Source organism: Trichosurus vulpecula, chromosome 4 (genome assembly GCF_011100635.1).
Source record: "Trichosurus vulpecula isolate mTriVul1 chromosome 4, mTriVul1.pri, whole genome shotgun sequence".
NCBI lineage: Eukaryota > Metazoa > Chordata > Mammalia > Diprotodontia > Phalangeridae > Trichosurus > Trichosurus vulpecula.
This window is the reverse complement of record NC_050576.1, coordinates 313,242,643-313,314,731: the sequence shown is the minus strand read 5'-3', so window position 1 is coordinate 313,314,731 and position 72,089 is coordinate 313,242,643.

Genomic DNA, 72,089 nt, shown 5'->3' with positions numbered 1-72,089 from the left:
TCCTGGAGAATGATGCTTTCAGTGAACAATCCTGAATAGTTGTTAAAGACTTTTAACTGCTCTCAAGTTCATTTCCATCTTCTAGACCAGGAATTCTTAACCCAAGACCCCAAAGTTGTCTGTGGACAGATTGTATGGGGTCCTGAAACTTTGATGGAGAAAAAAAATTACCTTTTCAATAACTTCTAACTGAAATTGAGCATATTCTACAACTAATTAAAAATATTATTCTGAGTAGGGGTCCATAGGTTTTACCAGACTGCCAAAAAATGTCTATGACATAAAAAGGTGAAAAAGACCTGAATTAAAGAAATTCTAAATCCAGTTGCCACTCCCAATACTTTCTCCTTACCTTCTCTCCATATAAAAATTAGGAACATGTATCAAGGTAGAACACATGCACATTATACTTAAATCAAACAAAGACTAATGTTCATAGCAAACAATTAATTAGGAACCTCTTTGTAGTTCTATTGTGAAGGGTAATGCTTTGTTACTTAAATAAGATTCCATGCTTTGATCATCACTGTCACTGTCTGCAAATATTAAGTGAAACCGGTGTCCCTGCTGGGAAGAGTAAGGCTGAAATTCACACATAATAACAGAACTAAAGTGCACCCTTAATGGCATGTTTTGAAGACTAGAATTAAATATATTCCAGTTCAAGCAAACAAATTATTACAGTTGATGATTTAACAGAAAATTATAGTAATTAATTACTTTGCTAATAGTTCTAACCTATTGTTGGAACCCAAGTTCTCTGGCTTTAACATACATATTTTTCATGACATGTAGTGCATATATTCAGGACTCTCCTAAGCCCTGCTGTACAAGGAAAAAAAGAAGTAATATAATATGTATTCTCTTCTTTCCAGGAATTCATAATCTAGTTCAGGAATGCACATCCCCACTGATGAAATAGGAATGAACAAGGTACAGTCTAAATTATCAACTGCTAAATTCTATGACATAAATCAGTGGCATACATGTTGACCATATTTTCCAGACTCTTCCTGAATGGCATACCTGAAAAATGTCATAGGACATTCATTTTGTAATGCTGCTTTTGTTGAAATTAGGATGTCACAAAAATATATTAAAGATATGATTGCAATGAGTATTGATTATAGCTGTATGCTGCAATATTTTAGAAGACAAAGGCTAAGCAAGGCTTCATGCAAATATCGGCACTTATTCAGTCCTCAAATAGATTAATATAACTTTGGGTAGCATTTTAGATTAGAGGAAAAATAGCAATGGAGGCATCGTGGTACAGTACAAAAAAGACTAACTGCTGAGTCAGAGGACCTGGGCTCAAATCCCACCTTTGATGTTTACTTATGACCTTGAAAAAAAATCACTTAACTTACCCAGGTCTTTATTTCCTCATATTCAAAATGAAATAGTTGGGTTAGATGTCGTCTGAGGTCGTTTCTGGCTTAGGAACTATTATCCAATAAATTAGCACACCATGTTCTGTGTGGTAGATTCAGGGAGTCTCTCAATGAGGCAATTATATCTTGGGTTTTTGTTGTTTTTGGTGTTGCCCAAAACTGACCATAATTATACTCAAGAGTTACCTGGGTCTGGGCTAGCTAGGTGGCCCTGGAGTCAGGAGGACCTGAGTTCAAATTTTGACACACTTGACACACTTACTAGCTGTGTGACCTTGGGCAAGTCACTTAACCCTAGTTGCCCTGCCTTCCCCCCTCAAAGAAAAGAGGGGGGTTTTGAGAGGGTATGCTTTTTGTCCATGGTCACAAAACTAGTAAGTGTCAGATGCAGGACATGCACCAAGATCCTTTGACTCTGGTCAATGATCTTTCCACAATATCATCATGATTTTGTAGCTACTATGCACTTCTTCTTCTCATTCACTGGAATAACCCTTTTTAATATATACAAACAGTTCTCTCTTTATTCAAGAGGACCCTTCTGTAGACCTCTCTATATAAAGAAATTTTATAAAGTAATTTTTACATAATTCAAATTTTCCTGGAAGAAGGTCAGAAAGGAGAGAGCAAGAGGCCACAAGTTCCAGGCATGTGGAGGCCAAGGACCGAGAAGCAATAGCAGAAGGAGAAACATAAGAAGCCAGGCTACCCAGGATGGGGCCTGGTCAGAACTGAGAAGAACTTCCAGTGGGGTGGGGACAAGAAGGGGTGACATGTGGGAGCCAAATTTGGACACAAACAAAGAGAGGAGAGGCAACAGGTGGAGGCCAGCAAAAGTCTCCTCTCTTGATGCTGGAGGTCTCAAGACAAGACCTTGATCTCACAGCAGTGGCCAGTCTCTCAATGCATCTGTACTTCTACTTTCACGTGGAGGATTTTTTTTTCTGATGAGTTAGGTGGGAGGCTGAAGAACATAGTTCAGAGATCACAATACTGTGCAGTAGAGTTAACATCGATTATTTTAAGGGGGAGGGAAATGTGGATGGATTTCTTTCATAATTTGTTATGTAAAGTCAAATTTACATAATGTGAGTTTATGTAAAGCAAAAACTTTGTAACAAACTGTATTTACATTAAGGTGAAACTAGAAGAAAAATAACTTTGATTGCTATTAACTCACTACATTTTGAAAATCCCTCAATAATCAGTTTCATGAGCTATTGTTATTTTTCCACGTCTATTATTCTCATTGCTTACATACAGAAAGCAGTGTCTGAAAGGTCACATACAAGTACAAAATCACATAAAAATGTAAAGTGCTAAGGATAAAACCACACAGAAATAAATTTTGAGACCACTGGTTATCTTTGCTAGCTGCTTTTTTGTAATTAATGTACTTAATACACACAAAGAAAAGAGAGAACATAAAAAATTCCCAAAGTTAAATGTTTACCATTCATGTTCTGTCAGTGAATTTCACATTCTAAAGACATTTAAAATAACTAGTTAGGGAGACAGAGAAGCAGCAAACTTTTATTCATTTTAAAAATGTGTTATTTTGAGTCAAATCATGCAGAATACTCTAGAATAAAAGATGAAGCTGTCTCTCTTTTTGAGATCTCACTTATTTTTATCAAGAAAGAAATTAATTCAATTGGATATGGAAACAGAAGATGGTGAAATTTTATTGCCCAGCTGGAAATTAAGTAAAGTTAGGCAAAAGATTTACACTGAAGTCCTTTTGTTTCATCATCTTAAATGTGTATGGTCATTGACAGTATTTTTCATTTCTTTCTTTTTTTCTTTCTTTCCCCTTGTGGGCTCTTTAGTAATCTACCAAGAGATGGACCTCCAAGCAAATGCTCATATCCTAAAAGGTATGGATAGATCATGTGTTATGGAAAAATCAGTGATTATGAAATAAAATCTCACAGAAGTTTGAATTACTGAATTCAACCTCATAAAATAAGATATAATTATTTAAAAGCATTGATTCTCAAGGGAGGAGAGACACTAACAAAACATAAATTATCCTCTCTCCTCTCTTTTCCAATTTTATTCTCTTTTCATGTCACATATTTATAAGGAGGCTAAGTTCCTTTGATTCTCTTTATGTAGAGTTAATAGAAGCAAATATATGCCATCACATGAAAAGATCTTTAACAGCCTACTGAAAAGACTAATAACCTTTTCCCCCCACAAGACATACATATGTACATGAGCTGCTACTGTTTTCTGGCCAGAGTTACTATTTTCAGAGCCTGGCATTGCTTGCCATGTTGGCTCTCACATTCATTCTGCTAAATCCTTGGATAAGGAGCCACCACATTTCTGCACTGTAATCTAGCTTCAAGTTTTCCAGTCCAATGCCATTGTGAAGACTTTCTGCTGGTCTATGAGAAACTTAGTGCATCCTAACTTACTTTCCTACTACTATCTGTAACTACCAAAGAGCACTATTAAATATGAGTTGGTTTTCATCTTCTATTTTAAAAGAGAAAATGAGCCTAAACAATCAAAGGAGAGAGATAGAAAAATTAGCTCTCCTTTGCCCCAGAAGGCAGATTATAATCACATTTGGAGGGGGAGAAAGTATGTCTTGCTACCTATTACACCAGCTACAAAGTGACTGCCCTACTTAGATTCTGCAAAGGAGAAGAGGCTCTTTAAAATGTGGAAAATTGCCATGAAATGGTTGAATGGCCAAACCGTTTTTGCAGTTTTAGCTTCTCCTGGCTATATTTTTTTAATACCTGCCCATCACAGGAATTGCAAATAGAGGAGTTGTATTGTAGTTCTGCGAATCATCATTTTGTTCAAATACCCTTTTCTTGGTATGCGTGTGCGGGGTGGTCACTGGTAGCTGCTCATCACGATGTCTCTCCTGCTTTTTTTTCCAAATTAGAGTGGCAGGTGACAGTCCTACATTTTCTTCTTTGGGTTGCTATTGTATGCGTAATTTTAGTCCATTATAGTAGTGAGTAGCAAATGTGTACCCTGCCATCTGTCTGACTACTGAGTACATAATTCATGTTTCATTTTAGCTATCAGATAGGGGACCCTGGAGGTTATTAAATAATCTTTCTGTCTTTTCAGGATGATGCTACATACACTGATTACTTGCTCAAAGAAAGTATGTTACAGGCTTTTCTATCTAAGTTTCATGTTCCATTATATCATCAATTTTCTTATTAAAAATGAAGCTAAACTGAAAATATAGTCACTTAAGCATCAGAATTTCAGTCTTTCTTTTTCCCCATTTCCTTTCCTTCAAAATGCACGCACACGCACATACACACACTTCTTCACTACTACTTCCCACAGTCTATAACATAGGTCATAATTTCATACAGAAAAAAATAAAAATACAGTTAGTTTTCCATCATATTCGATGCCTTGAGGTTTTCAGCTATGATTACTAGGGGTACTTATAGCATGGATGAAATTTGATTTTTCAGAAGATATCGCTGTGTCTCTAGTACCTTAATCCTTTTCTAGTAGAAGATAACATTAAGAAACTAAACAATGAAAACTCCATAGATCGATTAGTGTCACTTACAGGGGAAAATCTGCGCTAGATTAGAATCTTAGACTAATTCATATTCCAATAATGCTGACTAGACCTCAGAGTTAATTATTTTTTCTCTGTTGGCTGTAACCTATGTCTTTCATTAGTGTGAATAACAACTGATTATATCATTATATTCTGTTTATGCATAGAGTCAGAATTAGTTAACAACTAAAATATGGGAGAGGAGGCAGAGCCAAGAAAACTGAGTAAAGGCAGGAACTCTCCTCAGGTCTCCCCCAAATGCCTACAGTTTTCAAAAATAATGACTCTAAATAAATTCTAGAGTGACAGAACCCACAAAAAGAAAGAGTGAAACAATTTTCCAGCCAAAGACACCTAGGGTCAAACAACTGGTCAGAAGGACATTATAGGGGTCTCTTTGCTAGCACTGAGGAAGGACTCTGTTGCTTTGTCCATACTTGAGTCCAGATTACAGGGCTGGGTGGCAGTCCCAGGGTGAGGAGGAACACTAGCACACCAGAGCTATTCACTTTTATTTCCTACAAAAATTATTAGCTATTTCAGTAATCCATAATCATTTCTAATTTAGGCATTTTAAACATCTTACCATTCTTCTCTCCAGAGGTAATATCATTGTTGTTCTTATTTTTATATAGCTTTAAAGTTTTTAATGCTACTAAGCTATGGTCATTATCTTTTGGTTCCTTGAACCACTAATGTTCATATAAGAATTACTAACTTTCCACTGCCATGCAAAATATTGCTAATTCTACTTGATAAATTATTGGACCCATGCAAAAGAAAGGCTATTTATGTTTGAGTACAATATGTAATCCATGTTCCCCTATGTCACATAAAAACATAAATACATAATATTATGAGATGTTACTCAACAAGAAATAAGGGGGCAAATAGGATGGAGTGAAATACAATTAGCAAATAGTAACTGTGAAACAAGGAATTAAGTTTCTCTGATAAAGGCCTCATTTCTCAAACATATAGAAAACTGAGTCAAATTTATAAAATAAGAGTCATTCCCCAGTTGATAAATCATCAAAAAGATGTGAACAGTTCTCAGATAAAGTAATCAAAGCTATTTATAGCCATATGAAAATTCTCTAACTTGACTGGAGAAATGCAAATTTAAAACAATTCTGAGGTTACTACCATATACATATTAGATTGGCTAATGGGACAGAAAACAAGAACAGGGAATGTTAGAAAGCATGTGGAAAAAATGGGACAAAAACCAAAAAGGAAAGAGATTTATATGTACAAAAATATTTATTGCAGCTCTTTTCTTGGGGCAAAGAATTGGAAACTGAGGGGAGGCCCATCAACTAGGGAATGGCTGAACAAGTTATGGTATGTGTTTGTGATGGAATATTATTGTGCTATGAACAATGATGAGCAGGATGCTCTTGGAAAAACCTGGAGATAATTGCATGAGCTGATGCATAGTGAAATATATTGTGTGCAAAGTAACAGCAAAATTGTGTGATAATCAGCCATGAACAACTTAGCTTTTCCCAGAAATACAGTGATCCAAGACAAATCTGAAGGACTTACTATGAAAAATACTATCTACCCTCACAGAAAGAACTGATAATGTCTCACTACAGATTGAAGCATCCTTTTTTGATTTTGTTTTGTTTTGTTTTTGGTGTATGTTTTCTTTCATAGCATGATTATGTTTTGCACGACTTTGCATGTATAACCTATATTGACTTGTTTGCCTTCTCACTGGAGGGTGGAGAGGGGTAAGGAGGAAAGGAAAGAATTTGGAACTTAAAGTTTTAAAACAAATATTAAAAATTGTTTTACATGTAACTGGGGAAATATAAAATATCAAATGAAAATAAAATAAGAAAAAATAATATATGAAAAATATGTAAAGTTATCAAGGATGTAATATGTAAGAATTGATTCTTAGGAGAAAGATGGCTTTATATTTCAAAGTGTCTTTTTCTTAAAATAGCTTAATACAATAAACATTTACTCCTCTACAAATCCCTCCAGTTCCTCATTGTTGGGTAGAGGTAATGCTGGCTTCTCAATCTTACGAAATCAGGGTATGTGCTCTGGAAGTTTTTATCATTCAGCAAGAGCTTTGAGTATGGCTTCAGTAATAAACCATCTGTTTTCCAAGAGGACTTCTATCTAAATCCAGGAAGACTCGAAATCAGCCAATTGGTGATTCAGTGACAATTTTGTTGGCCAAGGCAATCGACGAAACAAAGAAAAATACCAAATAGCCTTTAAGTCCTTTGTGCCTCCCTTCCCTTTCTGAAAACATGGTGGTAAAATGTCTATAAACATTAACTAAACTACCGATATTCCATGCATGAAATTTTTGCCTAAATGTACATGCTACAGGGGAAAAAATGAATTATACCAGTCTTGAACTTCTCACTATACACTAATATGGAAAAATTTAAAAAAATAGTACAATTAGAGAGAAGGGCAACTTGCTTAGAAGGATGGGTCTTCTCAGAGAAGCAAATAAAGATATTGGTAGAATCCACTTCATTAAGTATTTCATGGAACACTTGGTTATCTAGAGCAACAATGTGTGTTTTTAAGTATTTGCAAATAGACAGACCACCATAGGTTGGTGTCCTTTGCACCAACTTCTAATGCAGAGTATAAAGAAGTAGAAGACTTTGGGGAAAAAAAAACTAAAGAAAATTCACAAAATCAAGTTATCAGACACTTGAATATTCAATGACATCAATACAAAGATAAGCATGAAGACAATAAAAATATCTTGGAAATACAAATAAGAAGTAAGAAATGAGAAAGCCTTACAAACTATGTTGAAACTTTACATCTATTTTTCCTTAATACTTTATTCAAGAGGCGAGCCTTAAGTCCCCAGACAGGCAAGCACTACATAACTTCATGACAAAGAAACTGATCATATTCCAAGGGGAAAGAAATAACTAGCCACTACTGTAGGACTTAATACAAAATTATCTCTCTCTGTAGAGTTACATTGATTAATTGTTAGGTTAGAGATTTGATTCCAGATTTAGAACAAATAAAATGAGAAGATATAGTCTTCAATAGTAACTCTATTCTGAATTATTAAAACAAGATAAAGATGACCAAAATGGGGGTGAGAAGAGAAGAATTAAAGAAGGGATAATTATAAAGGCTATCACCAATTATTAAAAAAGTTTGCATCATAGGTCAGTTTCCAGAGTGAAGAGGTCACAAGTACCCTGAAATGGTCTCAGTTAACAAACAGTTATCTCCTTATCCATGAAAGATTTATAGTGGTGAAGGATAACAATGGTTTAGGATGTAAGATACCTTGTCAAATCTTACGGAGAAAGATGGTACAAGATGATGATCATCTGAAGGACATTTACAAATGAAACTGCATTCAGGTCAAAGAAAAATGAGGAAAATGGAAAAGACCTATTAGGATTCTTTTTCTTTTAGCAGTTTTTATGACAAATTATTTTCTCCATAAATGAAGTTTAGGCTTTACCATTAGCATTCCAGATATGCTCTATAATAGCATTTCGCATTAAAAACTAACCAAGAATAACGAAGGAGTTAGACTAGATCAGGTTTAGACAAAGAGGACTTGTTTGAGATCAGGCTGTCAGTCAATAAGCATTAATTAAGTTCTTACAATATGTGAGAGGCTATTCTAAGCACTGGGTATGCAAATACAAACAAAAAGAAATTCCTTACCCTAAAGACATCACATTAAAAGAGATGAAAAGCTAGTGAGCAGAGGGGATGGAAGTACTCCCACATGAACAGTGTGTCTATTTTGAGAATGAGGAATACTTTGTCTGGCCTAGGTCTAGGTCCTTCCCTAAAATGTAGCTTTTGGGAAGAACTCAACAGTGGAAGGATGGGCCCCCAGGAAAGGAGCCATGGTGTTATACGCTGGAGAATGAGGTATAGCTGTTCTAGGCCATTTTCCCAAAATGGAGATTCCAGGAGATTGGGAGGGAACTTATATTTTGGGCAAGTATCTATCTCCTTGTATAATATTAAAATTGAATGTTTTTTCTAAAGTTATCACTGTTTTGTATCTTTCAAGGCGCCTTTTATATTGACATATGCAGTGGTGATACCTTGCTGCATAAAAACTGTGAGAAGGCAATATTTTGCTCTACTGAATGAAATAATTTATTTTTTTAGTCAATAAATAATAAGTTCAATGCCCTTTCTTGGTCAACAGATGGTGAACCAGAAAAAGCAGCAGAAAGAGAGCTATTCAGTTCTAATAATTTACACTATTCTGGTTACATAGCCAATAAAAGGAGGCTATACCCACCTATGTGGTGACAGACAAAGTGTCCTTCTGTCTTAGGAGTCATGACCAGGCAAGCACATTTCTACCTTAAGAGTGCCTCCATGTGTAATGGTAATCAGGGTGGGACTTTTTGCCATTTTTTTTATTTGAGTTCTCAGTACTGAGGTAATCAAGTGCCTTTGATGAGTCTTTGATTGAATCAAGAGTCTTTGGTGACCTGCTTAAGAAAGAAGAAAACCTAGTTCACATGGATTTGAGTCCCATGGTTGTGACACCTTCTGACCCTGAAGAAGGAGGTTTTCATTTTGTTCTGGGGCTCTCACTCGCTGGAAAAGTGTCCTGTGGTTTGACCAGATGAGACTCTGGGTAGCTATCATGGAGGCCCCGACTTTGAACACCCAGATGTTGATACTTCTCTCTCTGGTAACTATGTATGTATTGCTATGGACAGATAGAAGCCTGTCTGCTGATTTGTGTTATTTTGCTCTGTTTATGTAGTTTTTGTTTGTATTTGCTCTGAAGTTCAGGGTGCTGACTTTTCCCCCTGAACTAAGTGAATGATATATGTATTTTTAATTAAAGTGAGATTGGGGGGGACGGAGCCAAGATGGCCGCTGGTAAGCAGGGACTAGAGTGAGCTCTGTACCCGAGTCCCTCCAAAAACCTGTCAAAAATGGCTCTGAACCAATTCTAGAACGGCAGAACCCACAGAACAGCAGAGGGAAGCAGGGCTCCAGCCCAGGACAGCCTGGATGGTCTCTGGGTGAGGTCTATTCCACACGGAGCTGGGAGCTGGAAGCTGGGAGCTGGGAACAGAGTGGAGCAGAGCCCAGCCTGAGCGGCGTGGACCATCCAGACCAGAAGCCGGGCGGAGGGGGCCCTAGCGCCCTGAATATGTGAGCTGCGGCAGTTACGAGACTTCTCAACCCACAAACACCAAAGACTGTGGAGAAGGTTAGTGGGAAAAGCTGCGGGAGTGGAAGGAGTTCGTGGTTCGGCTTCCAGCCCCGGGGGTAGCGGAGGAGGCAGCTGTTGTTACTTCCGGCTCCAGGCCCACCTGGTGGGAAGAATTAAGTGGCGGATCAGAGCAGGAGTGCAACAGCCTGCCGAAGATCTAAGCCCAGTTCGGGTTGGGGGTTCTTGGGGAAGGAGTACTGCGGGTCTGACAGAGCTGGCACCTTCCCCCCAAATGTGAAACATAGAACTCGTTAGTCCACAAGCAGTCATACCCCACTGAAAAACACATGGGTCAAGTTAGTTGGTTGGGAATATGGCCAGGCAGCGAAAACGGGCCCAGATTCAGTCTCAGACTTTGGATTCTTTCTTTGGTGACAAAGAAGACCAAAACATACAGGCTAAGAAGACAACAAAGTCATAGAGCCTACAACAAAAGCCTCCAAGAAAAACATGAACTGGCCCCAGGCCATAGAAGAACTCAAAAATGATTTGGAAAAGCAAGTTAGAGAAGTAGAGGAAAAATTGGGAAGAGAAATGAGAAGGATGCGAGAAAACCATGAAAAACAAGTCAATGACTTGCTAAAGGAGAACCAAAAAAATACTGAAAAATACACTGAAGAAAACAACACCTTAAAAAACAGACTAACTGAAATGGCAAAAGAGCTCCAAAAAGCCAATGAGGAGAAGAATGCCTCGAAAGGCAGAAGTAGCCAAATGGAAAAGGAGGTCCAAAAGACCACTGAAGAAAATACTACTTTAAAAATTAGATTGGAGGAAGTAGAAGCTAGTGACTTTATGAGAAATCAGGATATTATAAAACAGAACCAAAGGAATGAAAAAATGGAAGACAATGTGAAATATCTCCTTGGAAAAACCACTGACCTAGAAAATAGATCCAGGAGAGATAATTTAAAAATTATTGGACTACCTGAAATCCATGATCAAAAAAAGAGCCTAGATACCATCTTTCAAGAAATTATCAAGAAGAACTGCCCTGATATTCTAGAGCCACAGGGCAAAATAGAAATTGAAAGAATCCATCGATCGCCTCCCCAAATAGATCCCAAAAAGAAATCTCCTAGGAATATTGTCGCCAAATCCCAGAGCTCCCAGATCAAGGAGAAAATATTGCAAGTAGCCAGAAAGAGACAATTTGAGTATTGTGGAAACCCAATCAGAATAATCCAAGATCTGGCAGCTTCTACATTAAGAGATCGAAGGGCTTGGAATGCGATATTCCGGAGGTCAATGGAGCTAGGATTAAAACCTAGAATCACCTACCCAGCAAAACTGAGTATCATGCTCCAAGGCAAAATATGGATTTTCAATAAAATAGAGGACTTTCAAGCTTTCTCAGTGAAAAGACCAGAACTGAATAGAAAATTTGACTTTCAAACACAAGAATCAAGAGAAGCATGAAAAGATAATCAAGAAACGGAAATTACAAGGGACTTACTAAAGTTGAACTGTTTTGTTTACATTCCTACATGGAAAGATGATGTGTATGATTCATGAGACCTCAGTATTAGGGTAGTTGAAGGGAATATGCATATATATATATATATATATATATATATATATATATGTTTATGTATATATATATAAGTGAATGTGTATGTATGTATATATCTATGTGTATATGTATGTATGTGTATATATATGTATATATATATGTGTGTGTGTGCTTAGATATATATATATATATATATATATATATATATATATATATATATATATATATATATGTAAAGAGAGAGAGCAGACGCAGGGTGAGTTGAAGATGAAGGGAAGATATCTAAAAGAAATAAAATGAAATTAAGAGATGAGAGAGCAACATACTGAGAGAGGGAGATAGGGAGAGATAGAATGGGGTGGATTATCTCGCATAAAGGTGGCAAGAGGAAGCAGTTCTGTGGGAGGAGGGGAGAGGGAAGGTGAGGGGGGAATGAGTGAACCTTGCTCTCATCAGATTTGGCCTGAGGAGGGAATACCATACATACTCAGTTGGGTATCTTACCCCACAGGAAAGAAGAGGGAGGAAGATAAAAAAAAATAAAAGTGGGGGATGATGGAGGGGAGGGCAGATGGGGGTGGAGGTAATCAAAACAAACACTTTGGAAAGGGGACAGGGTCAAGGGAGAAAATTCAATAAAGTGGGATGGGTTGGGAAGGAGCAAAATGTAGTTAGCCTTTCACAACGTGAGTATTGTGGAAGGGTTATACATAATGATTCATGTGTGGCCTAGGTTGAATTGCTCGACTTCTTAGGGAGGGTGGTTGGGAAGGGAAGAGGGGTGAGAATTTGGAACTCAAAGTTTTAAAATCAGATGTCCAAAAACAAAAAAAGTTTTTGCATGCAACTAAAAAATAAGATACACAGGCAATGGGCGTAGAAATTTATGTTGCCCTACAAGAAAGGAAGGGAAAAGGGGATGAGAGGGGAGGGGGGTGATAGAGGGGAGGGCTGACTGGGGAACAGGGCAACCAGAATATAAGCCATCTTGGAGTGGGGGGGAGGGTAGAAATGGGGAGAAAATTTGTAATTCAAACTGTTGTGAAAATCAATGCTGAAAACCATATATGTTAAATAAATAAATTTAAATTGAAAAAAAAAACTAAAAAAAAATTAAAGTGAGATTATTAACCACTTAAAGTTGCTTTCCTTAGAAAAATAGATCAAAGAACCTGTGCTAACAGCCCTCCTGTGTGCTGGTGTTACTGGCCTTACACAGTCACAGGAGCGGCAAGTAGCATTGTTGTTACACCATATTAGTCAATCTGAGCATATCCAGAGAGGTACAGGTTACGTATTTCCTCCTTTGATATTTGCCATCCTGGCAAATAGGCACGAATTCATTTTCTAACACTGTCCTTATCCCAAGTTCAAGTACTCTTGACAAATTCCGAATGATTCTCTGTAGTGCCTGAGAAGGCACGAGCAATGTCATTTTACTTGTTGCCCCAGTACCATAGAGTCTCAAAACAGTCAATTTTGCATGGTCATTTACAATCCCAGATATAAAAATGAAATTTATAATTATCCCCAAATATAAAGTTTTGTATATCTACAAAACAAGGAAAATTTTATAAAGTGTGCCAAATATTTGGGCCTTTCTCAGCTCACAAGCAAAAGAAAGACTCAAGATAAAGAAAGCAGTTGGCCTCTATCTCAAATAGAAGTATGGTCTATACTTAGCTTTCCAAACTATGGAGTTCTCCCTACAGGAATTAGGGACCTGTGGTCAACTTGGCAGAAACTCCATTCTCAAATTAGAAAACACTACTGGGCAGAAACACTTTTCACTGTTACCTTCAGTATATAAAGTCATCCAAATGGCATCTGCACAAAAAATAAAAAAAAGTGTCCCTTCCTACACAGCACACACCCAAAACAAACAGTTTGCCTTTTTACACTGGGCACATTAAAATTATCTGGTAGAACTTCTAGCATAGTGATCCTCATGGAGTTTCAAGAAATTTCCTCTGGGACTCATCTCAAAGTGCAAGCAAAGTTTCCATCTGAATCTTTGCTACTACCAGGGAAACCAAACAGAATTGCAAATTCACCTATTAGGACAAGGCCACAAGTAGACTCAGTTAGAGAAGTAAACAAGTCTATCAGCTACTTGTGGATCATAGACAAAAGCATTCTCACCCTAAGAAGTTATATAGATCATTTTACTTTCATGAAAGGTAAGCTAGTCTAGGTCTGCTTAAAAGCAGAAGAATGATACGAGCGTCTCTATTGGATAGACTCAATCTAGTCCAAACTTCTCAAAATAAACTTAAGATCCGTATTTAGAATTCTTTAATACAAATCAGTATCAGATATCAACATATCAATAATTACAATTCAATAATACAAAAAGTGTCAATATTTAAACAATCAAGGAATTAACAAATGAAAAGTTTACAAAATTAAATCACTAGAAATGAATACTTAGAACTCAATAATACAAAAAGTATCAGTGCTTAATAGTCAAATAATCACAAATTGAAAACTTTGCAAAATGATACCCATGGAATGAACTTGTGAGAAAAGGGAATACTGGTCAGGAAAAAAGTATATTTCTAGCCCTCTTTTTGCCAGTTTCTCTAGGATGTCACAGTCTAGAATATCTCAAAAAAAAATCCCAAGCACAGATTTCTCCAGGAGTCTCTACAGAAGCAAAGGACCTAAAGAAGAGATAGAGAGCAAGGGAAGGAAGTCTTTCCCTTCTCACCAGTTCAGTCCTTACCTCCTGTGCTGTAGATTAACTGTAATTTTCACCCTTTTGATGCAGCAGTTAAAAGCACAGCAAAAGAGAGTGAGCCAGAAAGAGAGAACCCATTTCATTCTCTCCATCAAATGAGACTACACCTACTCACACCATAGAGGACAAAAAATGCCTCCATCTTAGGATATCTGGGTTTTTTGTTTTCTTTTGCTTTTTCCTTTAATAGGAATCTTTTAGTCAGTGAAAGAGCTTTACAATTCCCACAAAACAATCCAGCTTACTCTCATTCGCCTTTTCAACTCTGGACCCAGCTCATTATATATTTGCACTTTCTGCCCCAGAGATGTATGTTCTAAACTTATTTCACACTTTTATATTTTACATGCTATGTTCTAGTCGAACTGGTCTGATTTTCCCTTCACCATAAAATTCTACTGCCAATCTCTGCACATTCACATAAACTATTCTTATGCTTGAAATATGGGGGACATGAGGTGGTACAATGAATAGAGTGTCACGCCTGAAGTCAGGAAGATTCATCTTCCTTAGTTCAAATCTGGCCCCAGACACTTACTAGCTGTGTGACCCTGGACAAGTCAGTTAACCTTGTTTGTATCAGTTTCTTCATCTGTAAAATGAGCTAGAAAAGGAAATGGCAAACCACTCCAATATCTTTGCCAAGAAAACCACAAATAAGGTTATGAAGAGTTGGACATGACTGAAAAGTGACTAAACAACAAGAACACATACCTAAAATATAGTCCCTTCTCATCTTTACTATACTAAAGTCTCTTTTTTCAAAGCTCTGCCTGGTTGCCACCTCCTTTCTTATGCTCTTCCCACCTTCACTCTCAAGTCATTCCTGAGATTTGTAGTTTCACTGATGTTGGCACTCTATCCACAGGTGCAGATCACAACCAATATGCTCCATTTCTTCCTCTGTGATGTTTATCAAAGGCCTTCTAGCAATCCTCCACAAAGGAAATATACAGAGCTCTGGAAGACTTCAATTAGGTTTTGAAAAAAATTTTGGGTAGTAGTCAACATTCAAACTCTTTCTCTTTTTTATTACTCTTGCAACATGTCCTGCCCATTGACTTTTTTGATCACATCTTTCCTTGGAGAGGGTATTCTGGGAAGATGTCAGAGTAGATCAGAAAATTCCAAGCTCTTAAGACTTCCCCCCTCAAAAGAGATAAAATAAAACCTTAGTATGAACAAAGAGTGGGTAAAACTAAATAAGAATAGGGGCACAACAGAGGTCTTCCTGGGACAGTTTGAGAAGGTCAGAAGAAAAATCTCAGGGCGAGGTTTGGTCCCTTGAAGAGTAAACACTACTAGGCTAGGGTCTGCTTTAACACAGCAAGCTGCTTAAACAAAAAGTGGCAAGCCCTAGGGTTAGCTGGTTTGCTGGGCTGCCTCAGCCCCAGCCATGAAATTTTTACCCGCAGGATAGTAGGGGGAGTTGAGCATCTAAGCTAAGGAAGATGAAGGAACCTCTGCTGACAAGGAACACCAGACCCAGCTGTGCTGTGAAGAATGAAGAGTGTGTGTGTGTGTGGGGGGGGGGTGACAAGAAGGAAAGAGCCATGACAGGTGAGTGTAGAAGCAGTGAGGCAGAAAGCCCCGGGCTGTGGGCACTTAAAGGAGGTTGGAGGTTTGGCTTTGGTTCCAGGCTGGAGGGGAAAACTGAAGATCTGGAGCAAGTGGTACCATCCCCTATACCCCAGGGCTAGAGGTGATTACAAAAATTAAGTTATTACTACAAAAAATCCACAGGCAAAAGAGAAAGAATCCAACCATACAAAGCTATTACGGGAACAGAGAAAACCGGGCTTCGTCTTCAGAGGAGGATACTGAAGCAAAGAAACTCCCTTCTACTCCAAAGAGTAACGTCAAATGGTCACCTGCCCAAAAATAATTCACAGAATATCTTAAAAAAAACTTTAAAAGCAAATGACAGAGGTAAAGGAAAAACTAAAACAAATAAATAAGAATAATCCAAGAAAAACAAAAAGATTATGAAGGGAAAGTCAACCAATTAGAAAAGGAGATACAGAATCTTAGGAAAGAAAATGACACCTTGAAAATTAAAATTGGGCAAGGTGAAGCCAATGAAATCATTAAAGATCAAGAAATAATTAAACAACATATGAATAATGAAAAAAATAGAAGAGAAAGTGAAACATAAGAAAAACAACAGATCTGGAGAATAGATCAAGAAGAGAAAACATAAAAGTAATCTCGTTAACTGAAAACTATGATAAAAAAAATTTTGATACAATAATACAAGAAATAATTAAAGTAAATTGTCCTGACGCATTAGAACAAAGAGGGGGGAGTAAAAATAGAAAAAAAAACATCAATCACCACTTAAAAGACATGAGGAAAACTCATAGGAATTTTATAGTTAAATTCTGAAACCTCCAGCACAAGGATAAAACATTAAAAATAACAAGAATAAAACAATTTATTTATGATGGTATCACAATAAGAATCACACAAGACGTAGCAGCTGAGGTATTAAAAGACTGCACATCTTGGAACACTATATATCAAAGAGCAAAAGAACTGGACCTCTGTAACCCAGCAAAGTTAAGCATAATCCTAAATAAAAAAATGGACATTTGATCAACTGTCAGACTTTCAAGACTTTGTTTTTAAAAAAGTGAACTTAATAGAAGATTTGACATACAAGAGTCAAGAAAAATATAAGTTATGTACAAAAAGACTGACTATAAGAGATTCAGTAAGAACAGACCATTTACTTTTTATATATGTAAAATGCAAAATGTATGTCTAAGATGCTTCTTAATAACTGGGTAGATCATATGAAACATTGGGGTAAACCTGAATATGATATGAATTTAAAAAGTAAAACCACTTAGGAACAGCTAAAAAGAGTAATTATTTTATACAAATGAGGGACAAGAGGAAGAATCGATAAAGAGGAATTAGAGGGGGGAGGAGGGCTGGTGATTCTGGTAACCTGCTTTCATCAGGAATGGGTTTAAGAGTGAACAATGCATATATATTTAGAAGACTATAAAAGTCTTCTAAATTCAGAAGAAATAAAACGGTACAGGAATGGGGAGGGGGAAAAGGACAAGGGAAGGATCTTTAGAGGGGTGGGTGAGGGACTAGGTAAAGGGTGGGTATAGAACAATTTTTAGATCAATAAGATGGGAGGATAGGAGAGGGATCCTTGGAGGGGGGTAGGCAAGTAATAGGAGGGCAAGGTAACAGGTAGAAGTAAAGAACAGGAGTCAGGAGGGATAGGAAAAAAAAAGATATGCACAAACATAAAAACAAAGATCAGGAGTAGAATGTGTTTGGGAATATATATGACTATATATGTATGTATATATGTGTATGTTTACATATATGTATATGTGTGTATACACACATATAAACATATATACATACATATATGTATGTATGTGTGTATATATATGTCTATATATGTACATATATATAGCTATACAGAAATATATCCACACTTAATTGTAGCTTTGGGGGAAGAGGAGGAGGGACAAAAAGAGCAGTCAAAAAGTGCACTTTAGAGAACAAAAGAAAACTTACAAGGAAGCAAAGAAAAGATGTACAGCTCTGAACACAATGTGCAGTATTTATCATACAGGCTTTCTTAAAATGAAAATTTATTGTTACATATTTTGAATCCCCTCAAGTTCTTCTATGCTCATGCAATACTTTTTTTTTCTTTTCTTACTTTGTATTTAAATTCCAATATTTAAGTTTATGATACGTTTTTGTTTCTTTTCTTTATTCTATATTTGTGTTCTGGTGTTTGCGTCTAAAATAAAATTTAGAAAAAAAAGAAATTAGCTTAGAGTACTTCTAGTCTAATACTTTCATTCTTTAGATGAAGAACTGAAGCCAAGAGAGTTTCACTGATTTCTTCAAGCTCATAAAGCTAGTAAGTGTCTGGGGCAGGATTTGAACCCAGATTTTACTTACTCCAAATAGGTAACTAGTGCAAATAGGTTACCTTGAGTGGTGATAATGTGATTAAAGATCTTTCCTGCCCATTCAATAGACCTCAGGTGGAGCTAGTTAAGGGAAGTTTCTCAAGTGGAGCCAGTTAAGGGAAACTTGATTAGGAGAGGCTTGATTTTAGGCAGGTCTACAGCCTTTACTTAATCAGTGCAAAGCCCCAGGCCCACACGCTTTTGCTAATTAGGTCACAAAAGGCAAGAAGCCCTTGGGTCCTACAAAGAGTATATATACCAAGAAGGTAGCCATAGAACTCAGAATCTTCAGAGAAGTCAGAATTCAGCCCAAGGAGAAGGAGCAGGACTTCGGAGTAGACAGAGCTGCAGAGAGAGTGCAGAGCAGAGAGTGGAAAGGGAGCTGCTAAAATCAGAGAACTGAAGGAGGAAGAGAACTCAGCAAGCAGACAGTTAGGATTCTTGAGTGTTTGTGGGGAGGCAACAGCTGAGGGGAAGGTTACAAGATGACTTGGTTCCTTGCTATAGTACTGTGTTATAATTTTCTTGTGGCTACATTGAGGTGAGCTTACTGGTTTTGGAATATAATTACTGCTATATCAAATTGGAGTTATAGGTCTTGGGATTTGACCCTCTGGTGTCTAAATAAATGTGATACTTCCTCTGCCTTCTACCTAGAATTTTTCATACTTTTCAATTCGAACCATACAGGCATGTTCATGGTCATCCTCAAGATCATGAAACTTGCCTTACTGATACACCTTGGCACATTTTGTTAATACATGTATTTCAAAGGTAAAATAGAGCTGATTAAAGTGTATACTCCTCTTAAAACCATCCAACATTTGAAAGATGATTTCTGTTATTTAATTTCAAATTTTTTAAAAAGGAAATAAAATAATGTTCTAATATTAAAAAAATATTTCCTTGGTGGTATCTTTCATAACTTTGTGGAAGTCTTTTTTACATAATACACTATATATATATATATATATATATATATATATATATATATATATATATATATATATATATATATATATATATATATATATATATATATATATATCTACCAAGAGCAGTTATTTTGATAAAAAGAGAATAATGACCCTGATTATACTTTAATTTTAGATCTTATATTTATTTAAAGATATTAATGCATAGCTACAGAAAATAGCTTAAGCAGGTTGTTTTCAGTGAAGAAAAAAAGTAGTTCTTGATCTGGAAAAAAATGAAATTATAAATGATAAGAAAAATAATCCTCAAAGCATTTAGAAGGAAGTGGTCGTTCATGTTCTTCTGGTAATCAAATTATCATTTATTTATTTATGGGCAGAGGTAGATGTTGTAATTCCCTCACTTCCAATAGCAATATCAGGTCTTCATATATCCAGTATGGTAAGAGATGTACCCTAGTAATTCCCAACTACTAATGCCATTTCCCTATTGTTTGAGGAGAAAATATCCATGATGAGCTTCAGGAACATTTTGATGTTTGGAAGGTGAATCATGATTGGTAACTCAGACAAGGGAACTTTGTTCAGCTTATCAGTTAGATTCAGTGCACATGTTCATGATTGCAGAATCCTGTTGCTTAACGTATTAGAACTGAGGAAATTCAGTGACCCATTTGAAAATAAATTTGCCTAGTTCTTTGAGATATTATTAACTTCTAGTCCTAGTGGTACTAATAAATGCTAATTGTAAAATACTACTACTACCAATAATAATAATACTAATAAAAGACATTTAATAAATTTTATTTGGTGTTTGGTTTTACAATCTAGCTAACTCCAGGTATGTTTCACATTCATCCATGCTTGATATCTTGGAAGGAAGGAACAAAAGAATGACAACAAGAAAAAGGAACAGAGGAAGAAAAAGAAACAAGTATTCATGAAGCACCTACTTAATTAATGGGCCAGGTGAGGGAGGTAGAGCCAAGATGGTGGCTGGAAAGCAGGGACTTGCGTGAGCTCCCCACCATGTCCCTCCAAAAAACCTATAAAATATGGCTCTGAACAAATTCTAGAACTGTAGAACCCACAAAATAGCAGAGGGAAGCAGGGATCCAGCCCAGGACAGCCTGGATGGTCACTGGATGAGGTCTATCCCACACAGAGTGGAGGGGAGCAGGGCTCAGCCTGGGAGGCTGCAGGACCAACCAGAACAGGAGCTGGGCAGGACAGGCCCTAGCACCCTGAATCAGGGAGCTGTGGCAGTTACCAGACTTCTCAACCCACAAACACCAAAGACAACAGAGAAGGTTAGTGGGAAAAGCTGTGGGGGACAGAGCTCGAGGTTCGGCCACCACCCCAGGGGCAGCGGGGGAGGTGCAGCTACAGAACTACAGATGCAGTTACTTCCGGCCCCAGGTCCATGTGGTGGAAGGAAATAAGTGGCAGAGCAGAGCAGGAGTGCAGAGCCTGCTGAAGATTTGCGTCAGGTCCAGGTTGGTGGTTTTTGAGGAAGGAGGAGTGCTGGTGTGGCAGAGCTGGCTGTATAGAAATAGCTCTGAAATCAACAGCGCATCCCCTCAAGCTTGGACCAAGTACGCTTTGCTCTACAAGCAGTCCTACCCCGACAAAAAACTCAAGGGTCAAGTAAGTTGGCTGGGAACATGGCCAGGCAGTGAAAACACACCCAGATTCAGTCTCAGACTTTGGAATCCTTCTTTGGTGACAAAGAAGACCAAAACATATGCCCTGAAGAAGTCAACAAAGTCCAAGAACCTACACCAAAAGCCTCCAAGAAAAACATGAACTGGTCTCAGGCCATGGAAGAGCTCAAAAAGGAGTTGGAAAAGCAAGTTAGAGAAGTAGAGGAAAAATTGGGACGAGAAATGAGAATGATGCAAGAAAACCATGAAAAACAAGTCAATGACTTGCTGAAGGAGACCCAAAGAAATACTGAAAAAAATATTGAAGAAAACAACACTTTAAAAAATAGACTAACTCAAATGTCAAAAGAGCTCCAAAAAGCCAATGAGGAGAAGAATGCCTTGAAAGGCAGAATTAGCCAAAAGGAAAAGGACGTCCAAAAGACCACTGAAGAAAATACCACCTTAAAAATTAGATTGGAGCAAGTGGAAGCTAGTGACTTTATGAGAAATCAAGATACTATATAACAGAACCAAAGGAATAAAAAAATGGAAGACAGTGTCAAATATCTCACTGGAAAAACCACTGACCTAGAAAATAGATCCAGGAGAGATAATTTAAAAATTATTGGACTACCTGAAAGCCATGATCAAAAAAAAAGCCTAGATATCATCTTTCAAAAAATTATCAAGGAGATATTCTAGAGCCAGAGGGTAAAATAGAAATTGAAATAATCCACAGATCGCCTCCTCAAATAGAACTGAAAAAGAAAACTCCTAGGAACATTGTCACCAAATTCCAGAGCTCCCAGGTCAAGGAGAAAATACTGCAAGCAGCCAGAAAGAAACAATTTTAATATTGTGGAAAAACAATCAGGATAACACAGGATCTGGCAGCTTCCACATTAAGGGACTGAAGGGCTTGGAATATGATATTCCAGAGGTCAATGGAGCTAGGATTAAAACCAAGAATCACCTACCCAGCAAAACTGAGTATCGTGCTCCAAGGCAAAATATGGATTTTCAATAAAATAGAGGACTTTCAAGCTTTCTCAGTGAAAAGACCAGAGCTGAATAGAAAATGTGACTTTCAAACACAAGAATCAAGAGAAGCATGAAAAGGTAAACAAGAAAGAGAAATCATAAGGGACTTACTAAAGTTGAACTGTTTTGTTTACATTCCTACATAGAAAGATGATGTGTATGATTCATGAGACCTCAATATCATAGTAGCTGAAAGGAATATGCATATATATATATATATATATATATATATATATATATATATATATATATGTGTGTGTGTGTGTGTGTGTGTGTGTGTGTATACATATATATATATATATATACACATATGTGTGTGTCTATGTATGTATATATGTAGGTATATACACACACACACAAACATACACACACACACACACACAAAGGGCACAGGGTGAGTTGAATATAAAGGGATGATAGCTAAAAAAAAATCAATATAAGGGATAAGAGAGCAATATATTGAGAGAGGGAGAAAGGGAGAGATAAAATGGGGTAAATTATCTCGCATAAAAGTGGCAAGAAAAAATGGTTCTGCAGGAAGGGAAGAGGGGGCAGGTGAGGGAGAATGAGTAAATCTTGCTCTCATCAGATTTGACCTGAGGAGGGAATATCATACACACTCAGTTGGGTATCTTACCCCACAGGAAACAAGGAGGAAGAAGATAAAAAAGGGGGGATGATAGAAGGGAGGGCAGATGGGGGGAGGAGGTAATAAAAAACAAACATTTTCGAAAAGGGACAGGGTCAAGGGAGAAAATTCAATAAAGGGGGATAGGTTAGGAAGGAGCAAAACATAGTTAATCTTTCACAACATGAGTATTGTGGAAGGGTTTTACATAACGATACACATGTGGCCTATGTTGAATTGCTTGCCTTCTTAGGTAGGGTGGGTGGGGAGGGAAGAGGGGAGAAAATTTGGAACTCAAAGTTTTAAAAACAGACGTTCAAAAACAACAACAAAAAAGTTTTTTCATACAACTAGGAAATAAGATACACAGGAAATGGGGCATAGAAATTTATCTTGCCCTACAAGAGAAGAAGGGAAAGGGGGATGTGAAGGGAGTGGGGTGACAGATGGGAGGACTGACTGGGGAACGGGACAACCAGAATATATGCCATCTTGGAGTGGGGGAGGGTAGAAATGGGGAAAAATTTGTAATTCAAACTTTTGTGAAAATCAATGCTGAAAACTAAATATATTAAATAAATTAAAAAAAAATAAATAAAATAAAATAAATGGGTCAGGTGCTATGCTAATCAGTATGCAAAAAGTATCTCATTTGATTCTCACAACCACTTCGGGGGGCAGGGGGTAGCTATTATTATGTCCATTTTACAGTTGAATAAATTGAGGCAGACATTGGGTAATTGACTTGCCTGGGGTCATATAGCTAGTAGGTATCTAAGGACAGATTTGAGATCTTGCTCTTGACACCAGGTCTTACTCTCTACCCACAGTGCCACCTAGCTTCCTCTTGGGACATATTGCCATCTGTCTTACACGTATATCCTCCTCTTTGCTGTCCGCACTCTTCTTCCCTCCTGCCACTAAGTACACCTGAAACAGCACCATCCAAATTGAAGAATAGACTTACCTCCTTGGTTGAGTAAATTCACTCAGCTTGGAATTATACCATTGGCCCAAGCTAACAGATTATGTCTACCTGGATGCGTATTGTGTTTCATATTGATCCACAGTGGATATCTTGGAGTATCTTACCATCTGCACTAATATACTATTTATAATCCATACAGATCTTTGATCCTCACATCTATTTTCTTTTTCTTACTCTGGGAACAGTAATCACATGAATATTATCATTGCTGTAAAGGCCGCAAAATTGAATGCTCTAATAACTTATATAATGGTTCCTCTTATCATTCCTATGACTCCCAAACAACAACAAAACCAAACCAAAAAAACTCTCCCTCCTTTGGCATAAGTTTTGTCTCTCCCCATTTGAATTCATTTACCTTGAGAACAAGGACTGTTTAACTTTGGTCTTTATGTCCCCAGTGATTATTATATACATAGAACATAATAGGTGATTAAGATATGCCACTCATTTATTCATCCATTCAGTTATTTGTGTGTAATTATCTTCTTAAAGCCTTTGGATTATTGTCTCATATTAGATTTATAAATCACTTAAACTTTTCTTTACTGGGTTTTAATTGGAAAAGAGAATTCAAAGGGACACAATTTCTATTTAATAGTGATCACATTTAACATGATCAACAGAAATTGATAGTAAGATATGAATAATTCAATGGAATTTAGAGCTTGAAGTATTTAAGTTGGTTTTGTACAATCCCTCAAGTCAATCCCATAATTTCCTTCTCTTGTGCAAGAATAGGCTACCTAAGTTCTTGTCTATGTAACCACCAAACCATGATGTTATTTTTTTTAAACTGTATTCACCTACTGAACCAACCACGTGTTATCTGGTTCTTTAGCTAGTTATAATAACTTCTATGATTGTTTATGTAATGTACATATGAAGAAATTATTCATATTTCAAGTCTTTTTCACAGTTATGTCCTTACCACTAGATCATAGACCCTTTGCATTCAATCTTATCTTATTTCTTCATTTTGTCCACAGTCACTGAAAAAAAATGTATAGGGCACTCTTCCATAACTAATAAAATTCTTTAGTTCTTTAAGTTAATTTAGTGCTTTGGAAAGACTTCATTATACTCTTTCTTTTGATTTTTAACTTCTGCAGAAAAATAGTTAAGATAATTCAAAGATAATAAGAAAATGGTTCTAGATATGGTAGTAATCCTATAATGCAAGGACGTAAACTGAGACTCTTTGGGGAGCCATGGTTTCCCAAGGTTTCCAAGTAACATAATTAGGCCTGTTCCAGTAATGGAAATGTGACCCAATGCTATGTGTATGTTTCAATGTCCTCAGTAGTCTAAAGTCCAAGGTTCATGTTAGTTACTTGTCCCAAACTAATGAATATCCACAAAAATATCCTCTTCTTTGCAAAGTAGTACTATTACTCTTTCCCTCGTGATCGATAATTTTATAGTCAATCAGTCAATTAACATTTATTAAGCATCTACTATGTGCCAGGATAATCTGAATGAAAAATAAAATACCTACTTTTCCAGCTTCCTGAGGACCAAAGAATACATAAATACAAATAAATTTGAATAATCTACATTGATATATGCATGTATATGTGTACATGTATATATACACACATGGTCATATATCTAAAGATTTCCAAATGTATGTACATGTATGAATATGCATTATATGTATGTTAATTGACAAATAGTAGCATGGCATATTGAATAGTAAGGTGGGGGGAGGATCAAGCATTTATTAAGCACCTACTATGTCCCAATTACTGCTCTAAAAACATTACAAATATTATTTCATTTGATACTTACAACAGCCCTGGAAGATAGGTTCTATTATTATCCCCATTTTACTGTTGAAGAAACTATGGAAAATAGCAGTTAAATGACTTGACCACAGTCGCACAGCTAGTGTATGTGAGGCTAAATGTAAACTCAGGTCTTCCTGACTCTAAACCCAAAGCTCTATCTACTGCACCATTAGCCTCCTGGAGTTGCTAGACGAGATGCCAAAAAGACAAGAATTCAAATACTACTTCTAAAACTCATTGCCTGGGTGACTTTGGGGAAGTCATTTAAACTCTCAGTGCCCCAGGCTATGTTCTCAAACTACACATTGTAAAGTAGATAGACATCTGAATTAAGACAGGGAGTTTCTGTATGGGGCAGTTCTTTCTATACTGCTGAACTGTATAGATTCTTCAAAACCTATCTCAACCTCTACCTCTTTCAGAATTATTTCTCTGATGCTTCTAGTCAAGAGTAGTCTCTTCTTCCTCTGCACTCTCATAGAATTTTGGGCCTTTCTCATTATGTAATATATAATTATATAAAAATACTCATGTCTCACCTACTCTATAAGGGCAAGGCCATTGTTTAGTTCTTTTACACCCCACTCCTTTCCCCAACATTTAGCAAAGTACCTTGTACGTGTATCTCTAATATGTGTTTGTTGAATAATTAAATGAATGTTGTAAATATTTCTCAGGACCATTTACTTTGCTATTTATAGTGTTCAATGCAAAGCCAAATGCATGTGATTACTTTTAAAATAATACATAATGCCAAAGAAATCATAGGTCTGGTTACTCCGCCATTCCAAAAAAATGAATAAAAAATTTCTAAGAAATGTCCTACCAGTTATTTCTTAAAGGTTTAAGAATGAATTAAGTTGTTTACTTCAAGACTTAATTATCCTGCTGTGTGGCCTTTTAACCTTCAGACTTGCAGAGAGTCCAGCAATTTGAGTTTCTAATACTTTTAATCTCCATGTGGGTCAGTTCCCACCCTTTTGCATCTCATCCAGAATGCTAAGAATTAGCAAGGAACAAACTTGGTTAAATACATGGGAGTAACCCAACCAATTTCAAAAGTGGTTATAGAGAGAGTATCAAATCTATAGGTTTGAAATAAAGGAAATATTATTACATAATATTATTAAATAAATATCTATTGCATATAGCCATAAGTTTGATTTAATTGAATTGATTTATAACAGTAATGAAGAAAGCCAATCTGACTAGGGCACAGAGGAGCCAGATAGGGAACTCCAACTTCCTTAGGAATTCTCTTACTCTTCTTGTTTCCTTCCTCAGTGGTATAATCAGTTAACATCCAATTAACATTCACTGTATCCTCTGCCTCACATCACTTAGCCCTGTGTAGTACTACAAAAAAAAAAAGAAAAAAAAGAATATGACTTTACAGGAGATTTATGAGAATAGTGACCAATTTTATAGGTCCTGCATAGTTTGTTTTCTCTTGGATATCCAGACATGCATTTATCTTATTTGTAATCAGAATATTCTCTCTGGAGAATTAATGTCAAAAGAAAATTCCCATTAATTCTTTTCCTTTGTGGATGATATATTAGGGTGTTTTCCTGAATTTAAGCACATGCTTCTTTCCCTCAATGCCATAAATACCATAATAGCACTCTCAGGTCAATATGGAAAGTATTCTAAATAATGCAGTAAGTGATTTAATCAGAAGTTATAACTGCTGCTCAGTTTTCCCTGTTGTTTCCTCATCTAACCTTGTGACAATAAGTTTCATTAGAAAATATTTTGTGAGCCATCATGAATTTCATTGTAGGGACAAGGAATAATTCATGCAAACATCATTAGGATCCTAAGGAGCCAGAGGGAAATGCATGTAATTTATTACCTAAATATTATACAATTTTGTGCTATTTGAAGAGACCAGAGTGATACACCAAATCATGTCTGCAGTTGGCAGATCGTAGCAACACTGGGCATGTTTCATCTTGCTCTGTGCCCTTCAGAGCTCATCATAAAGTCAGTAGGATCTCTCTGTTCATACTGGAGATCAAGACAAAAAAAAATAAAGCAGCCCCTCAGATTTTGAGCAAGAATAACATTTGCTGGTAAACAACCTCCTGCAATGAACAATAACAAGAAAAAAGATATGACTTTTAGGGGAAATTTTTCATATGAGGAAACAAAAGGGAAATGAAAATCAGAAAATATAGATTATGTTTATATATATATATATATATATATATATATATATATATATATATATATATATTAATAGCTGAGACACCCCCGTGGAAGTAGTTATGCTAGCTAATATCAACAACTAAAAAGTTACATTTTCCCCGAAAAATTAAATTGAGATTTTTTTTTCCTTTTATTGTTTTTATTTTTGTTTTGTTTTAAGGGGTCATTATCCAGGATTCATGTTAATTAAATCTCACAGATTTTGTGGGGACTTAGAAAGAAGGATCTAAGCCAGTGTTGTCATTTTTTTTTAATCTGTGCTCTGTGAATTAAAAAAAGTGTGTATATACACACACACATACACACACACACATATATATGAATATATAGTGTGTATACACACAATACATATATATGTACACATGTATATATATATACATACATATATACATACAATCTATAAAATACATAGGATAACAAGGGGAATCAATTATGTTTACATATAGTCATCTATATACATATATAAACACATATATACATACATGCATGCTAATTGGCTTCCTTTTTAATCCTATGTATTTTATTTTACATGTTTAAAGAACATTGGTCTGAGAAGGGTCCATAGGTTTTACCCCATTTCATGTGATAAATATTCCATGATACCATAAAGGTTAAGAATACCTGGTCTATAAATGAGTATCTTGAGTTAATATTATGTGCATGTGACCAGGATAATTTTGTCTCATTTATTAAAAAAAATAGTTTCCCTATAATCCCTCAAACTAAAATCTTTTCTCCTTACTTTCCTTCACTGGCAATCTTCTTGAAAGAATAATCAATACTCACTATCTCCTCCTCACTACCTGTTTACTCCCTTGCAATCTGATTTCCATTTTTCCCCTTTTTTCCCATATTGCAGAAGCCACCAAAGATTCCCTTTCTCTAAAATCCAAATCCAATGAATGACCTTTTTTCAGTGATCATATTTGATCTTTCTCCATCTGAGTTTGAGCAATATTGCCAAATAGTGGGTAGGAAGCCAGCATCAGAATTAAGAATATTTTCATGTCTTGAATCTGATACATGTAGAAATAAGCCTAAGCAAACCACTTAATTGCTGAGGGCCCAAGGAAACTCTGTACGACTGGATATTAAAGGGTAGACAATAATCTGCATCAGTAGACAGATTTTTACATTGGTCCGTCCCCTTATACAAGAAATCATAAGCCTGGTATAAATAAAAAATAATAATAACAAAACACCTTGTTCTGAGATGGGTCTGCCTCGGATCAATTTTTATTCCATGTTGGAATAAAATGATACAAATATTGTTCATTCCACTGCTCCTAAAAGAAGATTTACTTAGCCATAGAAGGAAAGGAATATCAATAAATATATTCATTGATGACTATCTGAGTTAATTCTGAATGAATGCCCCTTGTCCGACTTGCTCATTATAGTCTGCCCACCAAAATTAGAGAGCATTTGAAATACCTTGAGGCTTTTTTGTACTCTAGTCACCAAGAAGTGATGTCAGCTACCTGAGCCTTTAGTTCCCTGAGCCAATAAAATCTCAAGGATAGTTCAAATGCCTTTTAATGAAACACTGGCTTAATTTGCATGGAGCCAAGGGTTAACATATCTTTCCTACCACATCTATACTTAAAGCTGGCTTCTCCCTTGGCATCTGTTACAAGACACTCTACATTTTTGAGACAATGGCAATGCCAACTCATGTAGAAGCAAATATGAGCAGCCTACTAACACTATAACACAGTACTGGTGAGAAGGTTTCACAAAAACCACTATTATCTGATCAACACTTCTTTTCTCCCCTCATGTTATGTTCTCTAATATCTCCTCAGTTATATACTATTGCCAGGACCACTTCTTGTTTCCCCTCCTTCTTGCCAGAGAAATGGATTTAGTTATCCTGTAAACTCTATCTTGACTCAGTATATAAGAATAGGTTTACGGCTTCAAGTCATCACTTAAGGCATTTCCTCTTCACAAGGGAGGGCTCTACCTAATCAGCATAACCTTACTTTTCCTAGAGGAAAACACTCGATAGTACGGCTTTGGTCTGTGTTTTGTCCTTTGCTGCTTCCTCTTTCTCTTACCTTTGTCCTCACTCCCAGTATTCTCTCTGCCTGCTTTTCTGTCTACAATCTTTACCCTTATCATTTTTATCCTTTTCTATAGTGAAAACCAAAGTGTTGTGTCTGCCTCTGCCCACTGTTTACATACCTAGCCAATTTTCAAATCTTGTCAATTCTGTCTTTGCTGTAGTTTTCATATATAAAGTTTGCCTTTCTTTCCATACCTATAGCAATGACTCAGATCCTGGCCTCTACCACATCTCACCTGAATTACTATAATAATCTCCTAAAGAATCTTTCTATCCCTGAGTTCTCCTTTCTCTAATCTAGCCTTCATGAAGCAGTCAAATTATTCTTCCTAATGCAAGTTCAACTCATACCTGTCCTCCACATACACAAAATCTTTCAATGGATTTGTATTGCCTACTTAGTCAAATAGAAATGCCTTGGTGTCACATTCAAAACTATCTATATTGGCTCCAAATATCACTCTAAATTTATCTAAATCAATCCCAAATTAAGCATTTATAAAGTGCCTAGTGCAGCTAGGTGGCATAGTGGACAGAGCAGTGGGTTTGGAATCAGGATGACATCTTCCTGAATTCAAATTCAGTCTCGACACTGACTGGGCAAGTAACTTAACCCAGCTTGCCACAGTTTCATCATCTGTGAAGTGATCTGGATAAAGAAATGGCAAACCACTCCAGTATCTTAACCAAGAGAACCCCAAAATGTGGTCATAAAGAGTCAGACAGTACTGAAATTGAACAACAACAATACAATGCTAGGCATACATTCTCTTCTAATCAAAATCTCTTCTGTCTTTACTAATACAAAGGCTCAAATTAAAATTAATTTTATGATTTGATCATTAGAATAAATTTTAATGTACCTCTACAGGATAGAGTGCTACACTTAAAACTAACTCATATAAAATACTCTCCATAAAGGCTTTTGCCTCAACTTCTTTGCACTAACCAAATAATCCTTGTCATACTTATTCTTGCACACACTGTATCCCTTTATTAAATTGCAAGCTCCTTGACAGTAAGGTTTGTCTTGACTGTTTTTTAACCCCAACACCTAATACCCTTTCATTTTAAACCTGCTGTAACTCACATTGATAGCTTTTATTCAAATTGCACTATAGTGACTTTAGTGATATCTGTCTCCCTATCTTTAGCTTAAACAAAAGCCAGGAAGACAATTCAGAGGAATAAGGATTAGCCAGATAAGGTAGATGTGAAAAGAAATCTATGCTTGGAGATGTGAGCAATATATTTCCATAGAATATTCCAAAATCATGGACACTACCTACTTAGTCCCAGATATAGTACATACATTATTTGGTCTACAAGGGATGAGTCCAAAATTCTGTTCCCTCTATTTGGAAAGCCTTTTCGTCTAGTCCTGAGTAACCGATTCCTCACCATCACGTTAGATGTACTTTAAATGCTAAATTGATCTTAAAGTCATAGAACCACTTGTTTACAAATATTCTAGAACACATCAGTTCATGTTATTTCAGCTATACTGCCTACATACCAAACAGCTAAGTTATCCATCATTCTCCAAATATACCAGCTACTTTCCTGCCACCATTATTTTGCTTATATGATTCATTATACTTAGAATGATTTGCACACTGCTCAGTTCAACTTATCCAAGTGCTACCCTTCAAGGCCTAGCTCAAATGTTACCTCCTTCATAAAGTTTTCTCTGACCCAATCAGCAGCAATACCTGCTTCCTCTGAACTCCCATAACAACTTAAAGATGTCTCATTATCTTTCACATATATGTTTTCCTATTTTATGTATTCTCACAACTCCCCTACTAGATTTGAAGCTCTATGACGGTAGGTGCTAGCTTTTAGTCTTTTTATAAATCATAGCCTAGTGGCTTGTAAATAGCAGACATCCAACAATAATTTATTGAATGAATGGACAAATGAATGAAATAGTCTTGTAAGTACCTCTTGGGTCCATTTAATTTACTTTTTATATTGTCAAATCCAGAACGCATACAAATATTTAATATCTGTGACTTTATATCCACACATGTGTGTGTATTTAAATAGGATCTTTCTATTCCACTTATGTAATATCAGTGTAAGGAATATCATTTCTCCTCTATTGGCCTCAATTTCCTTATCTATAAAATGAAACAATTATATTGACCTCTCATTTTAAATCCTATGACACTATGACTTTATCTGAATTTTATGGTATTCAGGATTATGCTAGTGTTTGGGCAGGGGCAGAATAGTTTATACAATATTAGAACCTCTGGACCTTATATAGTTTATGATCTCTAGGGAAATTATCATTTTTTATTTAATATACAATTAATATATATAATCTTCAAATTGAATATATGTCTGATCCTTATTGATCTCCATAAGAGAAGTGTCTACAGTGTTACTATAACTGACAAAGAATTGAAGCTGAAAAACTAATATACGTGTAATATACATGTAAATAAAAATGGTATGTCCACAGGCATACATGAATGGTGCGTATGTATGTGTATATACACACATACACACAGATACATGTGTATTTATGTGTATATATGTTTGTATATACATACATACATACATGAGTGTGTATATCCTGATCTTGAACTTCTTACTCTGTTTAGTGGAGATAAAAGGTTTTCTGTCTATATATTTGTCAGTTCTTGTGATCATGAAATTCACTTCTACACACACACATGCACACACACACACACACACAATCAAATGCACACCGTTCCAGGAAAACAAAATGTTTTCTTCTACTGTAATATATTTTTAATGACATCAACTAAATCCCTTATTCAAGTAAATTAATGAATTCTATTCCTTAGGTGATGGACATCTTTTTTCACTATAATACCTAATATAGAATCTCATAATATAGAGTGAAATATCTCCATATCTTCCTTTGACATAAAAGCAAGATTTGTTTAATTATTCATAAGTAAAAGGGATAAAGAATATGTTTGTGGGAAAAAAATAACTTCAACATGGCTATGAGGGGAATTTTATTTTATCGTTTGTCTTGATGGAGGATACTATAGGCCTTTGTGAAAATAAGGCTGAATCAAGCGTATTGGATGTCAAGTATTACTGAGTCAATTTCTCATTTTGCTCTGCATCTCTGCAGAGTGGATCTGAGCATAGATATCCCTTTTAAATCAATGGTAGTTTGGCAGTTGGATTAGCTGGATGGGGCTATGGAAAAGGAATAAAAATTGGTCCATTGTGTCACTTTGTAAGGTTTTTCCCCCCTTATGAGTCAGTAAAGAAAGCACAAAAAGTTAGTTCCTCATCAGGAACTTTCAATTTATTAATGAAATAGCCTGAGTTTTCATGTAGGAATTCAACTGATTACATCCTTATTTTTACCTTCTCTTTTAAATATGCTTTACATTTTGAGTTACCTATACCCTACTGTTCACCTGTACAATTGTCCAAATAATTCTAACTCTAAGGCTAAAAATTCTAAGGCGTATTTTCAAACACAATACCAGTGATATTTGTAAAGTGATGTAAATACTCTGGTTTTTAATGCATTGCAATAATTCCAGAAAGAAAGTTAACAGCTGTTCACTACTGTTCAAAGAAGATTGAATCTGCATTTACAGAGGCAATGCAAGGTGGAAAAGTTGATGATGTCTAAGTGGATGTGATCAGGGTAGAAAATTATTTGACTGTCAATTCCTTGAAACCACATAACATTGACAGTGATTGTCTCTGTTTGCCTGAATTTTCTGCATAATTTCCTCAGTTTCTAGTCTTTTTCAAAGGCAGAAACACCAAATACCACAGAAAGGCTAAAGTATTTTTCACCACAATGCAGTGGTAAGAAGATGTCCAGTTGAGTATAAGAGTTATGTTTTATTGAGCCCTTTTACTCTTTTTCATTGTGAACCTTGGTTTGAATAAGCAGGAAAACCATTCAAGTGTTTACCTATCCTTATGAAATTTTTCTTTTCTTTAGCCACAATATTAGCTCAGGAAAGTCTTATAAAAACATTCTTCCAGAAAAAATAATCCATTTTCTACGTTTTATCAGCTCATGAAAAGAGTAATTTTTTATATGAAGTGATCCTTTAATTCCTAAGTGGAACCAAATTGACCTAAAGTTGAAACTTAGAAAATAAAAAATAAGAAAAACAGAAATGGCAGTGATGATGAAAATAATATCATTAGCATTGTCATTGCCATCATCACCATCATCATCCTAATAAGCAACTCAACCTTTAAGTTTATATGTTATCAGATGTGTGCAGTTACTTTTGTATTAGATTCTCTGTGACCAAGGCCTCTGGCAGACTGCAGCAGCATCTAGGAAAAGGCCAGGGGCTTAGTATCCAGTAGCCCAAAGTTTTCAGAACTACCTCTGAAATGTAGTCCTGACAAATGGTACCTTCAGTGAAGAACCATATAATAGAATCAGTGGGAAATCTTAATTATAAAAGAGGTGATGAGATAACAAGGGAATGAGCAACTCTAGCTTAAAAGGTAGAAAAAGTCACCCAATTCTCTCCTAGAGAACTGGAGGATCCAGAGACCTACACAGTACTGCACTGATTCTTCAGCTGTATCCCATTCTCTAATTTTTTTTTTTTACCGCAACACACAAAAAAGTGTTGCTACAAATATTTTGGTCCACATGGGAGCTTTATTTTTGTTATTAATTGGGGTATATGCTTAGCAGTGCATTTTCTGAGTCAAGGATATAATTATTTTAGTCACTTTCTTTGGCTAATTACATATTGCTTTCCAGAATGGTGAAAATCACAGCTCCAATAGCAATGCATTTCTTTGTCTATCTTCGCAGAAGCCCTCTGATACTGATTGTATCTTCTTTTGTTATGCTTGTCAAGTTTTCTGCTATGAAGTGAAACCTCAAGATTATTTGATTTTCATTAGTAGTAGTAATAGTAAGAGTAATAGTAGTAGTAATAGTAATAGCAGTAGTAGTGGTTGTAGTCGCAGTAGTGGTGGTAGTAGTGGTATTCTGGAATGTTCTTTCTTATCATTGATAATAATTCGTAATTTTTCTCTTTAGACAAGTTTGTTAATATTCGTTGACCTTTTATCTATTGCGGAATGACTTTTGGTCATACATTCTTAGATACAATATAAAATAATATAAAGTGTTCCTACTCTCCCCTCTCCCCAGGAGATTGCTTCCCTTATCTTAGTTGCATTAATTTTCTTCTTGAAAAAGTTTTTTTCCTAACTTATTATAATCAAAATTATCTATTCTTTAACTTTTCTATCTATTCTTTGTTTGGTTAAGAGTTCATTCCCTAGCCATAGATGTGAAAGATACAAAATCTGATTCTTATCTTTTTTATTGTCTGCTCTATAAACATATCTATTTTGAATATATTATAGTATATAATATTAGCTGTTGGTCTAAGCCTGATTTCAGCTAGGCTGCTTTCAAGTTTGCCCAGTAGTTATTATCAACTTGGGGATTTTTTTCCCTCGGTAATTTATTTTTCAAGTTTATCAGATGATGGATTACTAGGTTCAGTTTTGTCTGATTCTTCTTTATCTGATTCGTTCTGTTCATCTTTTTTTTAATTATTTTTTTAAATCACTACCTAAGTGTTTTGATGACTGCTGCTTAATTATATGGTTTAAGGTCTGGAAGTGTTATTCCCTTTTCCTTTCCAACTTCTTTTCATTATTTCCCTTGATAGTCTGTATCTTTTGTTCCATCAAATAAATTTTGTTATCATCTTTAGCTAACTATAAAGTTTCCTTTGGTAATTTGGAAAAAAAAAACATGCTTTCAGTACACTTTTCTCATTCTTGGTTCCATTCTCCACCAATCTGGAAGTAATTCTCTCATCTCCTTCAATGTAGCTATTTTACAACTTTCTTTTCACCACATCCCCTTTCATCATTTTCAAGACTTTCCACAGTCTTATTGATTTTTCCTTTGAATTCTCTGAGTATGAAATTCCTCAACTCCAATAATGTTTTTCTCTAGCCACTTCAACCATACACCACTGCATGTATATACCTTAGATTTGACCATTTCAGAGAACTGTGTCACAAACCAACCTGATCTTCAAAATTCCATCTCTCACCACAGTCTCCCATCGTTCTCATTCTCTTACATCTTCACTCACACTAAACCTGATTTTTAATATTTCTAGTTCATTCCATTCCCTTGCCATGGGCACATTTTGCTAGTCTGTTCCATGACCTCCTTACCTCTATAGAATCATAGCATATCAAAACTACATGAAATTCCTGAGGCTCTTGTAGCCCAACTTGTGCCTAAGGAGGAAGATAATTTATAATATTCTTGAAGAATGAACATATAACTTCCACCTGAAGCCCTGCATATAGGTAAATTAATTATCTCTCAAGGCAGACAAATCTCCTTTTGGATAGCTGTAATTGCTAAGAAATACTTTCTTTTATCTATCCAAATGAATGCAATACCTCAAGTGTGATTTGAACATAATGAATGTTGTGACATTTTAATCTCCTGCTTCTGGACAATGTGTTTCCATTAATTTGCATTAAGCTTTTGTTAGGTTTTGGATATATCATGCCACATTATCCACCCATTTGACTTCAATTCCATGATCTTCCATGTTCTTAGTCTTTAATGACTCCCCTCACAAAAACAAAATAAAATAATAACAACAAAAAACAACCATATTACTTTGCATCTCTCTGACATACCTTTTATATATTATTTTAATGTAATTATTCATATTGTTTATTTCCTTCTAATAGACAGAAAATTCCATGAGGAAAAGGAGAATCTCTTACCTAAAATTTGTATCCCTTCTGTACCTTCCTGGGACACCAACCTGTATATATAAGAAGGCACTGAATATATACATACCTGAATTGACTTGAATTGAAAGATTGTTATTTAAACCAAACTCTCAACCCTTGAGGCGTAGGAATGGATAATCTCTTATAGCCATGTGTTTGAAGATGTTTGTTTACATTCTGCCTCTGATGGTTACTACCTATGTAATATGGTATACTTAACTTCCCTGTGTCTCAGCATACTCATCTGAAAAATGGGGAACTAGTTGGAGAAAGGTAGACTAAATGACCTCTGAGGTCCCTTTCAGTCCTCTTTGTGATCATATGATCCTATGTCATTCTCTAACTGTTTATGTGGGTAAGGCTCATCTCTCCCATACCCTACTTTGAGGATATGGGCTATATCATACCCATCTTTCTGATCCCCAGAGATTTTGGAAGGAATATGATAGTCAGCTCATACTTGTTGAATAAAACATGCCAATGTAAATCTATGGCTTAAGCCATGTGAACTCATATTAATACTAGCAGGAGAAAATGGAAAACCAAGAAGATAAATCAACATTACATAGTGATGACTCCTATTTTTGAGTCAGCACAGCTTATTTCTAGTTCTAGAAGTTTCCTAGTCATATGACTTAGAGAAAGGTATTTAATTTCTCATTCTTAGTTTTCTCATTTGTTTAAAAAATGGAATACATGATTGCTAAGAAATGCTTATGAACGTATTTTGTAAAGCTTTAAATCAATTTAATTACAAAGAATTACTAATAGTGGAAATTGTGACAATTTTTTGCATAGATCTATGAATTCATTAGAATGGGGCACTCTAGATATGTAAACTCCCTCTTTAGATCATCATCTGTAAATTACAGTTTTGGAAAGCTGCCTGAACCACTGAGATATTAAGTAGCTTGTTCACAGTCGCAAAGAAGATGTTCATCAAAGGCAGGATCTGAACCTAAGTCTTCCTGACTCCAAGACCTAGACTCTACACATCTACAATAATAATTCAGAGGAGAAGGAGCAAAAGGAGAGTAGATGGGGAGGGGGAGAGAGAGGAGGAGAAGAGGAAAGGCAAAGAGACGAGAGAGGGGGAGAAAGAGAAGTCAGAGACAAATAACCAACATCTTTGATTTCATCAATATTGCAAGTTCCTTGTGAGAACCTTCTTTTACCAATGCAAATAGGTATCTTTTCTTCAACCTCTAATGTTAGAGAGTTGGTTGGGGCACTGAGAAATTAAATGATCTATTCATAGTCACAGCACTGCCTGAGGCAAGGCACGAACCCAGGTCTTTCTGACAGTGAGGAGAGTTGTCTATCTGTCTAGCTGCCTGTCAATAATAGCTGAGACTCAGAGAACCTTAACCAAGTGATTTGATCAATATAGTTAGTGAAAAAAGTCAAAATTTGAACAGAAGTCTCCAGACACCTAGACCAAAATAACTGTTAATGAATTTTTTTAAATGACTGGAAAATGTGACAGATACATTTTCTCTTTTAATTATATATCAACTCATTTTGAGCAGAAAACCCAGATGGTTTGGAATGGGTTTTTTACTTGTAATACCAGGAGCTATATTGTCCTCTATGGAGTTGAAAGGTAAGAATCAGGGTCCTTAATTTGTGTGTTTTCAGTTTGAATGATACATAAATTGTGAAGCTCTAGAGGTGTCATGTATTGCAAAGCTCCAAACACACTATCATTGAGTACAAAATGATAAATGGTAACTGACAGTAGAGGGAGAAAGTAATTGCAATAAGATTAATTGATTGAAGAACCATCTTGTAAGGGAAGCAAAATTACCAGTTACTCAAAAAAAAAATAAAACCACAAAGAATATATACGTACATGCATACATACATATATATATATATATATATATATATATATATATATATATATATTTCAGGATTAATATGTAACTGGTACAGAAACACAGAGAATTTGAGCCATTGACTAAGGGGAGTTTCTTCCAAGAAGCATGAATAAAGGTTAATATCCTTCGCTTCAAATTTTTGCATAATTTTGTTTGGATGTACTCTTTCATCTTTGCTGCTGTGCTTATACCCTCTGCTTCTGCCAATATAATCTATATGTGATCCTCCAACCAACTACATTCATGATGACTTGAGCAATTTTGTTTATACTGACCCCACTGTCCATTTTTGTCTACTTTTTTCCTTACTCTTCCAACTCCTACTCATTCCTCCAAACTGGCATCGTCCAGTCTTCCCCAATGGCTCTAAGTAAATAAGGCTCTCTACTAGAATAAGAACAAACAAACAAACAAAAAACTTCATAACTCCCTACTTAGCCATCTTCCTTGCTCTTGACTGGTGTTAAATTTTACGCTGTAATGACTACACTATGGCTATACAATAGAAATTATATGTCTGTCTCCTCACCTCTAGCTCTTATAGCTTGTGGCCTCCTCTAAGACTCAGCTGAAATGCCACTTCTATAAGAGGTCTTTTTCACTCTCCACAGTCCTTAGTACTTTCCCCTCTAGGGCTAACTTCCATCTGCTCCCTATTATCTTGTATCTCCAAATTTATACATGTTGTCTCCCCCAATTAGAATATAAGGTCCTTTAGGGCAGAGACTGTTTTTGTTTTGTTGTTGTTGTTGTGTTTTTGTCTATGGTTTTCATTTTCTATGTATTCCCATTGCCTAGCACAATACCTGACATATAGTAAGGGTTTAATGAATGCTTGGTGATTATTTGTTCTATATTGTATACTATTTTATAACATAGAACTTTCTATAATAAGGAAGAGATAGACTAATAATTTTTCAAATATCAAAAATATAGTAAAACATTGAAAGAACAGACATACAAAAATATACTATATTTATTTTTAAAACAAATTTAATATTCACATATTAGTATAACGTCAATTGAAAATTATTTCCTGATGCTACATAACTAGTGAGCTAATGCCAAAGCAGTTTCAGAGCTATTGATCTTGTGACAACATTCTTTTGCAATGACTTTATTCCTGTTCCAACAAATGACTCATGTAGATATAATATTGATGCTAAAGCAAAATGACAATAATTTGCCCTGTTGTTACTAAACTGCCAGATTTGATTGGCTGAGAGAGGAAGTTCATCCTAGGTTTCTCCCAAATAGGCACAAGTATAGAATGTTTAAAAAATCCTCTCAATTATGAAATGCAATAAATTCATTTTTTAAGTGAAAAAGATAATTTTTAACTGACATTCAAGGTTTTATGGAATATTTTCAACATTTAAAGGTCAACCATCCATTATTGGCATAGATTTCATTTGACATGGATTCAATCACTATTTCAAAAAAAATACCTAGCCAGGAGTGGTGCCACATACCTGTTGCCTTATCAACCGGAGGAAGCTGAGGCAGGTAGATCACTTGAGTTCAGGAATTCTGAGCTACAGTAGGGAAGTAGGGCTAAAGCTAATCAGGTATTCACACTAAGTCTAGCACAAATATGGTGATTCTATACGAATGTGGGAAGAGGGCACAGGGTTGCCAAAGAGGACTAAAATGATACAGGTCAGAAACGGTGTCAGTCAAAGCTTCCATGATGCTTAGCAGTGGAGTATGGCTTTTGAGAGGCCACTGGACTACCAGCCTAGGAAAAAGAGGGATGTAATATAAATAATACTAATTATAATAATAATACATCTTAAATCTTTGTTGCAGACACATTGTTTGCTATGTTTGGTTGATTTATTTGTTTTAATATAGTCCAGAGTTCCCTCCTCTTTCATATAGAGGTGGTAGAGTTGAATAGTGAAAAGGTAATAGGTGGATAGTGTGTACTCCTCAAATGGTAGAGATTACATCATTTAGTATGTTTCATTACTTGCAGCCATGTAGAAAAAGAGGAAGAATATTGATCTTAATAAAGGTGAACTTTTGTTTTAGCTATGCGTTCCAAATCATTCAAAGCACTGTATAATTTTTCAAAACAATCCAGTCTAACTTTTCTTCCTCTTTAATTCTGTACCAAGTTCATTGTCTGTTCAAGTGTCTATCTAAGATATAGGTATTTATGCACCATTTCTACGAGTTAATCATCTCTATCCACTTGTTCCCCACTCCTGTCCCCCACCCACTAGATAGTTATGCCCCAAAAATGTATATCATTTTGGATCTCATTTAGGGCCTAGGCAACATTCTTCAAATGATACAGCAAAGGGCATACATGTAAAGCAATTATGGTGGCAAATGTACATCTGTGAGAGGCAGCAAGTCATTTAAACTCCCTGTGCTGTCAGACAACTCATTAAGACTATGAGTTGTAGAACAGGTGCTGATCTGCTTTGGTCAAGGGGATTTCCCCATTGAGACTTCTCTATACTAATGAAATCACAAATCTGGTTCAAAAAATAGATGGTGTAAATGCAATATCTATATACTTTGAATTTTGCCGATGTCTCACAAAAGTTGGAAATTTATATATTCTCTCTTCATGACTCTTCCTTCTGTTCTCAAATATATCTATCTATTGGTTGGTTGATGACAATTTACCAAAAAATTAATATCCAGTATGTTTGGCGGTAAGGAGAAGGTTCATCTGAAATACACATTCAGTAATTCATAGTAATTCAGAGGCAACTGGTGGTGCAGTAGAATGCTGGGCCTCTGGAAGGTCTGAGTTCAAATTTGACCTCCAACACTTAGTAGTGGCATGAGCCTGAAGAAATCATTTAACCTCTGTTTGCCCCAGTTTTCTCACTTGTAAAATGGGGATAATAATAATACCTACCTCTCAGGTTTGTGGTGAAGATCTATTTAGATAATATTAGAAAGGCATTTAACACAATGCCTGGTATATGGTAGATGCTATTTATTATGAATATTAATGCTCTATTTTAAAATTATGTGGGTATTTTGAAATTAAAAAATTAAAACATGATTATTGTAAAATTATGTGGTTATGAGAATAAAATTCTGGCCTCAAATTATATCAGGTATGCATTTTGTTTTATTAGAAAGACAAACATTTTCAAAAATATTAAATCTCCAGTTCTTATAATATCTAGGCTGAATGTTGATATTGTACAGTCAGTGAAAGCAAGTCTTCAAAGCTGGATTTTGTCCTTGTACAATTGCCAAAAACAAGTCTTACAAACTCACCAGGCACATCAGTGTCACAGAACCTTTAAATGACCCTTAGATATTATCAGTGTTCCTTGCTAGGTACTGTTTTTTTTTAAATTGAGATTAATGCCAACATTTAAAGAGCAAACAATAGAAGGAAAAGAATTTCTAAGTGAACTGTCAGAAAAAAAAAATGTTGGTAAGTCTCGCAGTGCTGATTCAAAGGAAACAATGAGCTAGTTGAATATCAGAGCAAACCAACAAAACAATGTCCTCTGATTTCTGAGGCATTGTACCAATCAAAAGCTCAAGTTCTGTCTAATTACTTTGCACCAAGCAGGTGCAAATTAGACAAAGAATTGCTTCCCTAATCAGACACTGGACTTGTACTCAGAAGAATTCGGCTTAAACTCCAATTCTGACTTCATAGGAGCTGACGAATGACAATCTCTCTGAACTTTTGTTTCCTCTCAGATGGAATGCAAATAAATGTATGGTACTAGCACTTATTATCTCAGGTTTCACTGTATGTGTGAGAGAAAAGGATTTTGTAAAGTTTAATATTCTGGATAAATGAGAGTGAATATTTCTGTTCTTACCGTATCACATTTTTATTTTTTTTATGTATACAGTATAAGGGGGACATGAAATTAAGTGTCCTCTTAAGCAAGACACACACCTGTTGCTGTTGAATTATATAGTCTCTCACTTGGTATGCCCCTAACTATTTGCTAAATTCTTCTTAGTCTACTTCCCTGATGTATTCATCTAATCATTTCTAAAACAGAACTCATCTTCTCTTCAAAATCTTTTTCTATTGATACTACTGTACACCTAGTCACCCAAGCTTAAAATGTCAGAACCATTATTGATTCTTCCTTCTTCCTCACCTGCCTACATCAAATCAGTCGTTAATTCCTGTTGAATATGCCTCTGAAGTACCTCTTATGTCCCCAGTCCCCTCCTTTAACTCCCACTATAAAGACTCTAGTTAATGCTCTCAAAACCTATTGCTTAGACTGTTTCAGTAAGCTCTTAACTGGGTTTTCTTCCCTCTAGGACAGTTCCTAGTCTAGAATCTTGTCTCTCCCCTCTGTAAGTCTTGTATGCCACTTTGAAAGCTATCCTCCTACCACTCAGATTGTGTCAGTCCTATACCATACCTTAACAGCAATTATAGGGCTCAGCAGGTGTTTCAGAAAAGAAGTGGACAGACCAGAATGCATGAAACAACATGTTTTTTATTCTTACACATGTAACAGTTCTTACCCAGATACCTAGTGCCTGAAGGCTAGGTGTACTATGTTTTACCCCTTCTCCAAGGTTCTCCAGGGTGTTGGGGGATGTTTATCTGCCATTGGCTGAAGCCCACAATTATTGTGCTTCCTAAATTTAGGGGGTCCATAGGACCTGATTCCATTAATAATCAGATTCACTTTTACAATGAGATATTTACTTCAAAAGTATAGCAAGAACAAACCTGTAAACATTCCCTCCCAACATCTGGGATGCATAATCCTGCCCCCTCCCACATTATCTCTAGGGAATCTCTAGGGGAATAGGTTCCCAAAGTGGGCAATACTGCCCCCTGGGGGGCACTGGCACTATCCAAGGGGTGATAGTAGCCTCAGGTGCAACTGGAAGGGACATTGAATAAAAATAAGAGAGTGGTGGAAGCATAAGGAAGGAAGAGAAGAAAATTTTGAAAAACGATTCTACGTTTCGTCTGTTGCATAACAGAGTTTAAGTTGTAGTGATTACATTATTTTCCAGATAAACATGCAAAATGCAAATTATAACCAATCAGTGGTCAAGTCCACCAACAGGTCTTAACAAGCAAGTATTGGCAGGTGAGAATATCACTCGCATTGTAGGGATGTCCAGCATGTATCCACAGGAATATGTGCTTTTAATGACTTGTTTGCAATATGATACTATACAGTTACATGATGCAATATTGTGTCATCAAAATTTCAGTGAAGGAAAAAAAAACACAAATCTGCAATAAATTATTAAATTTAAGATGCATCAATTTAAAAAAAAATATATTTTTTTGAAATGATGAAAACTGCAAAAAATACATTAAAGGCTTCAAAAAAGCAGATTTCCAGAGGGGTGCTGGGTATTTTTTTTTGAAAAGGGAATAGTACACCAAATAAGTTTGGGAACCTCTTTAAGGGGATTAAATTCGAAGCTTAACTCAGATCTAGTATAGCATGGTCCTAGCAATTTCCAAAACCGAAGTAACCCGTGGGCTAAAATCTCACCACATTGGCTTTTTGAGTCTTCCCTGAAGGGCTGGCAACAACATCTGGCCTGGAATTCTGACTCCAGAGTTTTTATGGCTCAAGCTTCCAGTCCTGGAGGACTCTAGCACCTACAACTAAAGAGGACAATCCAAACAGCTCAAATCACCAAGTTTGTTTCTTGAGATCATAAGGCCTAAAGACATAAGTGAATAGCCTTTCCCCTATGCAACTTAATGCAAGTCGCCTCTTCCATGAGTGAATATGACCTTCATCCCTGGACAGAACCAGAAAGAGAGAGTGGGATTGTACCAATCTGACAGTTTTAAAGGTACAGCCAGTTTTTATTTGCAGCCAATGGAGTCTGTTCCCAACACAGGTAACAGGAGAACAGAATGTCTTCTCCCAGAAGCTGGTTCTTGCTTTTTCCCATATGCATGGTTGTGATCCCATCATCTTAGGTCATCTGGCCATGCACAAACCTCCATTACACACATTTTACCTCAAACAACGGGATGGTCAGGAAATAGAGCAAAATACTACGGGGTGAAAGGACTACTGAGAAACAGGGGCCATGATGGAAAAAGGGTTTCAGAGCAAATGATAGAACCAGGCCTCAGATATGGGGAGGGGTGGATATAAGGAGGCCTCAGTCTCCTAAGATTTAGGTGTGCTTGTAGTATTTTTTTTTTATAAATTGCTTTATTTATTTTTAGTTTACCACACACGGTTCTACATAGTTTTGAGTTCCAGTTTTTCTCCCCTCCCTCCCCCCTCCCTCCCCAAGATGGCATGGAATCTCATATAACTGTCATGTATAACTTCGCATTGAATTAATTTATGCACTAGTCAAGTCGTGGAGAAGAATTTTGACCAATGGAATGAATCATGAGAAAGAAGAAACAGAACCAAAAAAAAAACAAAAACAAATCCAAAAACAAAAACAAAAGAGAAGCCAAAAAAGGCGAGCATGTAGTGTGACTCAGTCTGTATTCAAACTTCGCAGTTCTTTGTCTCAATGAAGATAGCATTCTCCATCGTGAGTCCCCTGGAGTTGTCCTTGCCCCTTAGGTTGCTGAGAAAAGCGCAGTATGTCAGGGTTGGTCCTCATGGAATCCATATATCTGTGGCTGTGCACAATGTTCTCCTGGCTCTGCTCTGCTCACTCGGCATTATGTCGTGTAGGTTATTCCAGGTTATTATGAAGTCTGCATCATCCCCATTTCTTATGGCACAATAGTATTCCATCACCTTCATATACCACAGCTTGTTCAGCCATTCCCCAATTGATGGGCATCCCTTTGATTTCCAATTCTTGGCTACCACAAAGAGAGCTGCTATAAATATTTTTGTACATATGGGTCCTTTTCCCGCTTGTGTGATTTCTTTGGGATACAACCCTAGAAGTGGTATTGCTGGGTCAAAGGGTATGAACATTTCTATAGCCCTTTGGGCATAATTCCAAACTGCTCTCCAAAATGGCTGGATCAGCTCACAACTCCACCAGCAATGCAACAATGTTCCAATTTCCCCACATCCTTTCCAACATTTATCATTTTCCTGATTTGTTATTTTAGCCAATCTGACAGGAGAGATGTGGTATCTAAGAGTTGTTTTGATTTGCATTTCTCTAATCAGTAGTGATCCAGAGCATTTTTCCATATGCCTGTAGATAGCTTTAATTTCTTCCTCTGAAAACTGCCTGTTCATATCCTTTGACCATTTCTCAATTGGGGAATGGCTTGTATTCCTACATATTTGGCTCAGCTCCCTGTATATTTTAGAGATGAGGCCTTTATCAGAGATACTAGTTGCAAAGATTTTCTCTCAATTTTCTGCTTCCCTCCTAATTCTTGTTGCATTGGCTTTTTCTGTACAAAAACATTTCAATTTGACATAATCAAAATTATCCATTTTGCATTTTGTAATGCTCTCTATCTCTTGTTGGGTCATGAATTCTTTACTTTTCCACAAATCTGATAAGTAAACTATTCCTTGCTTTCCCAAAGTACTTAGAGTATCAACTTTTACTCCTAAATCATGAACCCATTTTGACTTTATTTTGGTATATGGTGTAAGATATTGGTCTATGCCCAGTTTTTGCCCTACCATTTTCCAATTTTCCCAACAGTTTTTGTGAAATAGTGAATTATTAGCCCAGAAACTGGCCTCCTTGGGTTTATCAAAGAGTAGATTGCTAAACTTGTTGATTTCACCTACTTGTGTACCTATCCTATTCCACTGATCCACACCCCTGTTTCTTAACCAGTACCAGGCAGTTTTGATGACTGCTGCTGTGTAGTACAGTTTAATATCTGGTGTGGCCAAGCCACCATCTCTAGCATGTCTTTTCATTAATATCCTAGATACTCCAGACCTCTTGTTTTTCCAAATGAATTTTGTTATTATTTTGTCCAGCTAAGTAAAAAAATTTTTTGGTAGTTCGATTGGTGTGGCACTGAATAAATAGATTAATTTAGGTAAAATTGTCATTTTTATTATATTAGCTCGGCCTAACCATGAGCAAGTGATATTTCTCCATTTATTTAGATCTGATTTTATTTGCGTGAAAAGTGTTTCATAGTTATGTTCATATAGTCCCTGGGTTTGTCTTGGCAAATAGACTCCCAAATATTTTATAGTGCCTTCAGTAACTTTGAATGGAATTTCTCTTTCTATCTCTTGCTGTTGGGTTTTGTCAGTAATGTATAGGAATGCTGAGGATTTATATGGGTTTATTTTATATCCTGCAACTTTGCTAAAGTTGTTAATTATTTCAAGTAGTTTTTTACTTGATTCTCTAGGATTCTCTAGATAAATCATCATATCATCTGCAAAAAGTGATAATTTAGTTTCTTCTTTTCCTATTCTAATTCCTTCAATTTCTTTTTCTTCTCTTATTGCAACAGCTAATGTTTCTAGTACCAAATTGAATAATAGGGGTGATAATGGACATCCTTGTTTCACCCCTGATCTTATTGGGAATGCATCTAGTTTATCCCCATTACCAATAATGCTTGTCGATGGTTTTAGGTAGATGCTATTTATAATTTTGAGGAAGGTTCCACTTATTCCTATGATTTCTAGTGTTTTTAATAGGAATGGGTGTTGTACTTTGTCAAAGGCTTTTTCTGCGTCTATTGAGATGATCATATGGTTTCTGCTAGTTTTGTTGCTGATATGGTCAATTATGCTAATAGTTTTCCTAATATTGAACCAACCTTGCATTCCTGGAATAAATCCTACCTGGTCATAGTGTATTATTCTCGTAATGAGTGGCTGCAATCTTTTTGCTAATATTTTATTTAAAATTTTTGCATCAATATTCATTAGAGAAATTGGTCTATAATTTTCTTTCTCTGTTTTAACTCTACCTGGTTTGGGTATTAGTACCATATTTGTGTCATAAAAAGAATTTGGTAGGACTCCTTCTTCACCTATTTTCCCAAATAGTCTACAAAGTATTGGAATTAGTTGTTCTTTAAATGTTTGATAGAATTCACATGTAAAACCATATGGACCTGGAGATTTTTTCCTAGGGAGTTCAGTTGATGGCCTGCTCAATTTCTTTTTCTGATATGGGGTCATTAAGAAATTTCACTTCCTTCTCTGTTAGTCTGGGCAGTTTATGTTTTTGTAGATATTCATCCATATCTCTAAGGTTGTCAAATTTATGGGGCATACAGTTGGGCAAAATAATTCCTAATTATTGTTTTGATTTCCTCTTCATTAGAGGTGACCTCACCCTTTTCATTTTTTATACTGGTAATTTGATTTTCTTCTTTCTTTTTTTTAATCAAATTGGCCAAAGGTTTGTCAATTTTATTGGTTTTTTTCATAAAACCAGCTCTTTGTTTTATTTATTAATTCAATAGTTTTCTTGGTTTCAATTTTATTAATCTCTCCTTTGATTTTCACTATTTCTAATTTGGTATTTAATTGGGGGTTTTCAATTTGCTCTTTTTCTAGTTTTTTCAGCTGTGTGCCCAGATCATTGATCTCCTCTTTCCCTATTTTATTCATGTAGGCATTTAGAGATATAAAACTTCCCCTAAGAACTGCTTTTGCTGCATCCCATAAGTTTTGGTATGTTGTTTCATTATTGTCATTCTCTTGAATGAAATTATTAATTGTTTCTCTGATTTGTTCTTTGGCCCACTCACTCTTTAGAATTAAATTATTTAGTTTCCAATTAGTTTTGAGCTTATTTTTCCATGGTACTTTATTAAAAATGATTCTTATTGCATCATGATCTGAAAAGGATGCATTGACTACTTCTGCTTTTCTGCACTGGATTCTGAGGTTTTTATGCCCTAGTACATGGTCAATTTTTGAGTATGTGCCATGTACTTTTGAGAAGAAAGTATATTCCTTTTTATCCCCATTCAGTTTTCTCCAGAGGTCTATCATATGTGCCTTTTCTAAAATTCTGTTTACCTCCTTAACGTTTTTCTTATTTATTTTGAGGTTAGATTTATCAAGTTCAGAAAGGGGGAGGTTGAGGTCTCCAAATATTATAGTTTTGCTGTCTATTTCTTCCTGTAACTCCCTTAACCTCTCCTCTAAGAAACTGTATGACTTACCACTTGGTGCATATATGTTAAGCAATGATATTGCTTCATTGTTTATGGTGCCTTTTAGCAGGAAATAATGTCTTTCCTTATCTCTTTTAATTAGATCTATCTTTACTTTTGCTTTGTCTGAGATTAGGATTGCTACACCTGCTTTTTTTACTTTAGCTGAGGCACAATATATTTTACTCCAGCCTTTTACCTTAACCCTATGTGTATCCCCCTGTTTCAGATGCGTTTCTTGTAAACAGCATATTGTAGGATTATGGTTTTAATCCATTCTGCTATCTGCTTCTGTTTTGTGAGAATGTTCATCCCCTGCACGTTCAGGGTTATGATTTCTATCTGTGTCTTTTTCTCCATCCTAATGCCCCCTGTTTATGCTTTTATTTCTCCTTTTCCCCTTCTCCTCCTCAACAAAGTTTTGCTTTTGACCGCCGCCTTCCTCAGTTAACCCTCTCTCTTTATTCCCCTCCCTTATCTTACCGTTACCCACTTGCTACTTCTCCTCTTCCTTCTGCCCTCCCCCCTCCCTTTTTCCCCCCTTACCCTCCCACTTCCTGTAGGACAAGTTAGATTTCTAAACTTATCAGAGTATGTTATTCCCTTCTTGAACTAGATCAGATGACAGTAAAGCTCAAATACTGCTCTTCTCCCTCCCTTCTTTCCCTCTACTATAATATGTTTTTGTGCCACTTCCTTTGGTGTAATTTACCCTTTTCTACTACCTCCTTACCACTTCCCTCATAGCCCTCCCTTTATATCTCTTATTTATATTTTATATCTTTACATCAGTTAATTTATACAGGCATTCACAACCTATGTATATCCCTTTCATTTGTCATAATAGTTGTACCATTCACAAGAATGACTTATATATGTATATGTGTATATATATATATATATATATATATATATGTATATACATAAAAAACATACATAAGATGATATAATCCCACATAAAGATGTAAACAACCTGCCCTTATTGGTTAATAAGGTTTGTGGGGTTTTTCCCCCTGGTTACCTTTTTATGTCTCTCTTGAGTTTTGTATTTGGAGATCAAATTTTCCATTGAGTTCTGCCCTTTTCATCAGGAAGGTCTGGAATTCCCTTATTTCATTGAATGTCCATCGCCTTGCCTGGAAAATTATGCTTAGTTTTGCTGGGTAGTTGATCCTTGGTTGTAGTCCCAGCTCCTTTGCCCTTCGGAATATCATATTCCAATTTCTCCTGTCTTTTAATGTGGAAGCTGAGAGATCCTGCATGATCCTGACTGTAGTTCCACGATATTTGAATTGCTTCTTTTTGGCTGCTTGCAGTATTTTCTCCTTGAGTTTATAGCTCTGAAATTTGGCTATAATATTTCTTGGTGTTTTCAGTTTGGGATCTCTTTCAGGGGGTGATCGGTGAATTCTTTCAATGACTATTTTGCCCTCTGGTTCTAGGACCTCTGGGCAGTTGTCTTTGATAATTTCTTTGAAGATACTGTCAAGGCTCCTTTTTTCATCGTGGATTTCCGGTAGACCAATAACTCTCAAATTGTCTCTCCTGGATCTATTTTCCAGGTCAGTTGTTTTGCCAATCAGATATTTCACATTTTTTCTATTTTTTCATTCTTTACGTTTTGTTTTATTACTTCTTGATGCCTCATAGATTCATTAGCTTCCACTTGCTCAAGTCTAATTTTGAATGAGTTAGTGTTTACATTTTGCTTTTGAGCTTCCATTTTCAATTGGTTGATTTCGCCTCTCAGGGTGTCCTTTTCTCTCTCTAGATTCTGAATCTCTGTAGCCATTTCGCCAATCTTATTCTTTAGGGGCTTGATTTCATCAGTGGATTTTTTCTCCCTTTTTTCCATTTTTTCCATATTTTCTTTTAGCTCCCTAATTTGGTTTTTAAAATCCTCCTTTAGCTCTTCCAGCAGTGCTTTTTGGGCTGGAGACCAGTTCATATTAGCTTTTGAGGTATCTGATGTATCTACTGTGTCATTGCCGTCCTCTTCTATGTTGATATTTTGATCCTGCCTGTCTCCATAAAAAGAATCTATTGTCCTCGGTTTTTTTGTGTTCTTCTTCATGTTGGTTTGCCTTTTGCTGGCTTTACAACGAATTTCTATCTGTGGGTCTCAGGGCTTTCTGTCCCAGCTTTCTTATTCTGGGGGTTGTGAGTCTAGAATTATAACCTTCAGTTTCCTGAGGTGTGGGGGAGGGGTCTGGCTCCCTGGCGTCTCACTCCCTGTGGGTGCTCTCCAACACTTGCTTTTCAGCAATGGTCTCAGCTGTTTGTTGTTTGAGCTGATGTCTGGCACTTCCCCTGGGGGAGCAAGGTTATGTCTGTGCCGTTGGCGTTGACCCCTGCCGACTCTGCCCCTCTGGGACTAATGGGCTTCTAGTATTTGTCCTGTGAGGCCCCACTACTTTCTCCTCTGTTTCAGTTCTCTTTTTTTTTTCCCGAGGAATTCTCTGGGTGAGGGGGGGAGGGATTAGAGCCTTTTACCTGGCCATTGAGTCTTCCAGAAGTTCAAGAAGCGAAGTTCCTGGGTTTTGCAAGCGTCAGGAGTGGGTGTTTTCACGGCCGGTGGCCTTGTGCTGCCTCTCGTCACTCCCACAGACTGCCATCCTGTGTTGGGAGTCCTGGGGATCTCCGCCAGTTTCGGGCGCCCAGCTTTCTCCCAGCCCATCTCCCACATGGATTTCCCGGCCAGCCGCTTCCGTTTTGGTCTGGAGCAGCTCCGCAGCTGAGCACTCTCCGAGCCTACAGGATCATGTCTTCAAACTTTCAGACTCTCCAGGCTCGGAAATTTGCCCCATGCAGACTGCTCGCGGTTTCTGACTCTCTCAAATCTGCTCAAATTCACTTTTTTATAGGAATCTGACAGACCTTGTGAGAGAGCTCCGGTAAGATGCTGCCTTCACACGGCCATCTTGGCTCCGCTTGTAGTATTAATGTGACCAAAGATCTTCCCCATCCATTCAATAGGTCTCAGGTGGGGCTAGGTGGGAAAGCTTGATTATATCTTTGTTTGTAAGTAGGCCTAAAGTCTCTACTTACCAGGTACTAAGCCAATTTGGGCATGAAGCCTTCAGGGCCCTAAATCCAGTTGCTAAGACCGGAGCCAATGGTATGTGCACTGAGTTCTAGTCAATCATGAATTCAGCCAATCAGAGACATGGGTTTTAGACAATCAGATGCCACCTAGGACTGTGTATAAGGAGAGCCCAGAGTGTGAGGGAACCAGAATTAAAGAGGGACAGAACTCATAGAAGTAGAACTGAGAGCAGCAGAACTGAGAAGAAGACATTGAGGCAGCAGACATCAAGAGGGCACTGAAGAGCAGCCATTGAGGGAGCCAGAGGAGGAGAGAGCTGTAGAAGCCAGTGCTGTGCAGAGAGTTAGGATTTGTGAGTGATTGTTTACAGGAAGGCCCTAGCTGGGGAGAAGGTTACAGGATGACTTGGTTCCTTGCTATAATACAGTGTTATAAGTTCCTTGTTGCTGCATTGAGTTGGGCTTACTGGTTTTGAAATATAATTACTGCTATATCGAATTGGAGTTATTGGTTTTGGTATTTGATTACTCTGGTGTCTAAATAAATGTGATACTTCCTCTGCCTTCTACCTAGAGAGTTTTTCATACTTTGCAATTTGAACCATACAGGCATGTTCATGGTCTTCCTTGAGGTCATGAATCTTGCCTTACTGATACAGTCCTGAATTTAAGATTACAACTAAAGGAGAAGTTAGGGTCAATATTTTGTTCCCCAGAAGGTTTTCCTCACACTCTATACTCTCCAATATTTCCTAAGCCCTCCACCTCTACCATAGTTCCTCCTTGATAAGGTTGGATTCCAGAGTCTTTAGCCCATTTTAATAGGCCAGTTCATCTTTTCTCAGTGGTAATGGCTTTTTAGAGGAATGGAAAAACAAGTCCAAATTCTGCCAGATCTGGCCTTGAGAGACTGAGAAACAATTGTTAGAAATGTGCATTCACACCTCAGAAACTAGAAAATGCTATAAACCAAGGCTTCATTTAATTGTTCTGTAGATTGTCTTGGCCAGTGGTCAAACTAAAATAGGAATGGACCCCTGAAGGCAGCATAGTGACTCAGAAAACCACAAATTAACTTTATCTATGTTGTACTGTATTTTTATTTATGTTAAACATTTTCTCATTTTAACCTGGTTAACTAGAAATTTTCCAGGCTGCTTCTGGCCCCAGGCAACTAGTTTGATACCTTTGAATTAGACTTAGGAAAGTGATACAAAATAATAAGCTAAATTAAACTTTAAAGGTCTTGTATTTTCAGAGAAACTGTTATTAAACATTTACCAACCCGTTCCTGAGTAAGCTCCAATTAATCCCTTGGGATAGCTATCCACTGTCCACTTACCCATGGATGATGCCTAGCCTCCTATTCCTTTTCAATAAAGATTTCTGTCTTTTTGAGTATAAAGCATTAACTTCTTGGTCTTAGTCATACCTCTCTATGGCTCAGTTCTGATTGAGCCCCTTTCAGTCTCTATTCAGTGCACTTGACTTTTCTGGTCTCCTAGCTAAAGACTATTGTAAGCACATTAGCTGAATAAATAACCCAAATGAGTGAACTTTTTCTTAACTCAGTTTACCAGATAGCACAAAACACTAACTACTACTTTCACTAGGCAGACCTCAAAGAAAATAGAAAGATTCCCCCAGAAGAATGAATATTAGACAAACAGGAAATTTTCTGGTTTAAAGGGTTTAACGTACGCGTGTTAGAACTCTAAAATTGAAAGACATTTTTCATCATTTCTTTTTCATAGGATCACTCTGATAATCAACGTCAGATAGATTAGAAAAACACACACATACACACAAATATACAAATTCATTTTTTAAGAACTTCAAATGATACATCAGTTAGTTCATAATGATTAGATGACTTTCTGAAGAATTACCAGCTGCTCATAATTTTAAGGGTAATGCACTGTTTATGCCATATTTAGGAGACCATACATTAGTTCCATGTCTTTGCTTTACTTCTGTAGTCTCTATATGCACTTGATAAATCTTTCTACTACAGCTAGGTTTATAATTAAGAAATGTTTTTCCAACCTTGAACTTAACATGTCTGTACATAGATAATATTTCTTCACAGCCTTCTGGCCTATATTCCTAAAAACAGTGGGGGTAATTTAGCTCAGGCCTATTGCCCACACATGCACTGTGTTATCCCTTGTTTTCTGCTTCAGATCCCTTCTCTTCTGTCTTGCAGAAATTGTGAGTCTCTTGCATTTTTCTATCACCTGCCATTGTAGCACGTTGACATGGGTGTTATGGTTTCATCTGGGCGTTGAAATTTTGTCAGATCAGATAAATACAAGGGGAAAAAAACTGTATTACCAGAAACAGCTTTTTCTTATCAGTGGCAGAGGTGAAGTAGAGGATGATAATACTCTGTATCTGTATTTGCTTCCCACTTTACAAAGCTCCTTCATGTACAGGGTCTCATTTGATCCTCAATATAACCTTGTGTAGTTGGTAGTTACTCCACTAGACTGCCTCTCATGATGAAGGGGGCAACATTCCCTGACCCTTCTTTCGGCCATGCCTGTCCTCACCCACGTGATACATTGATTTGGCCACTAAAGTAGAGTAGTTTTCTTTCTAATCCAGTTTAGAGTTGAGCTTGGGATCCTTAATCAAGGGGTCCTATAAGACAACATCACCAGCCAAGCTACAGTATCAGGCAACTTGTTCTGGATGTTCACGAAAGAATTCTTGTATTTTGTCCTTTAGTGTTAGACAGCCAGAAAATTCCAAAGGTAACCAAACAGCTACACACTTAGTGTTCTTGTTAGGAGAAAAATTAAAGGGAGTTTTTTGTTTTGTTTTGCTTTTTTATTCTGGGATGTTCTAAATTATCCAGAATTAATGCTGAAGTCTCCTTACAGTAATGGAAACTACATTAGATAGGCAGACAGACATACAGACACATACGTACATATATACATACAGATACAGAAAAAGAAAAAAAAAGATAGATATAGATATACAAATATAGCCATGGATGACCATATATGAATAGATTTATGTTCCTATATATGTCAATTTGAACTGAATCCAATGAATGCTCAAGAGTGAGCATGTGTATATCCTTTATAACAATAGTCATAATCTCTCCCTTACTTAGGAAAGGAGATAGTATTCAAATTTTACCATGGCCAAAAAAGTCCATCAGCCTGTGTCCAATTCAATAATGGGCCTCTTTGAACTTAGGCTTTTCTTCTTATGACACACAGACAATTACTACTTCTTTACTCAAAGTCTTTCTGACTTCACTAGTGCTTCTGTGGCATAGCTTTTGAGAGACTGTTTACCTCAATGACAAGATAAAGCATGGAAAAAGAAACTTTTGTGGAGGGAAAGTCATAAAACACTATTAATTTTTGTGGGGGCATGTGTGTTGACATGTTGCAATTTATATAGGCTACTGTTTATAGTAACCTAATACTTTCATATAATATTAAATTTCAAAGACTAATACTCTCCTTGCCTGAACCTATCTTCCCAGGTTTATTTCATACTGATCCACTTCTTATACACTAAATTGTATTCCCAGAGTTCAATACCTTGCCCAGTAAGAGCTTAATAGGAGCTTAATAAAAGTATTTCATTTATACATTCATATATTCATTCATTTTACATACTACCTAAAGTGAAAAATATAGTGTTTTCTTGATCTTTCTTGTACTCCTGCAAACCATCAGATACGTACATGGAACAGACTTTCTCTTCCTTTGTCCCATTCTTTATCCATGCCTATGGAAATTCATCTCTTTTGTCAAGGCCCCAGCCAAAATTCTATCTCACCCATGAAGTCTTCTTTGATCTCCAAAGCTAGATATGATCATTCCCTCAAATCTCTCCTCTCTGTCTATTTGAACTTCCTATGCCATTTTCACGTTTTAAGTTATATTATACTTTTTGCCTCTGGCATAGTGGATAGAGAGCTGCCTAAGAGCTGGGCAGAGATTGGTTCAAATCCTGCTTATGACATACTAGCTAGTGGGATCCTGGGCAAATTACTCTCTCAATGACTCAGAAAATTATGTAAGACTAAGAGTTTCCAGTCTGAGCTGACAAAAGGCATATCCTCACTGGGAGATACTTATACCAATAAAATCATAGGTCTGGTACCAGACTAGATAGACAGATAGACAGACAGACAGACAGACAGACAGACAGACAGACAGATAGATAGATAGAGACAGAGATAGAGACAGAGATACTGAAATGTTCTACCATTACTACAATGTATGTTCCTTGAGATTAGGGTCAAACACTTTTCATTTTTTGAGGTTTAATACCAGTTTCACCTTCAAGAGTACTTTTTGGTTCCCCTAGTTTTCAGTGATGCAAAATTATATATATATGTATGTATATATGTATATATATATATATATATATATATATAATTTTACACACATACATATTACTAATGAATCTGTGTATTTGGTGCACCCAGTCTCACTTCTACTTTGCTTTCCATCACTAAAGTAGATTATAAATTCTGTAGGACCATCTCTTTTGGTTTTGTACCCCCAAACCTATAATAGTACCTGGCATATAATAAGTGCTTAATAAATTGTGTTGATTGAATAATCAATTGATTGCTTGACCTTGGAATCCCTAGCCTTACACATAGTAGATGTTTAATAAACATTTGTTGATAGTATTAAGTTCTTAAGGTATTTCAGCTTGTTTAATTTGTACAGAAGTGTTGGTAATATAGGAGGCCTAATGAAAAGGGAATCTCATTATAGCCTACATTGCATAAAATAAATCTCGAAAATTAAAATAGAGTGAGAAAGAGAAAGGAATGAAAGGGAGAGAACTCTGAGACTGTATATCATTTTAGATTTTTCAGCTACCCACAAGAAATGTTCAGCATATCTTGAAGGAGCAGAAACACCTCTGTGCATATCCATCAGGTAAACCAATTTTTTATCCTATTAGGAGGTCTATCTGAGACATGAAAAGACAGGAAAAATAATTTTAGGTTTGAGGAGAAAGTGTACTTGGTGTTACCATCTGCCTTCAAAGGAAGACATACAGATGAGAGTGAGAAATCCATTTGATGATGATATACTCTAAGAATAAAGAATAATAAAATCTCATTCCTCAAAGACAAAGCTCAGTGCTGTTTAACAAACTGAAAAAAATCAAGTTGAATCAAAACAGAAAAGATGGAACAAGACACATTAAAGCAGTTTTGTCTTTGTCTTATAGATAGCTATGAGACCTAATCGCATAAAAACGTTCTGCATATATCTACAAAATTATTTGAGTAATTATATTATATTTTAAATGTTATTTATGCAAAAGTTTTGATAGTTGGAATTAATATCAATTATAAAATTTGCTGGTTACACTTAGAGAATTTGTATCATATGTTAAAATTTTAGTTTTTCTGGAGATGGTAACAACATGACCTCAGCACAGGTGTGCCAGTAAAGTAACTAAGGGAGAATACAAAGAAAGATGAGTACCCAGGACAGTCCTAAAGCCCATTTTCTGCAAGAATCTTTTCTTGGTCCTCCTTAATCATAGTACCTTCCCTCTGAGACTACCCTTAATTTATTCTCTATATAGCTTCTTTGTACATAGTCATTTGCATATTGTCCCTCCCATTAGACTGTGAGTCCTTGAGAGGAGAGAGTTAGATGGATATAGACAGACAGATAGATTGATAGATAGATAGATAGATAGATAGATAGATAGACAGAACTCTATGGATTGCCCATCCCACTGGATATCTTGATCGATAGTGCAGTAGTGCAGGCATTCTTTACCCACTTGTTCCCCCCATGAATTTTTAGGTTAAGCTTTTAAAAGTGATTATTTCATTCCTTAATGGCTTGAGGATAATGTCCCTAGTTTGATCAACTGATCAAATAGCCTCAGAAGCAAATGTCTGACCTCACAAACTAGATTTGCTCACTAGAGTTACTTATTTACAGATAGCACCCCTTATGTTCTGCTTTTGATGTTCCCATGTTTAAAAAAATCATTATTCACTTATCATGTATTTGGTGTATAAAAGAAAAACAAATATGATAGGGGAAAGGACAGTGGACTTGGAGTCAGAAGACCTGCATTTACTATAGTTATCCCTTCCATATCATGACTTTCTTCATTGAGGTTTCAATATATTGCAGATTGGTATGAGAAATTAGATGGGGATTTGGGGGGAGTTTTGTGGAAGCTGCAGATGACACACAAAGGCCAGCAGATGACACAAAAAAGCTTAGAAACTCAAAAATGCATAAAATATATTTATAGAATTATATACTATCAACCCAAATTTTGCAATAAGTAACTGAAACACCTCACAAAAGGAAAAGATAAAAATTCAGTCTTCATCTCTGGTACAAAGAGAGGTCCAAAAATTTTTACATGGATTTTCCAGATCCTCAGGGGTGCCAGGCTAACACCCACCCCTATTCCTACCCCATCCCCAGCCCACGAGGTGTGGAAAGGATAACCACAGACTTCTGACCATATGAAAATCATTTACCATTTCTGAGACTCATTTTGCCCATTTGTAAAATGAAGCTCAGAATGCATGCCTTGCCTGTCTCAGTGTTATTCTAAAAACCAAATGAGATTTGTATATTATAAAATGAATTGTATACTAGAACATGCTATAATTGGAATTTATCACTACCATCCCCAACAGCTACAGCAGCAGAGAAATGTGTAGCTCTTTCTAGGTCAATGCTGAATTGAAGAAATGCCCACTCTGCCTCCTAAGAAACTGGAAGCATTAGTAACATACTTGAGACTTTTTTTTTGTTTTGTTTTGTTTTGAAGATCAGACCAGTGATTTCATCAATGTAGAGAACTCCACTAATTCAAACTGGCAACTAATTCATTTATTCATTCAGGAAGCATTTTATTAAGCACCTACTACAGGATCACACTGTCGTAGGCTCTGGGGGTAAACAAAAATGTGATAACACTCTTCAAAGGAAATCATTCCTAAGGGGGAAACTACATATTTTCAAAAGTAGCACATACATGGAAATGGGAAGTGGAGCAATCAGAAAAGGCACTGTATAGAGGGTAGCACTTAACTAAGATTAAAGGGGACTAGTGATTCTGATGGGGGGTGAGGGCCATGTAAGGAAATAGTGTTGCCCTGGGCACTGAGAAATTATTTGCCTAAACTCACCAAAGTGTTTGTTGTTGCTGACCAGTCCAACTCTTCCTGATACTATTTGGGGTTTCCTTGGCAAAGATACTCAAGTGGTTTGCCGTTTCCTTCTCCAGCTCAATTTACAGATGAGGAAACTGAAGCAGACTAGGTGAAGTGAAATCCAGGGTCACATGGCACAACAAGTCAGACACCGATTTGAACTCAGGAAGAAGAGTCTTCCTGACTCCAGACCTGGCACTCTATGGACTACCTAGCTGAGTACGAGTCAGAGGCAGGATTAAATTTTTCTGAGTTTAAAGTTGAAACACTAACCATGAGGCTATGCTGCTTCTTTATTTCAGGTAGCCTAATAAGATGTTTACTTTGTAATAAAATAAAATGCTTCTCTCAGTGGGTTGCCTGAACAAATGAATGACATAGTCAATAAAATTATGGGTCTATTGAAATGCTGGAATACTCAACATAAAATCCATGTATTATGTGGAGTAGTGAGTTATATTGGCAAAAAGTCCCAAAGTCGTGTGTCCTAAAGTGTGCTGGGAAAAAACAGACCATAGAAGCAGAGCAACTAAGAATGAGGAAAACAAAGTTTTGACTTAGGTACCATTCATTATGGAGGAAGAGCTCATTTCCATAACAGCTTCCCAAGGTGATCATAGTCCACATACCTCAGAGGAATCTCTGGGATACAGAACTACTCACCTGTCCTGGACTGCTTCTCAGTAGTTGTGCTTTTATTTTCTTGTCGAACTGTTTTATGTGCTTTCCCCAAATGAATCTTCACCAAAATCATTTCAGCTAATTGTGACTCTGGACAGAGAACATCCTTACAATCAGTTGATGAATAAGTATTTGTTAGGCACCACCCAGTATGTAACAACCATTGGGATGGTGCCTACAAACACAAAATGTGAGATTCAAACACAAAAGTGAGATAGTCTGGACCCTCAAAGTTTTTACACTCTGCTAAAGAGATAACATGTTGTTCATAGATAAGCATATGCAGGATAGATAGAAAGATAGGTAGATAGATAGAGAGAGAGAGATAAGTCTTCACATGCTTTGGGGTAGACATTCCCCTAAGTCACCTACAGTTTGAGGCTTGTTACCAAAAAAAAAAAAAAAACCAAAACAACTTATTAGCTCAGTGGATAAAGCAGTAGGCCTGAAGTTAGGAAAACCTGAGTTCCAATTTAGCTTCAGACATTTACTAGCTATGTGACCCTGGGTAAGTTACTTAACCCTGTTTGCCTCAGTTTCCTCTTTTGTGAAATGAGCCTAAGAAGGAAATGGTAAACCACTTCTTTGTCAAGAAAATCCCAAATGGGGTCATGAAGAGTCAGGCATGTCTGAAATGATTGAACAACAATGTAATAAAATCAGTATCATTAAAAATTGTTTTTGATGAAGGGTCACTGTATGTATAAAAAAACCCCTATTTTATTTTTAACGCGACATCCTTCAGTTTGTTTTGTTTTGTTTTCTTTGTTTTCTTTTACAAAACTAACAAGACGGGGTTCAGTTTCTTCATCTGTAAAATGAGGGAAGTTAGACTTTATGGCCTCCCAGTTCCCTTCTAACTCCAAATCTATGATCCTATAAATCATGGCAGAAAAGTGTGATGATAACCAAAGAAGGAGAAAGTATACAGATTCAGAGGAAGGGTGGGCCCCAGTAACAGAAACAAGAATTCAAGAAAGATAAGCATTAGAAAAAGGACAATAGATTTAACAATGAAAAGATTACTTGTGACCTAACTGAGAATAATTCCTTTGAGAGGTAGTGATAAAAGCAAGTTTGCAATGGGTTAAGAAGTGAGTGGGAGGTGAGAAAGTCAAGAAACAAGTAAAGAAAGCTTTTTCCTAAGAATTTAAATAAGAAAGGAAGGAAAAGCCTAGGATAATTGCCTGGATTGAAGGCAGGGTCAAGCTAAGGTTTTGTAAGGATTGGGGAGTCCCTTTGAGGAAGCTAGGTAGCGCAGTGAGTAGAGCACCAGATAGGGAGTTGAGAGAACCTGAGTTCAAACCCAGCCTCGGACACTTGAAGCACTCACTAGTTGTGTGAACTTAGCCAAGTCACTTAACCCCAACTGCCGTAAAAAGAAAGGATTGGGGAGATCTGGGCATGTTTGTAGGCAACAAGAGCCACTGTCCATCAATGAATCAATCACTATATTCTACCCTCCTACTCTACACCAGGCATTCCTCTAAGGAAAGCATAAGAATGAGATGAAGACAGAGATAGGGAGGGGACAACCAATAAGGCAAAGTCCTGGAAGAAACAAGCAGAGCCAGGTAGAGGGGTTGGCATTGGTAAGGTAAAGAAATTTATCTTCTCACCCCCTCTGCCTGACACAAAAGAATACAAGATTATGGAAGAGGTGACCTAAAGTGAGGAATTGGAAAGGAATGAAGGCTCATCTGGACGTCCTCCATCTTTCCACTGACATATGAGCCAATATCCTGTGCTGAAAAGGAGGAGCTGATGAGGGCACAGTCTCTGGGAACCCCCTTGAATCTGGAATACAGTCTCTGGGAGTCCCCTTGAACTGTCCTTGAATCTTCCAACTACATCTGGCCTTCCCTAAGGCCATAAGCCTTAAATTATCATTGGGCCAAATCTCTACCTAGCCTAGCCCTTTATTGTCCAGCTACTTCTCACCTTTGATACTATCAGTATCCATGCCTTCAGCTACTTCCAACCCTTAATTCCATTCTCTTGGTTCTTGGACTCTGACCTCATCTTGCCCAGGTTCAATCTAGCTCAGCTCAGATTCAATCTAGCTCTGCTTAGATTGAGTCTGGCCCACTTGTGAAAACAGGCATCACAAAGGGCAGGATTTCTTAAGACAACCCATTATGGTGAATTCCTAATAAATTTTGCCTTTTCCCTTGGCTGAGAAGGCTTGAGTCGAATTCTTTCTGCAGGACCCGGCGTGTCGGTATTTTGGGGTCTCAAGCCCCCCTAGAAATGTATGGTACCCCTAACAATCATCATTTTTACTTAAACCTCTTGAGAGGGAGGCAGAAGAGTAGATAGTTTGAGATTAAAAGATGTTTAGAGAAGTAATTGAGGGAAAGATGATCCAGAGTCTATGAGTAAAAGAGAAAGGATTGGCATGCAAAAATGAGGACTTGTTGAGATTGGATATATTTGTTTTAGGTCCAATCATTGTTAAGTATGGAACTTCCTTATTTTCTGTTCCATTTCCTACATATATATATATATATATATATATATATATATATATATATAATATATATATATGTATGTATAGTGAATGTAGCTAATTCTTCATCTCATCCCTTCCTCCTACAATTGTGACTTAACCCTGTTTGCCTCAGTTCCTCATCTGTAGCACGAGCTGAAGAAGGAAATGGCAAATCACTCCTTTGCCAAGAAAATTCAAAACTGGGTCATAAAGAGTCAGACATGACTGAACAACAACAACAAAGATGTTCCAAAAACATAACTGGTTAATTGAATCAATGCCCTGGAGATATAGTGAAAGGTGACAAAGAACATAGGAAAAAATAAAGAAATAAAAAGAATCTTTTAAAGGTCTGTGTGTATATTTTTCAAATAACCCTCAAAATATTAAGGGGTAAAAAAAATCAAGCAATCCCTGCAGTAGCTATTTACATCTTCTACATTTTACATACGTCTTCTACATAATCAATTATATTCCATTCAATTCAGCAAACATCTATCATATTTAGGGAAAGTTGAAAGTTTAGATTTAATATAGTCTCTGCCCTCATTGGGCTAATAGTATAGCATGACAGTGACACAGAACACAGAACTATAAGCAAAAAGTGCTATAAGTTAGTGATCCGAATGAGGTGAGATTTGAGGTCACTTAAGAAGTGAGGAATCAGATTTAGTTCTGATTCCTATTCTGACTCCCAGGACATAAACACAAAGCCATTTCATGTTTTCCTATAATAGTCAACTATCTAATGGATCAATATTCCCTTTAGTCAATATATCTATATCTATAAGTATATCTCTATACTTCTATATCTATGTCTTTGCATATCTATATATCTTTGTACATATATATACACATGTTAATCCACACTATGTTAAAGAATTCATATTGATAAATATTTTAATAAAAATGTCTATAATAACTTAGTATTAACTTTGTCTGGCATTCTGTGAGGCAGTATTTTTCTCATGGGCTAGATGATTAAAACAGCAAATTAAAATAAAGTGATTTCAAGTTTATTACAAAAAATATAACTGAAAAAATATGTAACTGATATGACATTAACCATGCAGTTGGTCATTTTTCCTTTAAACTTTATTAAGATTCCTTCTAGTAGAAAACTATTTTGCTAAGGTAAAATAATAAAAGAGATCTCTAAAGTATATGAACTCTTAAAAGGTTTCATCCCCCTTAGTGAATAATCTAAAAATATGAAAAATCTGAGAGCATCAGAGAGGCAAGCAATGAATCAAACCTATTCCTGAGACTTTAAGCCACTCCAGCTGTATGTGAAGGAGGTGTGAAAAAATGAAAGTTCAATCATCTATAAAAACACAGCTCCTTTCCGCACTTTGTGGGTTGGTGGTGATTGTGGAGCACACAGAGTAGTATTCACTCAGTGGGTGATTTTTGCAATAGAAGTCTGATCTAAATCCAAATCCAAATCCAAAATTAAAACTCAAGATGGGCTTGGTCGTTTCTGAGCCAAAAGCTTTCTGAACTAGATTCTCCAGCTAAGCTTTACTAAGTCTCTGGTTAACTTAAGATTGAGCCCCTTTTCAGAATAAAAGTCTTTTTGAAATGTACTTTACATTAATCACAACATTGCAAAATGTAGACTATACCAGGTGTTTATTTCTGCTTCTACCTTCATGGTGCTATTCCAGATGTGGAGATGTTTCCTTATTTAAAGCAAAAGAGTGAATTTGAGTTGAATGATTCCCAGGAAATGCAGTGATAGTTTTCTCACCAAATCTTGGAAAGAAATAATTTTACACATCTACACCTACATAGCTACTCAGTCTTTTAATTTAATTCTAGACCATTATAAGACAAGAGATCTATGGTAGCTGAAAGGGTCCTAGATTTTGAGCAAAAAGCCTTGGATTCAAGTTCTAGCAGTGATAATTACTGGCTATGTGAACATGGGCAAGTCATTGAATTTTTAATATTATATTATTTATTTCTTGTGGGGCTAAATGGCCATTGAGGTCCCTCCCAATTCTCCAATACTATAATTTTGTGATTCTGTAAGCATCTGTTTACTCATCTGTAAAATGGAAATACTTACATCACCTAATTTTCAGGGTTGATTTGAAAAAAAAGTGTCTTCAAATTCAAAAATGTTGTTTAAAAGAGAACAATAGTAAAATTGAAAATTGTACTAAATATTCACTGGGTCTTAAAGAATTTGGGGAAAGGATGATGATAAAAAAGTGACAGAGTATTTTTAGCTGGACAAAAGATGAAGAAGCATTCTGTTAGGCATTTTTTTTCTCATTTCATACCTGTCGTTGGAAGAAAAATAATATTTTTAAATGATGGAGGAGACTATTTTCCTTTCCTTTTCTAATATGTAAAATGGAAATTTAGAGCAGTGGCCTTTCTGCTCGGCAGGTAGGTGGCACAGTGGAAAGAGTGCTGTGACTGCAGCAGGAAGACCTGGGCTCAAATCCAGCTTCAGATATTTACTAGATGTGTGACCCTGGGCAAGTCACTTATCACCTCTTTGTCTTAGTTTCCTCATCTATAAAATGAGAATAATAATAGCATCTATTTCATAGGGTTGTAGTGAGGATCAAATGAGATAGTAATTAAAAATCCCTAAGCACAGTGCAAGGCACATTTGTTGTCATTCAGTAGTTTTCAGTCTTGTGACCCCATTTCGAATTTTCTTTGCAAAGATACTAAAGGGCTTTGCCATTTCCTTCTTCAGCTTGTTTTACAGATGGAGAAAATGAGGCAGAGAGGGTTAAGTAAGTTGTCCAGGGTCACATAGCTAATAAATGTCTGAAGCCAAATTTAAACGCAGGAAGATGAAACTTCCTGACTATAGGCCCTCTATCCACTCCTCCACCTAGGTGCTATAAAAATGTTCGCTATTAGTAGCTATTATTAACTGTATTAACCATGAGATCACTGATAATTGAAAATAAAAGCTACTTTCAAAATATGTCAAATTAGTGACACAAGACAAAATTCTCAAATGTCGTCTGAAAATAGTTTTATAGGTACGTAAAACAGAGCCATTCAATATGTACAGTCAATAAATATTTATTAAGTGCCTATTATGTGCCAGAGACTATGCTAAATGCTGAGGATTCAAAGGCCAAAGATAGTCCCTGCTCCCAAGTAGGTGAAAAATCTAATTTGGGACATAAAGTGATAAAAATAAAGTGATTTTCCTAAAGTACAGGTTCGATCACATCATCCCACTATATAATAAACTGCAGTGGCTTCCTATTTTCTCCAGGATCAAACACAAATGATCTATTTGACATTCAAAGCCCCTCATAACTTAGCCTCTTCCAACCTTCCTAGCCTTACATCCTAGCCCCATTATGTACTCTTTCAGTGATACTGGGCTCCTGAATGTTGCACAAATAAGGCACTCTGTCTCTAGGCTCCAGGCAATTTCTCTAACTGTCCCCTGTTCCTGAACACTCTCCCTCCTGTACTCAGACTACTTACTTCCCTGGATTCCTTTAAATTCCAATTAAAATCCCACCTTTTACAGGAAGCCTTCTTCAGCCCCTCTAAATTCCAGCACCTTCCCTCTGTTAATTATTTTATATTTATCCTGAATATAGCTTGCTTTCTATATGTTCGCAAGTTTTCTCCTCTATTACACGGTAAGCTCCTTTGAGGGCAGGGACTGTCTTTTGCCTCTTTTTCGTATCCCCAATGCTTAGCGTAATTTCTGACATGTAGTAGGTGCTTAATAAATGTGTATTGATTATCAATTGACGCACAGACAAGCTATATGCAGGAGAAATTGGAAATACTCAACAGAGGAAAGGCATTAGAAACAAGGGGAATTTGCAAAGGCTTTTTGTAGAAGGTAGGATTTAATCCAGACTTGAGGAATCCAGGGAATCCAGGAGATGGAGATGGGGAAGGAAAGGATTCCAAGCATGGGCAATAACCCAGGAAAATGTCCAGGAGTGAGGATATGGAATATCTTGTTCAAAGAACAGAAAGGAGGTTAGCTGATGTCACTGGATTGAAGCACACATAAGGGAGGTTACTGTATAAGAAAACTGGAAAGGTGATGGTCAGAGTAGGTTATAAACAGTTTTGAATGCTAAACAGGATTTTCTATTTGATTCTAGAAGATGATAGGAAAACAATAGAGTTTACTGAATAGATGGGTTGATGCTGGTAGACCTGAGGTTTAAGATTATTTTGGCAACTAAGTGGAAGATGGGCTTAGAGTGGGGAAAAGCTTGTGGCTGGCAGAACAATCAGCATATAAATTCCAAAATTGTGGCAACCCACATATTCACAGAAAATAGACAACATGAGCTCTATGCTGAAATCATTCCAAGGCTTGCTGTCTGTAATGATATGATTTCTTCAGTAATTTAGTCCAGTTAACAAGCATTTATCAAGGGCCTTCTTTGTCAGGGCAGCTAAGTGGTGTAGTGGCTAGAGGGCCAGGCCTAGAAGATGGCTAGAAGATTAGCTATGTAGGCCAAGTTTAAGCTCAAAGTACTGTGAACTAATAGCAGTGGTAACAGCATCAGAGGAGAAAATGGTATGTATGAGAGACTGCAGCATAGATGGGAGGTAGGAGAAGGTAGAAGGGCAGGGCATTGTGATAGCATATTGGAAAAGAAGAGATAGATCAGCCCTTTACACCAAATTGATTGAAATCAAACATTCGTTCAGATTATTTAAAAAAAAAGTTGGAGACTCCAATCATTTTAGATGACCCCCATCTTCTGGCATAGAATGTGGAATAGAAGGACAGTTCAGAGATAGTTTTATTTTGTATCCACAGAACCTATGCCTCCCACATAGAAAGTACGCATATAGGGGGCAACCATGAGAAGTCATGTGACCTCTCAGTGCCTCAGGCAATTTAAGTCTACTAATAATGAGAAGATACTGATCTTCATTGATGAAAGGTGTATCTAATCATTCAGCAGGCATTTATTAAGTGTTATGTGCTCAGAGTCTTTTCTTTCAGCAACTTGAAGTGGAGTTGGCCTCATGGATCTTCCCTCTCCAAGCTAGAAGCCAAAAGAGCTGAAAGTCAAAAGAGACTCAGTGGTTTGAAGAAAGCTCGAAGAAGACAGACAAGAGTAGACTTTTCTCTAACTTCACCCTTATGCCTGTATCCTGGGCCAGTCATCCTGATCTATATTTTGCCACTGGACCCAGATGGCTCTGGAGGAGAAAGTGAGGTTGGTGACTTTGCACAGTCCTCCCTCGCTCAAATAAAATTCAATTGCAAGTCATTTCATCATCTCCCTGATGCCATGGTCCTCTTCAAGAACAAAGGACAAACCACAAGCACACAACCTTATGCAGGGCAAGGCATTTATCTCCACCATTGAAAACGAAGTCACAAGCGAAAGGGCTTTGGCACTAGTTTTATATGTTACATATGTATTGAGAGTGTCAGAGAAGAACTATGAATATTGTATTCTCTTTTTTAATCACCAGTCTGACAGAAATATTTGATTAAATTCAACAGTAATCATATACCCAAGCCAATTCTGTCTTAGAAAGAGATATCCAAATTGGCATAGTTCCCCCTGCTCTCCCACATGTCTCTATCCAAAGATGACTTAAGATAACATTTATAGGAATCTTGAAAAAGGAAAAAAATAATAATATATTGAAATATTGTTTTGGCTTTAGCATTCAAAACAATTGTAACTACTCATTTCCTTAGGTGACCACCCCCCTTATTCCTGGACTAAGCTTATTTCCTCCTCCATCTACATTTAAAAAAACACTTCTTAATAGAAAAAAGATGTTTCCCTTGGCATGAAATTGAACACTTGGGCAGGTCTAGTCCAGGGGTAGGGAACCTGTGCCCCCTAGGCTACATGTGGACCTCTAGGTTCTCAAGGGATTCAGTCAAAGGGCCACACTTGAAGACCTATAGGGCCACATGTGGCCTGGAAGGCACAGGTTCCCCACCCCAGTTTCCAGCTGATCCCTTCAGAGAATGAAAAAACAGAAGTCTACCCTTAAAATAGTCAAAAGCCCTCTCATTTCAGAGTAAGGGAAGGCAATATTGCCAATAATAAAAGAGCTATTTCTTGTTCAATGTTTTACTTATCACTATTATCCTAATTACCTAAGGAAGGCCTAGTGTCCTACTCACTTTGGAAAATATTTATTGTTTTAAACAGTAGAAAAATTATTACTTAATATATCCAGTTCTCTGAAAAGGGAGATTATTAAATATGTTTTCACAATTCCCCATTTTGCACTATTTGCACAGCACGAAGTACAATCTACATTTATTAATTCTATGATCTCAATTTTGTACATGCTTATGAGTAGCAGCATTCATTATTCTGGTTGGATGAATATATGCAGTTCTCTGTTTTGCTTTAATGAATGCAGCAAAACAATGAAATGACAAGAACTATTCTAGATGATATAATAGTATGACAAGGGACATAATAGGGTTGGAGCATTTGCCTGATTTGGGGTACAAAAAGCAATGCAGCGAGTGGAAAACAAAACCCAGTTTTGTAACATACTGTAGTTTTCAGCCAGCTCTTTAATTTCACGAACTGTAGCCAGCAGGCTCTGCAGACTAGCAAAGGTGTCTGGAATTAAGGTAGTCCAATTTAAAGGCAATTGGAACCTTAGGATGTTGGTCAGCTGCCAGTAAATAGTCTGATCCCTTTAGCCATGGCTTTTTCCAAAATAGATATTCTATACTTGTTCTTTTAATATAACTCTCATCTAGAGCATATTCTTGCCATCAGTTGTTCAATCCAACAAGTGTTATCAAATACTATAACTTCATCTCAAATTTTCACACACACTGATACTATTAGAAAACACCAGAAAGTCTGCTAATTTACTGCTCCATATCAAAAATTTACCATTATTCCAGAAGCACTTACTATGAAGGAATTTAGCCTCCTAGGGTTTTGAGCCTCCATATATCGTGGTACATTAATAGGTATCACATACATAGTTCCCAGGGACTCTGAATAATTGCTTAGAATCCATTAATGATACCACAGATGTAGAAATTGCATTGCAAATGACTATAATCCCAATCTGGGAACCACTAGGTGTAACTCCATGAAAATAGGTCCCAAGGGAATTCTTAATTTCTTGAACTGCCCCCACCATCTTGGTGAGTGAGGTCATTGTGTTTAGTCCATAGCTGGTCTTCAAAAAATTATAGACCTAGCATACGTGTGGAGGCAGAGCCAATATTGTACACCAAATAAGCATTTAGCCCAGTTCTCCCAAATCTCCTCCAATTTTCTTTTTTTGTTTTAATAAGGCCTCAAATTGAATTCTGGAGTGGCAAAACCAACAAAATGTTAGGTGAAGCAATTTTCCAGTCCAAGACAACTGAGGAAGTCAGCAAGAAGGGTCTGTCTTACCTGGTGGTGGTGGGCCTCAAGAGGGTAGCACAGACCACACCTTTGGAGTAGCTGCATTGACTGTGGCAGCAACAGCATTGGGAGCTCTCAAACCATGGATTATGGGTAAGGAGAGGTTCAAAAATCTGGTCAGAAGAAGATAGCATGGGACCTTTTCTGGAGCTGAGGACCCTGCTGCATTACCCATACACAGTTCCAGGTTGCAATCCCAGGGCCAAAGAGAACAATAGTACTTGCAGCTGAAGGGAATGAAGAGCCCAGGTTGTAGTTCCAGATCACAGAGGAGCGCTGTTGGCTACTCACTGGGGTGTAAGGACCAGGAGAAGAGTGACAACACCTTTCTTCAGATCATACCACCTTGGAAACATTGAAAACCTATACACCCCCAGAGCTAGCTCTGAAAAGAGCAGTAAGAAAGGCCTGAAGTTCAGGACAGTTTTCCATCACAGGAACAGAGGCCAACTTTAAAATAAAGTTAAAATCAAGAAATAGCTGGACAAACGAGCAAACAACAACAACAACAAAAGAATAGGACCAAAATAAGTTAGTATGGTGACAGGAAAGGTCAAAACAAGCATTCAAAAGCAAACAACAATATCAAAGCACTACAAGAAAATCCTCAACAAAAAAATGGACACAGATACAAAGAGAATTCCTGGAAGAGGCAAAAAGGATTTTAAAGATCAGAAAAGAGAGTAGAAGAAAAGTTGGGAAAAGAACTGAGAGTGATATAAGAAAATTATTAGGTCTTCGCCCTCTGTTAGTTGGGCCTCGGGTTGCCAGAGGGGAATGGAGGCGACCCCTGCGGCCGCTCTCACAGCCCGGGGTGTGTCAGTGTCATCCGAGGAGAGGGAGGCGTGGATGGAGAGGGCGATGCACATGGTGAGGGGGATTGGGGGAAGGCGCGCCGGGGTGACGCCGCCCTTCAGTTTGGGTGGTGGGCCGGGCCCCGAGTTCTCGTTTGTAAAGCAGGGCCTTCCCGCCGCGTGGGGCGGAGCATCTTCCTACTCAGGGAAAGAGAGCCCTTTCCTTACCCACTCCCCCTGCACTTTAACCTAGTTAGAATCTGGGCTGCGCTTGGCGGTGGCGTCGGGTGCCAGCGCTAGGTGTCAACACCTGGTACAGAGCCGCAGCCTTTGCACTGCCAAGTTCCTTCTCAAGGCCGTCCACAAGGGATAGGAGGCAAGGGGGGAGGGGAGGAATGGTTCTTCGGACATGGTCTAAAGTCCCGCAGCCGGCTTCTGGCGTAGATGGACCAAGAACCCACATTTTTCTCCTTCCTCTCTCCACCAAGAAGTAATTTCCTATTTTGAAGGCCCTTTTGAGCCTAAGTTTTCCTGCAGGAGGAAGGTGGAACAGTGGGGTAATATTCTTTAGTAAATAAATTTTCTTTGCTATCAGCAAAAAAAAATAAAAATTATTAAAAGAGAGGCAACATTAATATTAAATTATTAAAGAAGCACAAAAATATTGAAGGGAATAACATTTAAAAAAACAAAATTGATCAAATGGCAAAAGAGACAAAAAATCCACTGAAGAGAATACTTCAAAAAGCAGAATTAGCCAAATGAGTAAAGAGGTAGAAAATCTCATTGAAGAAAATAATTTTTGAGAGGCACAGTTTTAAACAAATTTATGGAATAAAACAAGCATTTCCATAACATAGTATAACAATAAAAGTGATGATTGCACATGAAACTGCAACTCTATTTTGTACAACTTGCTAGTGTTTTAAATATATAATAAATTTATTGTGTATATTTCTTTTTTAGAAAATAATTTCTTAAAAATTTTAATTGGGCAAGCAGAAGACAATGACTTCATGAAATACTAACAAAAATAAAATAAAAAGTGTAAATAAATAGAAGGAAATGTGAAGGAGCTCATTGGAAATACAACTCACCTGGAAATTATATCAGGGAGAGACAAATCGGCAATTACTGAACTACTTGAAAGCCATAAAGATAGCCTAGACATCACATATTAAGAAATTGTTAAGAAAACTGCTCCATTGTTTTAGATCCAGAGGGTAAAATAAAAATCAAAAGAATCCATCTATCACATACCGAAAACAATTCCAAAATGAAAACACACGGGAACATTATCACCAAATTTCAGAGCTCCCAGGTCAAGGAAAAGATATTTGCAAGCATCCAGAAAGAATTCAAATATCCTGGAACCAAAGACAGAATCACACAAAATTAACATGACTAATTAAAGAATCAGAGGACTTAGAATACATTTAATGAAGCAGAGGATTTTCAAGCTTTCCTGATTAAAAAAAAAAAAAAACTAGACCTGAAAAGAAAACCTGACTTTCAAATACAAGACTTAAAAGAAGCATAAAAAGGTAAACATGAAAGAGAATTCATAAGGGAATCAATAAACTATCACTCTTGGCAGATGATATGATGTTATACTTAAAGAATCTTAGAGAATCAACTAAAACACTAAATGAAAAAAATGAACAACTTCAGGAAAGTCACAAGGTATAAAATAAATTCACATAAATCATCAGTGGCTCTATATACTACCAACAATACCCTCCAGTGAGAGATAAATATATATATATATCTAAAATCACTATAGACAACGTAAAAGTACTGGTGAGCCTACCTGCCAAGACAACCAGGAAGTATATGAATACAATTATAAAACACTTTTCACACAAATAAAATCAGATCTAAACAATCAGAAAAGTATCCATTGCTCATGGGAAGACTGAGGCAAATAATAAAAGTGAAAATTCTGACTAAATTAATTTACTTATTTAGTGTCATTCCATTCAAAGTACCAAAAAATATTTTACAGAGATAGAAAAAAAAAGCAAAATTTATCTGGAAGAACAAACAGTCAAGGATATCAAGGGAATCAATGGAAAAAAAATGTGAAGGCAGGTAGCCTAGCAGTACCAGACTCAAACTGTCTTACAAAGCAGTAATTATGAA